This window comes from Mauremys mutica, chromosome 23, assembly GCF_020497125.1.
Source record: "Mauremys mutica isolate MM-2020 ecotype Southern chromosome 23, ASM2049712v1, whole genome shotgun sequence".
In the NCBI taxonomy this organism is placed as follows: domain Eukaryota; kingdom Metazoa; phylum Chordata; order Testudines; family Geoemydidae; genus Mauremys; species Mauremys mutica.
Window position 1 is genome coordinate 307,859 of NC_059094.1, and position 60,948 is coordinate 368,806.

Below are 60,948 nucleotides of genomic sequence, written 5' to 3' on the forward strand. Positions count from 1 at the left end.
TGGGGAACTGAGGGGACACAGCTGTTCAACACTCCAGCTTGCACTGTGGTTAATGTCACAGACACTCAATTTCAAAGAGGCTCCCAAAACACAGAGAAAGTAAATCCATGTCCCAGAAATCCAAGACTCCAGAGAGAGGGCAAGTCTCCCTGCCACTGCTTCTTGCTGACGGAGAGGTCCAGAGACAATGAGAGAGTCCTGGGGAAGCTGGGGACAGTAACCATGGGCTGGTGGGGTTCAGTGGAGAAAGGGAACAGGAAGGGCAGGGATAGTACTGAATGCAGGATCTCAGCAGTACTAGATGTCAGGATAGCACATAGTGCAGCCCATTGGAAAACATAATCCCAACTAGACATATAAAATGATGAGGTCTACATTAGCTGTTTCCACTCAAGAGAGAGAACTTGGAGTCATGGATAGTTCTCCGAAAACATCCACTCAATGTGCAGCAGCAGCAGTCAAAAAGCGAATGGAATGTTGGGAATCATTAAGCAAGGGATAGAAAAGACAGAAAATATCATATTGCCTGTATACAAATCTATGGTACGTCCACATCTCGAATACGGCTGTAGGAGCTGGATTTTATAATGTACTGGGAGAATTTAATGTACGATTTGATTTCATCCTGTCAGCCACCCCGTTTGAATAGCAGAAAGGAATGACAGACCAGAACAATCCTTCTGACTGATTATGGTCACCTTTTGTTTTAGGATAAGTTACACTGTCTACTATGGATTCCTCTATGTATTACAAATTAGGCACTCTAGTTAAATCTACATGTCTTTGTTTTAAGGTTTAGTAAGTAAGAGACAGGATTCACTAATGTGTCTATGTTAAGTAGATTAGAGAAACATTGAAGGCAAGGTTTCATTTGCAATGCCTTTTTGCTCGATATAAAACACTGCTGTTTGTATTCTCAGTGGGTTTGTGTGAATGAGGATGTATGCATCAGGAAAAGAGAAGGTGTAAAGGCCATTGTTATAGCCAGAGTCAAGGAAGAAGGAGTCAAGAGACTTAAAGGACATCAAAGAATCAACAACGCGCATCCATAAGGAAGGGCAGATTGATGACCCTGAGGTCAAGGCTGGCACCCCTGAGGACAATTGATTAAATGAGAACAAAAGGACAGGCTGACCCTCTCGGAGGTGCACTGGAATGTTTACACCAGTTAAGAAGTAACCGATCACAAACTGATACAGCAAAATCCATAGACTTCAACAAAGGAAAAAACCCTATAAGAACCAGGGTGCTTGGCCATGGGACTTTGGGTTCATCTTGCCACACTCCCGGAGCATTGGATTGCGACCGACAAGAGCCCAGCCCCACACTCGTGCTCAATCTAACTGGCCATTAGATTGACTTCATCTACAACAGACCAGTAACTATGAAGAGAGAGAGAGAGAGAGAGAGAGAGTGTGTGTGTGTGTGTAAAAAGCATATGCTAACTGTTATATTCTCAATAAATGCTGTGTATTTACCTTCCTCTATAAAGATCCTGTGTGCTTTGTAGGAGCATAACACTGCATGCAGATGTGGTTGCCCCATCTCAAAGAAGTTTACTTATGCAAACAGGAGATATTTGACACTGTGCGATACTGCTCCTGTGTTCTGCAGCAGGGGAGGGTCTGTGGCAGTGTGTGGGTCCCTGGCATATTGGGGTGATGCAGAGACAGGACAGAGCAGAGGTAGCATTGTGGGGCTGGCGTGAACCATATCTCTTCATTTCCCCTTCCAAGAACTGAGGGGACAGGAATCCTTACCCAGCGAGGTCACATTCTCATAGTTCTCCTGCATGACGTCTCTGTAGAGGGCTCTCTGAGCAGGGTCCAGCAGAGCCCACTCTTCCCTGGAGAAATACACAGCCACCTCCTCAAAGGTCACTGGCATCTGAAAGAGCAAGAGTCCAACACTCAGTACCTGCTGCCCCACTCACAGCCCCACTATTTGTGGGGGGGAGAAGTCAATCAAATGCAAGCTTTGGGTGGATCACAGTCAGAATCCCACCTCCACCCCACTCAGAGCATCCTGGAAACACCAGGTTAAGGGGACGAATAGAGAGTCCCTTTTCTCTCCCAGCAGATCCATCACACTCCTACTAGCCACAGACGGATAAAGGAGATGGAGCCCCTAGCAGGGACCAGGGAGAGATCTCCGGTAGGAAGCCCAACACCCTCCTCATTGTGCAGAGCTGGATACGAAAGGAGGGGAATCTCCCCTAAACCTCACTAGTGGGTGTCCGCTTCATATCTCACAGCAGCCACTAGTTAGTCAGGTCAGGCTCCAGCACTGGGAGTCTGGTCAGTTTTCCTAGCCCTAGGAGGGTTATTTTCTGATTCACAAATTAGGGTATTTCCACCTCATAATCTCATGGGTCTGTTCCTAGAATCTGGGCCACTCATTAAACTCCCCCCAGCAGGAATGTCACAAGCTGTCCTCCTCCCTTCCCCACCCTGTGCATTTCCTGCCCTGCTCCAAACCAGACTGTGCAAATCTTCCCATCTCCGGTGTATTTGCTGTCCCTCTCCCTCCTGCAGGAACCCACCAGCAACCCCCCGATAATCCCTACCTGAACAGGCTCCTCTGCAGCCATTTCTCTCCCCTGTCCCATGGCAGGATGGGATGAGCTGGAGTGAAACATGGACGTCATTCTGCAGCCTGGGAGGGTGAGAAGGGCAGTTGTGGGGGTTACAGAACAGGCTTTAGTTAATTTCACAGGATGATTCCCCCAGGCCCTTTCCCTGCAGACAGACATCCTAGACTCTGCCATGCTGGGAAAATGCTCAATCTCTTTATTACAGTGTGGAGCTGGCCCCTCCTGCCAGGCTAAACCCAGAGAGAGATTTTTAACCTTCCTTCTCCATCCCCCAATCGGATAACAAAGTCTCTGAACACAAGGCTAGAAAAGAGCAGAACCCAAGGAGTCACTGTGGGGGATTCCCTCGGACACTGACCCCTCGGCAGTCACACCCCAGCAGGGGGAATATGGAGTCAAGAACCAGCTTTTCCTCTGTCTGATCCTTTTCTTGTTCACTGGAAAGTGGTTCTGCCCAGGGATGCTGCAATACATGTGTCTGGGTGGACTAGAGAGCTGGAAATCTCTCCCCCCACTCATTTCTCCCACTGCCCCTTTCAGTCTCTCCTTCCCCTGTCCTCTCTCCCTGCCCCTCTGGCTGGGACAGTCCCATTCCTGGGGGCTTTGCTCTCCCAGGGCTGGATTTGCTCCTGGCAATTGCTAACGGGAGGAGAGGCTGTTTGTGTAGAGTCACTTTCTTGCCAGTCCCCAGCACTTTCTCAGAGGTCTTTCAGTTACCTGGACTCTGGTAGAATTTGTATTAACGGCGCCCAGGGCTGCCCCAAGGGGCTAGTACCAGCTGCAGAAAGTCATCACCTGGGCTGGGCAGCTATTGAATAACTAGAGGGAAAAGGGGGACTGTTTGATTGGATTTTATATTACAGTCCAATACATAAACATAGAGGGTGGGAGTTCCCTGGGGAGGGGAGACCCCAAGACTGAGGGGTTACTGCCAGAGGGCAGCACCCCAGGTAAAAGGGGTATCAGGTCCAGAGAGGGACACGGGGGGCCAGAGGACAGGCGGATCACTGGCCTGCAGGGGGTGCGCTGGAGCTGGAATGAGCTAATTCCCAGAAGTCACCAGCAGGGGGTGCCGCAGGGGTGAGTCCACTCATCTACATGGGATAACAAGGCTGGTGCATGTCAGTTTCCACTGATGAAATGACAGACGTCATATGAGCTTGCCTTGCTCAGTAGTGTGCTGGACAGGGAAAGATGCACATTTCTGGGGGAAGTCTGGGAACAGAGACTTTTCTGGGGTTTTCCTGTGCTGCACTGTAACTCCTGAGTCGCTGACTAGCAGCACTAAATACTGTGTAGCTGGGAGCGAGTTACATGCTGGAGACTGTGTGTTACCTGCCCAGGAGCGGCTGCTCTCACAGTAAAACAGTGTAAAAGTACCTCAGCCTGGGGAACTGAGGGGACACAGCTGTTCAACACTCCAGCTTGCACTGTGGCTAATGTCACAGACACTCAATTTCAAAGAGGCTCCCAAAACACAGAGAAAGTAAATCCATGTCCCAGAAATCCAAGACTCCAGAGAGAGGGCAAGTCTCCCTGCCACTGCTTCTTGCTGACGGAGAGGTCCAGAGACAATGAGAGAGTCCTGGGGAAGCTGGGGACAGTAACCATGGGCTGGTGGGGTTCAGTGGAGAAAGGGAACAGGAAGGGCAGGGATAGTACTGAATGCAGGATCTCAGCAGTACTAGATGTCAGGATAGCACATAGTGCAGCCCATTGGAAAACATAATCCCAACTAGACATATAAAATGATGAGGTCTACATTAGCTGTTTCCACTCAAGAGAGAGAACTTGGAGTCATGGATAGTTCTCTGAAAACATCCACGCAATGTGCAGCGGCAGTCAAAAAGCGAACGGAATGCTGGGAATCATTAAGCAAGGGATAGAAAAGACAGAAAATATCATATTGCCTGTATATAAATCTATGGTGCACCCACATCTCGAATACGGCTGTAGGAGCTGGATTTTATAATGTACTGGGAGAATTTAATGTACGATTTGATTTCATCCTGTCAGCCACCCTGTTTGAATAGCAGAAAGGAATGACAGACCAGAACAATCCTTCTGACTGATTATGGTCACCTTTTGTTTTAGGATAAGTTACACTGTCTACTATGGTTTCCTCTATGTATTACAAATTAGGCACTCTAGTTAAATCTACATGTCTTTGTTTTAAGGTTTAGTAAGTAAGAGACAGGATTCACTATTGTGTCTATGTTAAGTAGATTAGAGAAACATTGAAGGCAAGGTTTCATTTGCAATGCCTTTTTGCTCGATATAAAACACTACTGTTTGTATTCTCAGTGGGTCTGTGTGAATGAGGATGTATGCATCAGGAAAAGAGAAGGTGTAAAGGCCATTGTTATAGCCAGAGTCAAGGAAGAAGGAGTCAAGAGACTTAAAGGACATCAAAGAATCAACAACGTGCATCCATAATGAAGGGCAGATTGATGACTCTGAGGTCAAGGCTGGCACCCCTGAGGACAATTGATTAAATCAGAACAAAGGACAGGCTGACCCTCTTGGAGGTGCACTGGAATGTTTACACCAGTTAAGAAGTAACCGATCACAAACTGATACAGCAAAATCCATAGAGTTCAACAAAGGAAGAAACCCTATAAGAACCAGGGTGCTTGGCCATGGGACTTTGGGTTCATCTTGCCACGCTCCCGGAGCATTGGATTGCGACCGACAAGAGCCCAGCCCCACACTCGTGCTCAGTGTAATTGGCCATTAGATTGACTCGAGCTACAAGGGACTGGTAACTATGAACAGCTCTGGCAGGGAGGGAGGAAGGGAGGGAGGGGGACAGGGAGAGAGAGATGCTAACTGCTGTATTCTCAATAAATGCTGTGTATTTACCTTCCTCTATAAAGATCCCGTGTGCTTTGTAGGAGCATAACACTGCATGCAGATGTGGTCGCCCCATCTCAAAGAAGTTTACTTGTGCAAACAGGAGATATTTGACACTGTGCAATACTGCTCCTGTGCTCTGCAGCAGGGGAGGGTCTGTGGCAGTGTGTGGGTCACTGGCATATTGGGGTGATGCAGAGACAGGACAGTGTAGAGGTAGCATTGTGGGGCTGGCATGAACCGTATCTCTTCATTTCCCCTTGCAAGAACTGAGGGGACAGGAATCCTTACCCAGCAAGGTCACATTCTCATAGTTCTCCTGCATGACATCTCTGTAGAGGGCTCTCTGAGAAGGGTCCAGCAGAGCCCACTCTTCCCTGGTGAAATACACAGCCACCTCCTTGAAGGTCACTGGCCCCTGAAAGAGCAAGGGTCCAACACTCAGTACCTGCTGCCCCACTCACACTCCCACTATTTGTGGGGGAGAGGAGCCAATGAAATGGAAGCTCTGGGTGGATCACAGTCAGAGTCCCACCTCCACCCCATTCAGAGCATCCTGGAAACACCAGGTTAAGGGGACGAAGCAAGAGCCCCTTTTCTCTCCCAGCAGATCCATCACACACCTACTTGCCACAGACCGACACAGGAGATGGAGCCCCTAGCAGGGACCAGGGAGAGCTCCCTGGTAGGAAGCCCAACACCCTCCCCATTGTGAGGAGCTGGATATGAAGGGAGGGGAATCTCCCCTAAACCTCACTAGTGGGTGCCCCCTTCATATCTCACAGCAGCTGGTCAGTCAGGTCAGGGTCCAGCACTGGGAGTCTGGTCAGTTTTCCTAGCCCCATGTAGGAGGGTTATTTTCGGTTTCACAAATTGGGGTATTTCCACCTCCTAATCTCATGGGTCTGTTCCTAGAATCTGGGCCATTCATTAAACTCCCCCCAGCAGGAATGTCACAAGCTGTCCTCCTCCCTTCCCCACCCTGTGCATTTCCTGCCCTGCTCCAAACCAGACTGTGCAAATCTTCCCATCTCCGGTGTATTTGCTGTCCCTCTCCCTCCTGCAGGAACCCACCAGCTACCCCCCGATAATCCCTACCTGAACAGGCTCCTCTGCAGCCATTTCTCTCCCCTGTCCGATGGCAGGATGGGATGAGCTGGAGTGAAACACGGACGTCATTCTGCAGCGTGGGAGGGTGAGAAGGGCAGTTGTGGGGGTTACAGAACAGGCTTTAGTTAATGTCACAGGACGATTCCCCCAGGCCCTTTCCCTGCAGACAGACATCCTAGATTCTGCCATCCTGGGAAAATGCTCAATCTCTTTATTACAGTGTGGAGCTGGCCCCTCCCGCCAGGCTAAGCCCACAGAGAGATTTTTAACCTCCCTTCTCCCTCCCCCGATCGCATAACTAAGTCTCTGAACACAAGGCTAGAAAAGAGCAGAACCAAAGGAGTCACTGTGGGGGATTCCCTCGGACACTGACCCCTCGGCAGTCACACCCCAGCAGGGGGAATATGGAGTCAAGAACCAGCTTTTCCTCTGTCTGATCCTTTTCTTGATCACTGGAAAGTGGTTCTGCCCAGGGATGCTGCAATACATGTGTCTGGGTGGACTAGAGAGCTGGAAATCTCTCCCCCCCACTCATTTCTCCCACTGCCCCTTTCAGACTCTCCTTCCCCTGTCCTGTCTCCCTGCCCCTCTGGCTGGGACAGTCCCATTGCTGGGGGCTTTGCTCTCCCATGGCTGGATTTGCTCCTGGCAATTGCTAATGGGAGGAGAGGCTGTTTGTGTAGAGTCACTTTCTTGCCAGTCCCCAGCACTTTCCCAGAGGACTTTCAGTTACCTGGAGTCTGTGGTAGAATTTGTATTAACAGGGCCCAGGGCTGCCCCAAGGGGCTAGGATCAGCTGGAGAAAGTCATCACCTGGGCCAGGCAGAGAAGCAGCTTTAATTAAGGTCACATCCCAGCACAGAGCCCCGCTGGGGGAGCAGCAGCTGCTAAGCCTGGTCTCCCAGATCACAATGGAAGCTGCAGCATCTGACCCAGGAAGCTGAACCCCAATATCCTGGGCAGAGAGGGACAGAGCGTTTGAGCAGCTTCCGTCCTTTAGCTCTCTGGGGAGAGCAGCTAATGAGAGCCCCGCCTCACAGGGAGAACTGCTGATCTCATTTGCCCCACTGTCCATCTGGAGTCACTCCTTGTCTTTCCATGCAGTGACTCTGGATTAACAATGGTCTCAATGAAACCAGATTTCAGAATGAATGAGTCCAGAATTCTGTGGAAGAGACCATTGTGTGGCATTTCTAGCCCCCTTCCCACCTGCCGCACCCCCAAGATCTAATGTAAGGACTCGGGGCACAAATTTTCCCAATGGAACTGGAAGGTCCTGGAGTTTTCAAGATGTTTGATAAGTGGATAGAAAGTTATCATGGTGACTGGGCCTGGCTGGGGAATGCTGGGATGTGCTTGGAGTCAGGATTCTGGCACAAGCTGATCAGAGAGAAGGAGCATGGTTAGTAGCAGCCCCCAGAGCCTCCATCCAGGGGCCCCCAGACACCCCCAGAGCCCAGACCCCGCAGCCAGAGTCCCACCAGATATTCCCTGGGACCCAACCCCCAAAATCCCTGAACAGGGACTCCAGATACCCCTCAGCACCCCACTGGCCAGAGAACCCCCACCAGACCATCACTGGCAGGCTGGGAATCCTAAAGGTTCCCCCCACCAAGAGCCCCCAACAGCCAGGGACCCCCACCCCAGGGGACCCCTCACTGGGAATTCAGTCCCTCACTGCCTGCCCAGGATTCCTCGCCTGCCTGCCTAGGACCCCACCTGCCCTCCAGCAGGACCTGCCAGGCCGTTTGCCTGGGACCCCCTGATGCTTTACAACGGGACCCTCCCTCTGCTTGCCTGGCATCCCGACCTAGCGCCTGGCACCCCCCCACCCAGTTCTGTGCATTGGGCATGACTGAGCCCCTGGCACAGCACCAGGCTCCCTCTAACCCCCTGCCCCGCCTCCCCCTCCCACAATGCCCCTTCAGCTCCAGCTGCAATCTCCCCACACAGACACCCCATCCCCTACCCTAGCAACAGTTACCTCACTGTGTCTGCTAAGTGGATAGAAAGTTATCACTGCCCCCTGCTGGCCAGTCACCCGGGCAGAGGGATCCCTGGGCGGTGCTGCTTTAACAGGAGAATGGAAGGCCTGGCGGGCAAGAAAGGTCCATGCCCTGTCACTAGCTACATCTTCGCACTGCGGGAAGCAACCCCTCCCAGAGACCATTTGTCATGGGCTTTGGGACACTTCTGGACCCACGCTGCACTCAGAGTGACCTCCTCACCCAGTGCCAGCTGGAGAAAAGAAAAGGGTCCAGCCAACTCTCCTGTTACCAGCTGGGAACCACTGATCCCCCAAACAGGGGGAGGCCTCTGGATTTGATGGGTATTAAATACGTTTAGAGAGGAAAGTGGAAAATCAGAGGGATTTTATATCAGTTGTTGATACGAGTTAAAATCTGAGTGTTTCCCATCAGTATCTGATAACTGAATAGAGAGAAAATGGGCAACATTTGCCAACATTTTATATCCATGTTCAGGAATATGAGAAAAGGTGTAAATTTGAGATTTTCTTAGTATTTTATAATTAGAGAGACAGGGAAAAATCTCAGGCCATAGTCATTTAGAAATAGACAATTGGAGAAAAGGTGGGGCTTAGGATAATTTTTATCAATCTTTGAGATTTGCAGAGAATACGTGTCAGAAACTACACAGTTGATAACATGAGAGAGGGGAGAGGGATAGCTCAGTGGTTTGAGCACTGGCCTACTAAACCCAGGGTTGTGAGTTCAGCCCTTGAGAGGGCCATTTAGAAATCTGTGGTAAAAATTTGTTGGGGATTGTTCTTGCTTTGAGCAGGGGGTTGGACTAGATACCTCCTGAGGTCCCTTCCAATCCTGGTATTCTATGAACACCACCAAGATCTGAGGGGATTTTATATTACTGCTACATAACTAGAGGGAAAAGGGGGGCTGTTGGACTGGATTTTATATTACAGTCCAATACATATACAGAAAGTGATGGTTCCTCCCACCCCCACAGGCAGCAGGGAGCCCTGGGAGGAGCGGCTTTAAGAGGGCAAAGGGGGGGGGGGGAGCTGGCAGGTCCCTGGAGGAGGGAAGGGGGCAGCAGTGGGGGATGGGCAGGTGGCTGGTGGCTGTGGTGGGAGTTGGGGGCAGTAACTGGGACTGGGGTGGGACGTGCCCGTCCCACCCCCGCCCGGGCAGAGAACCGGCATCTCACCCCCCCCCCCCCCCACGCCAGGGGCAGCCACGTGCTGGGGACTGACCCAGGGCAACAATTTCCCACCGAGACAAGGACAAATCGCAGGTAAAACGGGGGGGGACCCCCCATGGGAGAGATTTTAAATGGACACTGGAGACTCATGGAGAGACCGGGGGGGGGGGGGGAACAGGGGAGGCGAGAGAGCGGATCATGGGGGGGGGGCGCGAATCTCCCCGGATGTTACAGCCCGAGCGAGACCCCGAGAGAGAAACGGGGCAGAACCGGAGAGACTCTGTGCCGGGGGGAGGCGAGAGGCGCAAACAGGGACAGGAGCCAATTAACTCCCCGCCCCCCCGCCCGACTCCCCCCCTCTGGCTGCCCAGAGACAGTTCAACCCCCCCCCGCGTCCCGACCCCCCCCCCCGCAACTCCGGCTTCTCCCCCCCCGGGGCGGATCCTGCTGCAGCTCCCGGGGCCGAGGCGGCTCCGAGGCTTCTCCCAGGTTCCCCGGGGCAGAGTCACGTGCCCCCCGCCCCCCCGGGGTCTCTCACTCACCGGCTCACACGGAGGCGGCAGCAGCAGCTTTATTCTCCCGCCCGCAGCGGGGCTCGCATGGAGCATGCGCAGTTCCAGCTGCTGACCCCTCCCTTACCTGGGCTGGGGAGGGCGGAAGCGCCCCCGGGGCAGGCTGGGAGATGTAGTTCCGGACTCTCCCTGGAGCGGAAGTGACGTCAACGAGGGAGGTGGTGCCGGAGCGCGGCCGCGCGCGGGGCGCTGCGGTTCTGCCTGTCTCGTGCGGGGCCGTTGGAGCCTCTCCCGGGCCGGAGAAGGGTTTGTGCCGCTGGGGCTCTGGGCATGCGCAGATCGCGGCGGGAGAGACCTTCATTAACCCCCCCGTGCCCGGCCTGGCCCCGCCCCCGCTGCGGAGCTGCAGCCTCCAGGTCCCGGCGCGAGCCCGGGGGCGGGGCCGGGAGAGACCGGGCGGGGGGGTCCCCGGGGGGGCTGGGGAAGGGGCGGGGGGGGGGAAGTGTCGGTGCAGCCCGGACATGGCCGGGGGGGGGAGCCGGCGACCCCCGGGGAGCGGGGAGAGAAAGGGGGGGGCTGAGATCCCCCCGGATTTACCGCGGCCCCCCGTGGGGACCCCCCGCCCCCTTTCTCCCTAGAGACCCACGAGCAGCCCCCAGGGTGACCCCCCCTCCCCCCACCCCTGAGAAGTTCCCTGTCCCCCCCCCCCGATTGTGCCCCATTTTCTCTCCCCTTCGCCAGTGGCCAGTTCAGAGCTCGGGTTTGGGGGGTTTCCCCCCATTTCCCCTGCAGGGATTTGTCCTTGTGCGGGTGGGAAATGGTTCCCCCGAGTGATTCCTGAGCTGGGCAGAGGGTGAATGGGCAGAGGCTGGGGGGGCCCTGAGACAGGGACACCGCTGGGCTGGGGGGGGGGGCTCTCTCTGCTGGCAACGGGGCCTGGGAAGGGCCAGGAAGGGGGGGAGGAGCAAGTGTCCCCCATGGAGACGGCCCAGCCCCAGGTTTCCCCTCCCAGCTACTTCCCCTCCCCCCCCCCCCCGCCCAACCCAGCAGTGCCCACCCCCTCCCCCGTGCCTCCTCCATCACCGGCTAGTCACATTCCCAGATCCCACTGCCAGCCCCTCCCCACAGCCAGTGACCTTCTGGCTCCAGCCCCCTCCTTTCCCCTGTGAAAGCCACATCACCCAGGGCTCCCTGCCGGCCATGGGAATGTGAGGCAAGAAGAATCCGTCCCAGTCTGTTGTTGGTTGAATATCGCTGTGTAATCCCCTCAAATTTCCACTCCTCTCTTGAACTGTCGAATGGTGGCACAAAATCTCCCCAGATGTTGGTGCTTCTCTTTTACATTGGCAAATATTTAGTTTGTGCCCCATTTTCTCCTCAGTTCTGAAATACTGATATCAAATTCTTGAAAATCTTCCCGCTTTTGTCCCCAGGTGTCTCACAGAGATCAGGGCTTTTATCATACTGAGCGTGGGAAAGGCCTGGCCTGAGATCAGGTCCCCCAGTGTGCCGGGCACTGCACAAACCCTGACAAGTTTGGGGCACTGGTTGGGCCAGGAACTGCACAGACTCCTCCAGAGAGTAGGGACCTTGTTGTGCCACGTGCTGCACTGTCCCTGACTGAGTTCCGGGCCTCTGTTGTGCCAGGCCCTGCATCAACACCAAGTGAAATCAGGCTCCCATTGTGCCAGGCGCTGTAGAGACAGCAAACAGAATCAGGGACTTTGTTGTTCCTGGAGCTGCAGAGACCCCGAATGAGATCTGGGCCCTGTTTTACCAGGCGCTGCAGAGACCCCAACGGAGGTCAGACCCCACTGTTGTGACAGGTGCTGTGGAGACCCCAAGTGAGATCTGTGCCCCTGTTGTGCTGGGCACTGCAGAGACCCCATCTGATACCAGGCCCCCCATTGTACCAGGTAAAACTGAGACCTGGACCGAGATCACGGCCCTGCTTGTGCCGGGCAGCGCACGACTGCGGCCCAGATTGCTGCCTCCATTGTGCTGGGCACTTGAGAAACCTTGATTGAGATCTGTGTCCCTGTTGGGCCTGGCACTGCACTGACCCCGACCCAGATCACGCCCCACCACTGTACTGGGCACTGCACAGACCCTGACAGAGATCCTGGCCCCACATTTTGCCAGGCGCTGCAGGGATTGCCACTGAGCTGCATATTGACCAAAGGGGTGTGAATGGGGTGTGGTGCCTGGCGGGGAGCAGCTCATGGTGAAAAGAAAGCAGCAGATCCTGTCCTAGCAGCGGTTTGTGGGGATGTGGGGGTTTCTTTGCAACCATGAATGGCATTGTTGTGGGTGCAACTAGACCCCCCCCCCTCTTCTCTGGTGGGGCGGGGCTTCTACTGTCTGCTAGGGAGAGGGGGAGATCCATGATGTCACAGCCCATGGTGGAGGGGAGGTTGAATCATGTTTCTGAAGTGGGAGAGCAACTTCCCCGGCTCCCACTCACTCTCCACTAGGGGGCTGGGCTGGGATCTCTAGGGAGGGGAGCACAGGAAAAAACAGTCTCCCCTATGGAACCCAGGAGTCCTGGCTCCCAGTCCTCCTGCTCTAGACCCCCTCCACTCCCTGGGCCAGGGATAGAACCCAGGGGTCCTGGTGCCCAGCCGCCTCCCTGCTCTGACCACTTGACCCCACTCCCCTCCCAGGGTGGCGCAGGGGTCACTGGGTCCGTGTCTCAGCTCTGCTAAGGGCCTTGGCTGATTTTCCCAAAGTGCTTCCGTCTGAATCCAGCACATCTGCCCCCCCTGCCCAGTTGCTGCCCACCCCCGTGTGGGGGCACCAGCACTGTGCCGGATTGTGAAGGGAAATTGTCCAAAGTGGCCCAGGAGAGACGTGTGTGTCCCTGCTGCCCCCTGCTGGTGGGGCTGAGCCCCGCTCTGTGTGTGTGTGTGTGTGTGTGTGTGAGTGTGTGTGTATGTGGTGGCTTTGCAGGATTTTGTATCCTGCAGCAAGTGACACACACACACACATTGACGCACAAAGGGACTCTCAGTCCCAAGAACACTCACACACAACACACCCAGAGGGGCATGCTAGCCCAACCCCCAAAGAGACAATCACACCACCAGCCACACTCACAATCACACACACACCAGAATATTCACAATTGTGCTCAGAGACACAACCGCACACAGTTCACTCCCACTGCTCCCAACACAAGGACCTCCTGCCCCACACAGCCTGTGCCGAGGCCTGTGGAACTCACTGCCACTGGACAGCTACCAATGAGAATGGACCTTTCCAGGAGACCAATAGACATGGCCGTGGCGACAGAGGGGGCTGGGCTCCCAGGGTCTGACCCGGGCTGAGACTGGTTCTGACCTAGAGGGGTCTATCCAGCAGGGGGCAGCGTGACCCACACACAGACCCACCAGAAGCGCCTTTCTTAGCGGGTCTCCCAGGCCATCCCCCACCCTGCCCCGGGTTGGGTAACAAAGGGGCAGCACAGGACTCTGGGCTGTGTCACAACCGGCCCCAGCCCCTCGCTCCCACACGCTGGCGGGTTGGGTAACTGCCGAGGGATTGCACGAGAGAGAGTCAGAGCCAGGGAGAGAACCCAGGAGTCCTGGCTCCCCCACGACACACACTCTAACCACTGGACCCCACTCCCCTCCCAGGGCTGGAGATAGAACCCAGGAATTCTGACCACCAACCCCCCTCCCCCGTTCTGACCACTAGACCCCACACGCCCCTTTTAGATTTTAGGCTCGCTGCCTCTTCTATCCACCCACCCCACCTGTCCATCCCTTTGCTGCAGGTTTCTGGGGTGTCACCCCTGCTCTGCGCTCCCCCAGTGCAGCCCAAGGCTTTTCCTCCCCCCAATCACACATCCTCTCCCCACTCGTGCTGGATTGTCTGCTTGGCCCCCTGCCCCCTCTCGGGGTGCGCTGTGCGGCGTGGCTGGGGATTGTGCAACGGCCCAGCACCAGGCAACACAGAACGGACACCACATGCCCTGCCCCACCTCACCTGAGCTGCTCTCCAGGTGCATCGGAGCCCAGTGCCCCACACCTGGGCCCTCCTGCCCCACAGGGGGTGAGCTGCTGCCCCCGCCACACTCCGCAGAGAGGAGAAGCGTCAGGCCAGCCAGCCCTTGTAAGATGGGAAAATCACCACCGGGGTCGACGGTATGGGGGCTGTGACATATAGAGAAACGGTTGTTGCACCGGCAGAGGGCAGCTGAGCATTCGCACACACATACACACACACACACAATTGCAAACATACACGAACACATGCATGAATCCAGCCACACACACACACACACACAATTGCTAATATACACAAACACCCACATAAATCCAGCCAACATCAACACAACTACTAACAGATGCAAACACATGCACAAATCCAGCCACATGAACACACACACATTTGCACAGCCACAAACACAACCCCCAGAGCTGTAATAACACCCCCCCACACGCAAAACCCTTGCAGAAAACCACACAAACACATGCAGAAATCAATTCATCCATCCATCCATCCACCCACCCACACATACACCATCCCCATTCTGTGCACACACCTTGGGTCACTGTGACACTGAAGACTTCAGTTGGATGGGGGGCCCAGCACCATGTGTCTTTCCAAGCAAGGTTGAGCAATTCCCCATGTGTGGCCTCATGCAGGTGATGGCTGATTCCCCCAACTTACAGCCAGTGGTGAGCTCCAGCCAGTTCACACCAATTCACAAGAACAGGTTGTTAAATTTAGAAGCCTTTTTAGAACCGGTGGTTCTAGGACAACCAGTTCTAAAAAGCTTTTAAATTTAACAAAGGCTCAGGCAGCTGTCTGCCTGGTCCCAGCTCACCTCCCTCTCTCCCCTGAATGCTCCGTCCTCCTTCTCCCCTGCTTCCCGCAAATCGAATGTTCACGGGAAGCCAGAAAAAAGCAGCAGGCAGGTAAGCTGGGTGTGGGGGCGGAATGGCTCCCTCTGGCCCTGGCCGAGTGCCCCAGCCCGGTCCCAGCCAAGCGGGCCCGGCCCGGGGAGTCGGGCCCTGCGGCTCCGGCCCCGGTGCGGGCGGAGCGGCTCTGGCCCTGGTGCCGGACCGGCCCAGGGAGTCGGGCCCCGCAGGGCCGGTTGAGGTCCCGGCGGAGTGGACCCGGTCCCGGCCCCAGGCAGTGTGGTAAGGGGGCAGGGGGCAGGGAGGGGGTATTTGGTTGGTTGTGAAGGGGTGGATAGGGGTCAGGGCGGTCAGAGGGCAGGGAACAGGGGGATTGAATGGGGGCAAGGATCCCGGGGGCAATCAGGAAGGAGCAGGGGTTGGATGAGGTGGTGGGGGCACTGAGGGACAGAGAGAAGGGGTGGTTGGATGGGGCAGGGGTCCCGGGGGGCCATCAAGAATGAGAGGAGGGGTTGGATGGGGCTGCAAAGGGCAGTCAGGGGACAGGGAAAGGGGGGGATGGGTCAGGGGTCCTGGGGGGTGTCAAGAACATGGGGGGTTGGATGGGGCATGACCTCCCGGGGGGGGGCACGACCCCCTCGTGAGGTGAGAAGGAGGGAACCAGTTGTTAATATTTTGGCAGCTCATCACTGCTTACAGCATAGTGACAACCACACTACACAATTCTCATAACTTCATATGCGTGAATGGTGTACATCTATGGGTAGAGAAATGACTTTCAGCAGATCATATCCTTTCCCTTGATACCTTACAAGTCATGCTCTATATGTAAGATCACGATTATATGAAAATGAGGAATATGGGGGTTACAGCCGCTCCCCCAAAGGTCTAGAATGTCACACTTAGATTCTATTTTCATTTACGTAACCAACTTTGACCTCTCTGCCTAACACTTATAATCACTTACAATCTATCTTTCTGTAGTTAATAAACTTATTTTAATGTTTTATACTTACTTGTGAAATTGTCCAAAGTGCTTGGGAAAGCTGCTCAGATTAAAAAGGCTGGTGCATGTTCACTTTCTTTTTGAGGAAGTGGTGAATTAATTAATAAGCTTGCACTTTTCAAGAGGTTTTGAGCAGTGTAAGATGGTACATTTCTGAGGTGCAAGGCTGAGGGCTGAGGAAGATATGCTGGTGTCTCTCTATGTATAATTGAGGAGTGGCTTATAGAGCATTCATGCAACTTAGTTGGGTGCATTGCTGCATGTTGTTGGCTGAGTGATCACAGCACATGAAGGGGGTTTTGCTGCTTGTCACTAGTGCAGCATTGTAAGACACAGCCCAGGCTGGAGAGATAAGAGGACAGAGCAGTTCCACACTTTGGGATTGTACCCCGTGGATCCCACAACACACAGATCCTGCTGTGACCAGCCGTGGTAATACTGTGCTTAGTGCTCTGCCTTGTAGCTTCAACAGCTGCACATGCAAGATGAGTTACAGTGACCTTGACCTTGTTTCCATGTTTATCCAAAGCCTCCTTTTGACAGTTGTCAGCAAAAAGACCCGTTTCTTTTGCAAGCATTTGTATAGCTAGCCAGAGTCGGGCTTCTCCGTTAACAAAAAAGATTGACCAAAAGGGGACAAGAGGAGGCACATTCAGCAAGGCAGCACTGGATGCTGGATCCTGAATCTGCTCTTTATCCAGCAGCTCTCTTGGCAAGCTCTGCCATGGTGCCACGCTCTGGGACTTCTCCCCGAACTGCTCCATTTTTCATCAACAATAACATGAAAGGTGAAAGGACAGTAATTCTCCATTTCCTGCAAGCCCTGCAGAGAACCCTCTAGAAGGGGCTCTGTGCACAGATATCCCCAGCAAATTGCATGGCCGCATAACATAGGGTCTCCTGTCACAGCAAATTGCAGCTGGAGCAACCTCCTTGCCTATGCAATGGCCTTTTCATCAACTCCAGACTGAGGATTTGATTCTCTCCAACGCTCTGCTGGAAAGAAGCCTTTTCCTTCACAAGCAATTACTTGGATTGTCAAGGGAGGTCTCTTCTGTTTCCTAGGAAGGCACAGGAAAATGTGAGCAGAGGAGACAAAAGCTATAGAATAAGGCACCACTAGGAATTGAACCCAGGATCTGCTGTTTACAAGACAGGTACCATGGTGCCTGCTTGGAGGGCTTAGTTGCAACCATGCTACTTAATGGTCCCAGAGATCATCTTCAAATTCCAAAGTAAAAATTTTCCCCATTTCCCTCAAGACTTGCAGACCTTGAGCAGGCTGGCTCAGTGCACAGAAAGCCACAGCTGAGCTGACAGAGGGCTTCTAACGTGTGCTTCTCCCACCAGCTGCTGTGATCAGATACTGATTAGTGCTCTGTATCAGAGGGGTAGCCGTGTTAGTCTGGTTCTGTAAAAGCAGCAAAGAATCCTGTGGCACCTTATAGACTAACAGACGTTTTGCAGTATGAGCTTTCGTGGGTGAAGCTTGCATCCGAAGAAGTGGGTATTCACCCACGAAAGCTCATGCTGCAAAACGTCTGTTAGTCTATAAGGTGCCGCTTGATTAGTGCTCTGTGTTTCAGTCACAGCAACTTCAGCTCAACTCTGAGTCATGATAACCTTTCCATCAGCTCCAGACTTACCATTTAACACTTTCCAAGACTTAGCTGTAAGGAAGGGTCTCTGTGTCTTGAACAAGCACTTACAAAGATTGTGCAGTGAGGTCTTTTCTTTTCATGAGAAGAAATAAAAGAAAGGAGCCTGACAGAAAAGCCAGGTTCAGCAAGGAAGAACTGGCAGATCAAGCCAGGATCTCCTGGTGAGTAGGAAGGCTCTTCAGCCAGCTCTTCCCAAAGATCACTATCTAGAGGCCACTTCCCACAGAGACTGATTATGGTTACAGACCCATCCTGAAATTAGAGCAGGATATTTTAAAGCTTATTCTCACAGTAAGGTAACACAATTCAGCCATGTCGGCACAGAGGAGAAAGCACTCCATCATTTCATAGTTATTGCTACTGATCTCACTGACAAACTTCCTTTTCTTGGGGCTGCTCCCAGCAGTTTAGGGAGTTTTTCCTCTTCTCCCTTCCAGCTGTGGTGATGGGACTGCAGCAGCTCCCCGGATGGCCAGTTTTGCTCTTTCCCTTACATCTTCACTGCTTTGGCTGAAGCTGTGTTTGCCACCAGTTTAATCCGTAGCTGAGACCTCAGGTACCAGCAGCTAGTTACAAAGGCTCAATTCCCATCACCAGCAGTGGGAGGTTATCCTGGGCTGCAGGATTTGGCCCATGGACAGTCAAGGTGCTATAGCAGCTACATTCTTACGTGGTGAGTCCTGCAGCCTATTACCAAACTGCTCTGCCATAGTCTGTAGGGGGCCTGACTTGCTGAGAATCTGGCAGAAGAGAGACCCTGGAGCAGAGAAGGAAAATGTCCTCAGCAGTCACAGCCGGCAGGAGCAGCAAAGACTGAGTATCAGACACACTTTTTCACCAGGGCAGTAAATGTACACAACCCCCTGATATATTCTCAATTCACTCCCGCTCCCAAGGAAGCCCTATTCTGCTCTATTACACTCTCATGGGAGGAGAGGGAAGGTCCTCTCATGGGTATGTTGCCGACCCAAAAAGGCCTGAGGCAGCAAACAGTGGTTCGTTGCCCGGTGTGCGTCGCACTAATTATCACACCAGGGTGGAGAATGCAGAAAAAGTTTATTTGAGCTCAAGTAAGGTGCCAGGGAGATATTTACCATCTCAAATCCTGCACACACAGATACAAGCTGTGTGTGTCTTCTTATACATGATTTCAACAAGGCATCCTCATTACCCCCACTAGTCTCCTCCCCACTCCTATACAGTGTATAGTTAACAATTAAATCATCTTTGACAGCAGACAATTCATCTCGTAACTTTTCAAGGCTGTTACCTTGGTTTACTTCTGAATTTATTACCCTGTCTCCCCTCCCCTCTTTCTAAACTAAACAGGAGATAGTAAAAAGAGGCCCTATCTTCTGGTGTCTTACACTGATAAGAAGCTGTTACACATTCCATTCTCAATATTAGCCTGGGAGTTCAATTAGAGTTTAATATGGAAGCACTTTGGACAAGCATAAAATAACTTTGGTTCCATTCAGGCCTAGTACAGAAAGACTTCATTAATACTGTGGTTTTCTACCTTCCTGAATTATCTAGGGATATGCCTAATGACTCCAACAATCCCCCCCTTTGAGAATACTCAACAAACATTTGGCTGAGTTTTCTCATACTTTGAAGACAAAAAACAATTAAACTCTAGGGAGCTGGGGTATTCAGTCCCACATTCATCCTCCCTATGGACCCGGTAGGATTCGGTATGTGGAAGCCCACACCCACCCTAACCGGTCCTCATGCCTGGAAGGAGCATTGTGAATGTGCATACTTCCATCCAGAAAGTGTCCAAGTATGTCATCCCCTGACCACAGATCAGATGGTTCCTGATAGTCTGTAAGGGCAGTGGGCCAAGTCTGGTGCTCAAGATCCATCTAAATATACCAGATCCCACTGCAATACCTTCCCAGTCTCAGTGATTCTCAATACCATCTCTGTCAGCAACTTCTGGGTCATAGAACTGAGGGTGGAAATGACATGTAACCCACCAACTCCAGCCTGTATTTGGGATAGCTGAGCTCTAAAAATAAGGCTAGTGGCCCCTTCTAGTTGGCCCAATTTCTTATCATGTTCCCAGCTTGTAAGAATATTTCAAATGGCTGCTGTATTATTGGCCTGAGTCCACAGAGATCTGATCAATTCCCTCTTCTTGCAGAGGAAACAACCCAGGCTTTCTGTTGTGCTAATCTAATGGCAGCCCCTTGTGAGCAATACATGCTGAAGGATTTATCCAAACCACAGGGCGCAGCCTGTAGAATAAACCCCAAAATCTAATCAATACCACAGTCTCAAACAGGGGTCCCACAAATTTCTTCCTGCCAGTGTATAATTCTTGGTTTCTACACCAGGGTCAGTCCTTAATGTCCTTTTTGGTCAGGAAATCCTGGATTCTGACACTGCACAACGCTGTTGGTGGTCAGCAGGGCTTAATAAGGGTCTTTCCAGCATAGAGCAAAAGCAGTCTTTCGTTGGTGGAGCTTTACATTAATCCAGTTTCCTGGTTCCAAGGGTGGCAGGACTCCTAGGGTCTTTGTGTAGTGCATCTTTACCTGTGAAAAAAGAAACCTAACACATTTCATTAGTGCCTGTCAGCGATTTGCAGACTTTACAGCTGTGTGGGCACATTTAAGCCTCCCTTGTCTTGGTTGTTAGCTAAGTCTTAGCTGAGAGCAGTGTCCTGAAATGGGGCTAATGCCCTATCTTTAAACTCAGCATGTTAGCTATTTTTCCTCAGTTAACTCGTTCTTCTTCCTTTTTCCTACAAAGGCTTCTTTTAACCTACAAAGGAAACTTAGCCTTCACTTATACATCTTTTTCTAACAATGAACACATATACATTGCCTTTATACAGTACATTAGTCTTATTATTTAAAGTTTGTCACATCTATCCTTTTACTAAAATAACTTTCGTCAAAGCTTTGGGACAACAAGCTAGGACAAGCACACCCACTTTGATGAGTTTATTTCATAGAGCCTCTAGTCCAATAGTTTCCCACCATCCCCAGCCCTCTGGCTAGAAATCTGAGATAGCCAGAAGGATCCAAATATAATATGGGGAGTGGGTTAACTTTCCATGTCCTTGCTTCCAAAAACTATTAGTATGCAAGTTTTATTAACAATTTTCAATTAAAAGATTTGGCCAATAAAATTTCTCTTTCTCTTACTTAAGGAGATGTATTAGACTTTAGTATATCACATTTTTCCCAATTTATCCAAGCACTTTGTATTCCAAGTTGAACAAAACAAGTATCTGTATTCCAATCCAGACCATCCCATAAACAAAACAATTTTGGCCACCAGACAGACACCACAAGACAGAACATAAAACATAAAACATAATTTTTACTGTGCCATCAAAGGCATGGTATGTTGAATGCTGTTCAGCTAGCATCAGTTTTCTCTGATTATCTGAAAGGCAAAAACAGAAGTCTACCCTTTCTGGGCAATCAATCATCACTGAAAATATACAAATACCTTAGTTGATTTCAGGCAAAACAGGGGAATTACCCCATATTTTCATATATATGTTTCATAGGCAGCTTTGGTCTCAGTGACTTCTACTTTATCAGTTAGATAACTTGCATCAATACAGATGCTTCCTGACTTGCTTTGTACTTTTAACTCCTGCTTTTAAACACTGAAAGAAAACATCATCACTTATAGTGCCTTTAGAACCTAATAAGATTTCAATTACATAGCACTATATAAACATTTTTTAGATAATTCAACTAAATGGGTCATAACCAAATGATTGCAATCTAATAATTTCTTTGCCTGAATTTATTTACAAACATTTCAAAGACACCAAGAATTTTTCTCTTTAGCGTTTTTACAAAGTTCAACTGCTGTTCCCTCCAGCAACTACGGAGTTAACTTTTCACACTGCCTTAAATCACTCACTTGTTTTCTCCAACAACCACTTTTCTCAACTTAAATCACTATGACAAGTATCCTCCTGGGTATTTGAAATCCCCATGTTTATACCTATTTACTCCTTTCTTCCACTAGACCGTCAAAAGTTTCCAACTTGTTTTCCAATCTCTCCGTCTGTTGCCTGCCTGCCTGGGCCCGATCCTTCTTTTCTAGCTGAACCGTTCTTTCCCTAGACACCAATTTGCTCCACTGCCAGTTTTAACTAAGGGGGGGTTGGCTTCTCAACTAGCCCCCACCCTTCTGGTCTTTTTCCCTAAAACATTTTAACTCACAAGACTACCTAAGTCTTCCCTTGTGAGGCTTGCCACCTGGGCAAAACACATGGCCCACTGGTGTTTAATTATTTAATCTCCCCTTGTAGCAAACACACTACTATTACGGCGTATGCTGAGCACAAATAGTTAAATTTTGGCAAGTCCCTGAAGGACTGGTACTTGCTTAACCAGGGCTTCCTTTTCTAACTAGAAATCCTGTCTCAAAGCCTGCAACTTGCCCTGGTGCAGGTTTGAGTTGCTGTCTGGGTCATGATCTATGCTCTTAATTGCTCAATTCTAGTTATCAAGTACATATTTGTTCTTTTTCTCCAACTACTCTATTGCCCAGTCCTGCTGCAACTGGGGGTAGAACCCCTTTCTAGTTCTCAGACTTACTGCAGCTGAGAGTAGGCTCACCTTTAATCATGCAATCCTCAGCATATAACACCAACAGTTCCAAACAAAAGAAACACAACATAACAAAGGTAAAACAAATAGATGGTGTAAATTCTATAGGGCTCCCCCATTCTCAATTACTCACCAAACTGTGACAAATCTGTTACTAATTTATCTACTGCAGGACGTTGGGGGAAGGATAAAACACACCATATAACCAAACCCCAAAGCTTCCCCAAGCCTTAAGCCACTTTAATACTCACACATATCCAGACTGGCCACGTCTGTATATAACATTCAGAGAAGGGGAATAGGTGGACGGGAGATTATTCTGTATACAGCTTATCCAGTATTTCCAACATGCTTCCACTCTTGGGAGAGCTGTTCTTTTACACCCTGGAATCTCCTGCAGTGTCTCTTTCAGAGATTCCAGTTCAGGTCACCAAGCCATACCAACTCTGGGATTGCAAAAACTGTTAAATCTCACTGAACAGTTAAGCTTTGCAAATGCAATCTCAGTTCTGTAACTTAGATTACCTTTAATTTACCTCTGTCTATATTTTCCCACAGCCAGCTGGGGCTAAAAGCAATTTTTCTTTGTACTTAACATAGTCTGACCTAATACACAGAGCAGCTCTCTCTTTATCGCTGGGCTTAGCAGAGTTTCAAATTAACCCATTCCTAGACGAATTGCTCACACTGTGTCAGAGGCTTTTTCTTTGGTAATTAAAAGCTCCTCTGAGATATATGATCTTATCTAGATTGAAGGTACCTTCTAATGGACATTGTTTAGATGGATTTTTACGCGTGTAAAGATTCCAATTCTCTAAATACCTGCAGGTTTCAGGACCATAATGTACGTACATGTACTATGCTGGGGTACCCTTAGGGGGTGAGGTAGAACGTTTAGACTGTCCCTTCCCCCCTTTTCCACTTACACACACAAAGAGGGGGGCCCTGTCCGCGCTAGCGGCTCATAAACTAAGAATCTCTCCCTACAGGACACTCACACAGGAGAGATTAACGAGGATGACTGACTCTTCTACATCTCCTTTCAGCAAAGAGCGTCGGCTAGTCTCTGGGAGACACAACGCCGTATACTCTAATTGCATTCAATGAGATGATCAGACTGTCAGTAGCCCACACGGAAAGGAAGGGGGGGGAGGGAAGATAGGTTCACACATTCCTAGACCCAGGCAGCTTCCTCGCCGGACGATGCCAGGCTGAGTCAGCCCACCGTGGGTCGGATCTCCTAAAGATCCACTAGTTACTGGGCTTGCGTTAGACTACTCCTGATCATTAGCATTTGCTTCACAGGTTAATCTGGGCGTCTTCCAGCAACAGACACTCACACTGGTATACACACACACACACACACACCAAGACCATTATTCCTACGGACAATCCTCCTCCCAGTGCAGCTCTGGGGCATATGGTGGGGGATTTTTACAAGAGCTCTTTATACAAACAGTTTCAAAAGCTACCCATTTGCTAACAAAACAAAAGTAATTGAAGGATCATGTTGTAATTAAGTGATCCTTCTGGTGGCCACCTTTCCTGGCTCTCTAGTTGATATTGAGGCCAGTCAACTGTACAGAACCTTTTTAGTTTACCCTTAATCATTGGATCCAAACCAAACACTTTCCAATTTGCTAGAATGCATTCTGGGGGCATACACCATGCCCTGCCTGTACTCCATCCCTGCCCCATACCTATGGGAAGACACTGGGCGTCCCCAGGTCTTAACAGGCAAACAAAAGGTTAACAGCACTGAACTGTTCCTACCTTTTCCACAGGACCGGTTCCTCACCGTCGCCCGCAGCTGCTTCTCCACTATCTGAGTGCGTTGCACCGTTGTGCCTTCCAAGGTCGGTCTGACACGTCCCTGCCGAGGCCCCCGGTAAAAGCACCGGTGCGCGCTGGCATCGGCTGTGACTGTCGTCCACCGGCCATTGGAGGAGTCCGGGCAAGGCATAATTTTGCCTCGAGCCCACCCAGGGACGCCAAGACTGTTGCCGGCCCAAAAAGGCCTGAGGCAGCAAACAGTGGTTCGTTGCCCGGTGTGCGTCGCACTAATTATCACACCAGGGTGGAGAATGCAGAAAAAGTTTATTTGAGCTCAAGTAAGGTGCCAGGGAGATATTTACCATCTCAAATCCTGCACACACAGATACAAGCTGTGTGTGTCTTCTTATACATGATTTCAACAAGGCATCCTCATTACCCCCCACTAGTCTCCTCCCCACTCCTATACAGTGTATAGTTAACAATTAAATCATCTTTGACAGCAGACAATTCATCTCGTAACTTTTCAAGGCTGTTACCTTGGTTTACTTCTGAATTTATTACCCTGTCTCCCCTCCCCTCTTTCTAAACTAAACAGGAGATAGTAAAAAGAGGCCCTATCTTCTGGTGTCTTACACTGATAAGAAGCTGTTACACATTCCATTCTCAATATTAGCCTGGGAGTTCAATTAGAGTTTAATATGGAAGCACTTTGGACAAGCATAAAATAACTTTGGTTCCATTCAGGCCTAGTACAGAAAGACTTCATTAATACTGTGGTTTTCTACCTTCCTGAATTATCTAGGGATATGCCTAATGACTCCAACAGGTAAATAACTGGTTACAAGGTAGGAATAAATAGTCAGTTTTCAAAATGGAGAGAGGTCAATGGTGGTGTCCTCCAGGGGGTCTGGGACAAGTGCTATTCAACATATTCATAAATGATCTGCGAAAAGGGGTAAACAGCGAGGTGGCAAAATTTGCAGATGATCCAAAACTACTCAGGAAAGTTAAGTCCAAAGCAGCCTGGGAAGAGTTACAAAAAGAGCTCACAAAACTGGGTGAAAGGGCAACAAAATGGCAGATTTGTTGATAAATGCAAAGTGATGAACATTGGAAAACATAATCCCAATTATACATATAAAATGTCGAGGCCAAAAATAGCTGTTGCCACTCAAGAGAGATCTTGGAGTCACTGGGGATAGTTCTCTGAAAACTCAGTGTGCAACGACGGTCAAAAAAGCAAAGAGAATCTTGGGGATCATTAAGAAAGGGCTAGAGAATAAGACAGAAAATATCATATTGCTTATGGCCGACCACATGCATTGGTCTCCCATCAGACAGGGGACTTATAGGCCGTTCTGCCAGTTGGCGTTGGCAGCAGCAAGGGCTGGGTTCAATGTCTAGGAGAGGAGAGCAGCAGAGACGCAGGAGGAGAGAGAGTCCTGAGAGAGAAGCAATGAGAGCAGAGTGCAAACCAACCAGCTGAGGGTCTCACAGGAGTCCTGAAATAACAGTAGCTCCAGGTCCCATCAGGGCCACCCAGGGGGGAGGGTAAGTGGAGCAATTTGCCTTGGGCCCAGCAGGGGCCCCCACAAGAGTTTTTTGGGGTTCCTGGAGTGGGGTCCTTCACTAACTCTGGGGGCCCCGGAAAACTCTCGTGGGACCCGGGCCCCCGGAGATTCTTCCGCTTTGGCAGCAATTCGGCAGCGGGGGGGTCCTTCCGCTCCGGGACCCGCCGTCGAAGTGCCCCAAAGTTATTTTATTCGAATTTCCTGAATTGAGTTCATACATTCAATGTTATGTGTCCCCACTAAAGCGTGCGAATTCGGGGGAGTGCGTCCACAGTACCAAGGCTGCATCGAGTGGCAGAGCATTGCAATGTGGTAGCTATCCCACAGTTCCCGCAGTCTCTGCCACCCATTGGAATTGTGGGTTAAGCTCCCAGTACATGATGGGGCAAAAATATTCTCACAGGTGTTTCTGGGTGTGTGCCGTCACTCACTCCTCCCTCCGTGAAAGCTACGGCAGACGCCATGTTGCCAGCATATGGTGCAGCACAGTGCACCAACTGTCTCCTGGTATGTTGAATCCACTTCAAATGTCCTCTCCTCTTTCTATCTACATTTTCATCTAATCATTTCGCGCCATTTCTCGGTCATCGTGAACAGAGCCTCACAGCTTCCAACACTTTCTCCAGATTGTCTGTGCTGGGCTCCCGTGGAAGCTACAGAAGGCAACAATTCCCCGCCATCTCTTGGCCATCATGAACAGAGCCGCACAGCTTCCGCAGCAAAATCTGCAGGTCCAAATCAAGTCTCTGGAGTACATCCATAGCTGGGATGGGTCATTCAGTCCTTTGTAGAGCTTCAGTTTGTAGCAAAGTCCCTCCAGCGGTATTTGCCTTCTCTCAGTGGGTCAATTGTGTAGCTGATGGTCCTTAATGGGCCATCAAGCAGGCTAGGCAGAACTGACACCAACTTGTATGGCTGGGGTGTTCCCCAGAAGCAGAGCACAAGTTTGAAATACGGGCAGCATAGAGCCAATATTCATAACGTCAACTACAAAAATGATACACATATAGAGATAGCATCATTATAATCAGCCAATCAGAGCCTCTCCATAGACCCCTTACACAACAACCTTTCTACAATATTGGCTGCAAATATAGAACAGTGGTTGCAACGGTGATCTATACAGTTACAGATTATGTCAATAACGTCACAGGAGGTGACACGCCATCAGTGAGACTGATACTGGAATACTGCCTCCAGTTTTGGTGTCCTCATTTGAAAAAGATGTTGTGAAACTGGAGCTGGGGCAGCAAAGACCCACCAAATGTTCTGAGGGCTGGAGAAAAATGTCTTCTAGGGAGCTATTGAAAGACCTCAACCTGTTTAGCATATCAAAAGAAGATTGAAAGGTGACTTCATTGAAGTGTTGAAGGGCCTTAATGGAGAGAAAAGATTGGCTATTAAAGGGCTCTTGAATTTAGCAGGAGAAAGACATAACAAGACCCAATGGCTGGAAGGTGAAAAGAGAAAAATTCATATTACAACTAAGACACAAAAATTCAACAGCGAGGATGTTTCACCACAGGAACAAGCTACCAAGGAAAGAGGTGGATTCACCATCTCTTGATATCATTTAATGAAGACTAGATGCCTTTCTGGGATGTGTTTGCCCCAAAAGTAGCTCTTGTGTCATACAGGAGGCCTGTGATATGCAGGGGGTCAGATTAGATGCTCTAATGGTCTCTTCTGGCCATAAAGTCGACTAATTTCTGAAAAAACTGAGTGTAGCATTGGGAGCAGCGTCTGATGTTTTCCTGTCTAGCTGGCTTGCTTCCTAGAATGAATGCTTCTTGAGTGGGGTGATCCACAGGGAGTAGCTCAAACCTCCACAGTGCCTGGCCAGGGGCAGGACATTAGCACAGCAAGGGAGGGGTGTGGCAGTGACATCACAAAGGCCTTTTGCAGGACCTCAGGCTATTGGTCAAAGGTGGTGGGGAGGTGGTGACCTCACAGAGAGATGCTGACATCAGCCAGGCAGGACAGGGGCGAGGGGCCAGGGAAACCTCAGAGACCCCTGTGGCTTTGCTTCAGCAAGTCTCCTTCTCCAGGTCTCTCTTTGAGGACTGAGAGAGTATTCGGGTTCACGGACGTGAGCGCCAGGAGGAGCCTCTTTTGAGTTTTCTCCTTCCCTTTTAGTGATTTTACTAGAAAACAGACGTCCCTATTTAGACGGTAAGAGCCTCCTTGAGGGAAGGGGTGTCATGGGGGTGTCACTTTCAGATGCCGGTGCCCCTCCCCGCTTTGTAAGGAAGTTCCCACCACCCTGCTCTGTGTTCGCAGGGCGGGAGAGAGCAGCATCCACGGCAGTGATTTGCTCCTGGCTGCCGGAGCAGAGCAGCAGGCTCAGCTGTCAGAACTTCCCAGAGCGATGAAAGGGGAGGGGCCCATCGCTCTGTAGCAGGAGTGCAGGGCAGGTGAGTTCACGGCGGGCATTGTGGGATACTGGGGAAGGCCATTTATGGTGGTATAATGAACAGCAGCGTCTACTCTGTTACTTTAAGTTTGCTGCAAAAAGCTCTAGACCTCTCATTGAAGTCGTTTTATTTTGTCAGTAAAACAGGGCAGTTTTGTCGCCAGACGTGGTATTGCAGTGTGTGCACCAGCCACAAGCTGCCGACCGAGAGAGAGTTTTGTGTTTTTCACACACCTGAGCAATATAATTCTGCTGAAACAACTTTGTAGTGCAGACCTGGCCAAAGAGTCAGTCTCTCTCTCTCTCTCTCTCTCTCTCTCTCTCTCTCTCTCTCTCTCTCTCACACACACACACACACACACACACACACACACACACACACACACACACACACACACACACACACACACACACACACACACACACACACACACACACACACACACACACACACACACAGAGCTTGCAAGGAAAACCTCACCTGCTCCTCTGCTTTGCAGAATCCAAACACAAGCAAAGCTTGTCAGGCCCTGGTGGCGATGGCAGGGAGTCAGGTGTGGGCAGACACTGTGTTTTAGCCACCCACAGGCACCATGGCTTAGCTGGCTAAAGCATCTGTTTTGTAAACAGGAGATCCTGGGTTCAACTCCCAGTGGTGCCTTGTTGACTGGTTGTTGGGACACCTGCTCTTGGCTACTGTCAGAAGACAAGACTCAGAGCTAGATGGGCCTTTGGTCTAACCCAGTGTGGTTTTTCTTATGGTTTAAATAACACTCACAGGCACTGATAATAGAGTTACTGAACGTTTGGGAGTTAGGAGCGGGTAGGTCAGTGGGCCAGTCCCCACACAGATGACCTCCTCCCTCTGGGACAGGGGCAGGTCTGAGCTCTCACCCAAATGCTCATTGTGGCTGCCAGAATCTGTGGGCAGCTCATTTAGTTTACGGCAAAGGTTGAGTCCTGCTTTGTGCACCGTGTGTGAGAATGAAAATCCTAAGCTGCCATTTGAAATAACGAAAGCAGCAGGACGTGTTATTGTGCTTGCCCCAAAGCAGACAGACCAATGGAGAAATGCTGTCGAGTCCAAGGTAATACTCCACTGCCATTTTACCTTTTTTGCTGGCTAAACTCCTTCTTATCTGCCCGGCCCAGGCTGTCCTCTGCCTCAGCTGCTGCTCCCGGCCTGCTCTAGAGTCAAACACGCAGGGCCACCAGGGGAACAGAGGCTGGGACAAGGCAGCAGCCTGGGCTGGGCTGGGAAGATGCTGGGAGTTCTCGTTCCCTGAGAACTGGTCCGGCTCCCTTCTCAACAGCAAACAAATCAATTCCACGTCCCCTCCCTAGAAAAACCAGCTTGGAGCCAAGGGCAGCAGGGGATGATTCCCTACAGTTCCCACCAAGGCATGAGAGAACCCAGGGTGTTTCTAGCAGAGCTTATGGAACTGACGTGGGGAAACCAGCCTTTAATAACAGGCAGTTCCAGTTTAAACTAAGTGTTTTTAACAATTTCTACAACATTAAATAACCCTTCAATCCTAGTGTCACCATCCATAAAATTGCTTCAGCCTCCTAAGTGCCCAACTAAACATCTCTTCAAATCCAAGGGAGTGGAGATCAGTCAATGTTCAGAGTCATCCCACATAAAAGAACCATGTTGTGGTACATACTGGCCCCATCATGTGGCCATCGCTTTTCCCTCCTCCTCCAGAGTCAGAATGTGATCAGCTCTCACTGAGGGGGTGCAACACCCCTCCCTTGGTCTCTGTGCCAGAGCTCCTATTAGCTCAGTGTCCTTCCCGCAAGAGTTGGCTGCTGAGAGGGTTGCAATTGGGTAAATGAAGGCAGAGGAGGATTGTTCCTGCTGGGTTTTCTTTGTGTGGCTCTGTGATCCTGCTGGAGGAAGCATGATTTGTGCTTGTTTCAGTAGCTTGAGTTAGGCTCAGGTTGTGACCCTGAGTACAGGGATTCCTGCACTCTCTGCTCTTAGCCCCTCAGGGAATGGACAATGGAGCAACTTCAGAAATTGGATAGAAAGTAGCCTAAGAAAGTGTAACATAAGTGAGAAAAAAAACAGCAACTGCCTGTCCCTGGTGGTCTAGTGGTTAGGATTTAACACTTTCACTGCCAAGGCCTGTGTTCAATTCCCAGTCAGGGAAAAGTGACTTTAAACCATAGCTGCTTTTGTTATTCTTCACTTACAACATAAACGAATCCGTGGTGTTTTCCTGATTCCCCCCATCTTCCCAGTGTCTCCATGGCAGGGCTGGCTCCAGGCACCAGCCCAGCAAGCAGGTGCCTGGGGCGGCCAATGGAAAGGGGAGGCTTCAGCAGCAATTCGTCCCTCTCAGAGGGAAGGACTTGTGGCCAAAAGCGGCAGAGGTAGAGCTGCCATTGATTGCAGCTTTTTAATTTTTTTTTCCACTTGGGGTGGCAAAAACACTGGAAGTGGCCCTGCTCCATGGAAGACAATTTGTTAAATCCCAGATGAGTGGAGTTCTATCAGTTCTCAGTGACCCTAAGAACCAGCAACCTCCAGGACAGCAGGTTTGGCCCTCAGAGCAGGGAATGTGTCCCCCATGCTGCTCTTAGGCCACTGGATGCTCTGGAAATAGGACAGCTCTGAGTGCAGCTTGCAGTTCAGCTGGGGATGTAGCTCAGTGGTAGAGCGCATGCTTTGCATGTTTGAGGTCCTGGGTTCAATCCCCAGCATCTCCAGGTTCTTCTTTTCACCCTGCTACTTTGCTCATGCCCAGAGGGGATGTGGCCCAGCAGTCTCCCTGCAGGAGTTTTAATCCTGCTCAGTGAGGGGCAAGTGCCAATTGCATGGAAGGTCTGGGGCGGTTTCTGCTCCTAAGTCACCTCAGTACGTGTAAGATTCCCACCCGCTGTGCTGCTTGGGACAAGGGTAGATGAGAAGGGTGAATCCTCCAGCACTGGAGGGAAAGGTCCCATCTGCACAAACTGAGAGGCAAGGAAACACAGGGGCAGTCAGTGCTCAGAGAGGAGAGAGGTCAGTGATTTACACCCACCAGGGGACACTGTCTTTTTGAGTATCACAGGGGCAGCTGTGTTAGTCTGGATCTGTAAAAAGCAACAAAGAGTCCTGTGGCACCTTATAGACTAACAGACGTACAGGAGCATAAGCTTTCGTGGGTGAATCCCCACTTCGTCAGATGAATGGAGTGGGAATTCTGTGCCTGGCTAGCCAACTACAAAAGCAATTTCTCCTCCATTGGTGTTCGCACCTCAGCTGCTAGAAGAGGGCCTCATCCTCCCTGATTGAACTAACCTCCTTATCTCTAGACTGATTCTTGCCTGCATATTTATACCTGCCCCTGGAAATTTCCATGACATTCATCTGACAAAGTGGGGATTCACCCAAGAAAGCTTATGTTCCAATATGCCTGTTAGTCTGTAAGGTGCCACAGGACTCTTTGTCTTTCTGAGGCAAGTGCAGCCGGCTTGGGATTGTGCTGACGATGGACAGAAAAAAGGCTGGAGTCAATGACTGATGAGATCACAGAAGGGGAAGGGGAATGGCAGCCCCACAGAAGGTCCTGGGTGCTCAGATGCCCCAGTTATTGCACCCTGGCCTGTCACAGAGAGAGAAAAGACCCAGTGGGACCCAGCCCCCCTACAGTGATCCCATGGAGAAGAACCTGGCTGGGAGTGGGGTGAAGGTTCCCTCTGGGCAAAGGGGAGCTGAAATCCCTCAGTGTCCTGGAATTTAAGCAATGGAAGCTTCAAACCCTGCAGGGGTGTGGGCTGAGGTGCGTCAGCAGAAGGTTGGGCTGGACGGGGCGGCAGGTTTGTATAATTTTTGGTCGTTCCCAGAATGGGACCAAGTCCTGCCCCACCCCACAGCTGTGTAAGGCTCTGGGGGAGGGGGAGTTTGGGTGTGGGAGGGAGAGGGATTGGGCTCTAGGAGAGAGTTTGGGTGCAGGGTCTGAGCTCAGTCGGGGGTTGTGCTGCAGTAGGGTGTGTGGGGGGCAGGGTCTTGGAGAGAGTTTGGGTGCAGGTGTGGGGTCTGGGTTGGGGGTGCAGGAGAGGGTGAGGGGTGCAGCATTTACCTCGGGCATCTCCTGAAAGCAACCCGCACCCCCTTCTGGCAGCAGCCCCTAAGTGGGAGGGCAGGGGGCGTCTCTGAGCATGGCTGCCCACAGATTCCACCCCTGCAGCTCCCATTGCCACAGTTCTCAGAGTTGGCTCTTGGGGCGGGGGCAGCATGTGGAGACCCCAGCCCCCCACCCCAGGGGCCGCAGGGATGTGCCAGCCACTTCCGGGAGTGGCGTGCCACATGGAGCGAGGGTGGGCAGGAAACCGCCCAGAGCTCCCATTGGCTGCAGTTCCTGGCCAATGGGGGCTGCGGAGTTGGTACTTGGGGCAGGGGCAGTGAATGGAGACACTCCCCCCACCCCAGGGGATGCTGGGACATGCCAAGCACTTCTGGGAGCGGCACGGAGGGATGGAGGCAGAGTGGGCAGGGAGCCACCTTAGTGCTGCTGGCACATCTCTGCACACCCATTGGGGGAGGGGAGCAGAGGGCCTCCATGTGCTGCCTGGGGTAGGGGCAGAACACAGAGCTGCCTCCCCTCCCGGGTCTATTACAGGAGTGGGTGGGTGGGGTCTTTTGGCCTGCAAGGTGCAGCAGGTCGGACTAGATGATCACACTGGTCCCTTCTGACCTTAAAGGCTCTGAGTCTAAAAGGGAGAGGGAAGTAAAGAATTTTTTTTAAATAAATAAAAAAAACATTGTAATACCAGGATGACTCCAACAGCTCATTGTATAGTCCCACCCCTTTCTTCCTCCACTGGGTGTTTAATGACCTGCAGCACATTGATTCTCTCATTCCCTTGGTAAACTGATACAATGTGACTGAAATTAAACCAATTCCCAGCAGAGAAAACATCACATCCCTGCGTTGGCTGGGAATCAAACCCCAATCAACTGCTTAAAAGGCAGCTATGCGCACCACTATACCACCAATGCATTTAGCAAAAGTGTCCCTTATGCTTCCCAATGAGGCTAGACCCGCATTGAGGCGCTTTTCTGCCTGTTAAAATGTACTGGATTCTCATCACTAAAAAAAAAACAACCTCCATCTTCACCTGGGTTTGAACCATCAGCCTTTCAATTAGCCACCAAAGTTATTAATCACAGGGTATGTCTACACTACGGGATTATTCCAATTTTACATAAACTGTTTTTTGGAAAGATTGTATAAAGTCGAGTGCACGCGGCCCCACTAAGCACATTAATTCGGAGGTGTGCGTCCATGTACTGAGGCTAGTGTCGATTTCCGGAGCGTTGCACTGTGGGTAGCTATCCCATAGCTATCCCGTAGTTCCCACAGTCTCCCCCGCCCATTGGAATTCTGGGTTGAGATCCCAGTGCCTGATGGGGCAAAAACAGTGTCGTGGGTGATTCTGGGTAAATGTCGTCACTCAATCCTCCCTCCATGAAAGAAACGGCAGACAATCATTTCGTGCCCTTTTCCCTGGATTGACCGGGCAGACGCCAAAGCAACCATGGAGCTTGTTCAGCCTTTTTTCACTGTCACCGTATGTCTACTGGATGGTGCTGACAGACGCAGTACTGCAGCGCTACACAGCAGCAGCATCTTGCCTTTTGCAAGTTGACAGTTGCCAGTTATACTGTACCATTTGCTGCTGTCATGGGTTCTCCTGGCTGGCCTTGGTGAGGTTGGCTGGGGGCACATGGACGAAAATGGGAATGACTCCCCAGGTCATTTCCTTCTTTAAGTTTTGTCTAAAGGGAGAGTCAGTCCTGTCTAGACTATCAGGCAAGCCTACAAAAGAACCAGAGAAGCAAACGGCCGCTCCAGGTCAGAGCCCCCGACATCTGGCAGAAATGATGGGCTGCATGCCATTCTAGGGGGTGCCCCTGCAACAACCCCATCCACTGCTTCCCTCCTCCCCCACCCCTCCTGGGTTACCGTGGTAGTTATCCCCCCATTTGTGTGATGAAGTAATAAAGAATGCAGGAATTTGAAACAACACTGACTTTATTGCCTCTGCAAGTAGAGCTCAAAGGGGGGAGGGGAGGGCAGCCTCCAGCTGCTATGATATTGCAGGCAGGACTGAATCTCCATTAGACAAAGCTTAAAGAAGAGAATGACCTGGGAGTCATTCCCATTTTTGCCCAGGCGCCCTTGGGTGACATCACCAAGGCCAGCCAGGAGCACTCACAGGACGGCGAGGACAGATACCAGTCCTACTGTACCGTCTGCCGTCCGCAAGGGAAGAGAAGGGGATGCTGCTGTGTAGCGCTGCAGCACCGCGTCTGACAGCAGAATCCAGTAGACATACGGTGACATTGAAAAAAGGCGAGAAATGATTTTTTTCCCTTTGCTTTCACGGGGGGAGGGGGGCGACATAAACCCTGAACCACCCGCAACAATGTTTTTGACCCTTCAGGCTTTGGGAACTCAGCCAAGAATTCAAATTGTTTTCGGAGAGTGCGGGAACTGTGGGATAGCTACAGACGTCAGTCGCCCCTCCCTCCGTGAGCATCCATTTCATTCTTTGGCTTTCTGGTACGCTTGTCTCAGCTTCTTAAGTTTCAGCACTGTATTGAGTCCCTGTTGTGGCCTCTGCCTATCATGGCCTTGGAGATTTTTTCAAATGCTTTGGCATTTTGTCTTTTGGAACGGAGTTCTGATAGAACAGATTCAGCTCCCCATACAGAGATCAGCTTCAGTATCTCCCCTATGGTCCATGCTGGAGGTCTTTTTGGATTCTGGGACTGCATGGTCACCTGTGCTGATCAGCGCTCCACGCTGGGCAAACAGGAAATTCAAAAGCTCGCGGGGCTTTTCCTGTCAACCTGGCCAGTGCATCCGAGTTCAGATTGCTGTCCAGAGCGGTCACAATGGTGCACTGTGGGATAGCGCCCGGATGCCAATACCATCGAATTGCGGCCACACTAACCCTAATCCGACATGGCAATACCGATTTCAGCGCTACTCCCTTCATCGGGGAGGAGTACAGATACCGGTATTAAGAGCCCTTTATATGGATATAAAGGGCTTCGTTGTGTGGACGGGTGCAAGGTTAATGCGATTTAACACTGCTAAATTCGATATAAACTCGTAGTGTTGACAATGAGGCTAATCATCTAGTGGAACAAGCTCCGCAAGGGACATGGTTAATTCCCCATCACTGCCCTGTGTAAATCAAGACCGCAGCTCTTGCTGCAAGACACCTGGTGTGTGGGTGTCCCTGTTCCCCCTTCAGAACCTCTGGTACATGGTGCTTCCCTCCTCCCAGTTCAAGATCCCCATCATGTGGGTGCTCCCATCCAGGATCTCTGGTGGGTGTCTGTCCCCCACCCCATGAACTAGCTCCAGTGTGTGGTTTCCCCTGCCTACCCCCATCCGGGATCTGTGGGTGTGTCTGTTCCCCTTTTCAAGATCCGTGTGAATCCCCAGCGTATGGGTGCTCCCATCCCCCCCTCCAGGCTCTGCAGGGGGTGTCTGTGTAAAAAGAGACTGTGTTTCACTGTCTTGCCCAGGCTACACTGCAGGGGCTATTCACAGGTGCAATCCCACTACTGATCAGCACAGGAGTTTTGACCTGCTCCATTTCTGACCTGGGCCAGTTCACCCCTCCTTAAGCAACCTGGAGACCCCAAGCTTCCCCAGGATCACCATATTGATGCTGAACTTAGTGCGGACACCCGATCGGCACAGCCCCCTGCAGCCAAGAACTCCTGAGCTCAAGTGATCCACCAGCCTCACCCTCCCCAGGTGCTGGGATCACAGGCACCAGCCACAGGGCCCGGCTGCTTTTACTGCTTGGCAGCTGGAGCTTTAAACTCTGCTTGTGAGCTCTGTGCCTTGGCCAGACAGGGACAGCCTGGAACTGGGAAATGCTCCTGCTTCCCCCGCCCCTGTCTCATGTCTGGGTGCAGGCTCCTCTCTCCTCTCATGTAAGATCCCAGATGTTTTGGTGCCCCCCATCCCCCGTCCAGGAGCCCAGGTGTCCAGGTAACTCTGCCCCCCCTACAAGATCCTGGGTGTGTGGGTGCCACTCTCCCCCTCAGTAGATCTCTGGTGGGTGGGTCCCCAGGGTGTGAGTGCTCCCATCCCCCAATACAGGCTGGGGGAGGGGGTATAACTGGCTCTCCCTGTCCTGCCCAGGCGGTGCTACAGCAGCTGTTCACAGGGGCAGCAACCCCACTGTCACCCTGCAGCTTTAACCTGCTCCAGGGGTGACCTGCTTCACCCTCCTGTGGGAGCCCGGGGACCCCGAACTTCCCAGAATCACCTGATTGATGCCGAGCTTAGCACAGACACCGGCTCAGCATGGCAGGGTGCTGCCCTGAGCCCTGACAATCAGCTGCCCGCAGCCTCCTACTGCACAGCGAGGATCCCACGTCAGAGGCTTCGTGCCCCGCGTGTCCTGCCAGGTCCCTCTCAGCTCCAGCTTTCAACTCTGCTTGTGAGCACCCCTCTCTGGCCAGACGGGGGCAGCACTAATGGCCTCATGTAAATTTGACCCTTCAGACTGCAGGTTATAACCGAGCGGGCAGATTATAACCCAGGAAGCCAAATTCTTCCCCAAACTGACAGTTGAAGCAGAAGATCCCCTTGGAAAGATCAGGATTTTTGCCTTTAAAAACAAGGAAAATGTGCATTGTTCTCTTCTGTCTACAGCGAGAGATTGAAGAAGCTCAATTGATTTCATTGCCTGGAGGTTAAGAGGCGATTTAATCACTGTTTTAAATACATTTTACAAATTCCCAGAGGGGGGAATATGTGATTTAAAGTGTTCTTTAATTCACCAGACAAACACTGAACAAGACCCCCTGGGCTTGTAGTCGATGTCAGAAAATGCCAAGTGGAAATAACCATTTTTAACCGTGAGGCTAATTATCTAGTGAAACAAGCTCCGCAAGGGAGGTGGTAAATTCCCCATCACTTGCAGCTTGTAAATCAAGACCGCAGCTCTTGCTGCAAGACACCTGGTGTGTGGGTGTCCCTGTTCCGCATTTCGGTATCCCTGGTACATGGTGCCTCCCTCCCAACAGTTCAGGGTCCCCACAATGGGTGCTCCCATCCCCCCATACAGTCTCTGCGGGGTGGGGGGGTGTCTAAAAAGAGACTGTGTCTCACTGTCTTGCCCAGGCTAAGCTGCAGGGGCTACTCACAGGCGCGATCCCACTACTGATCGGCACGGGAGATTTGACCTGCTCCGTTTCTGACCTGGGCCGGTTCACCCCTCCTTAGGCAACCTGGGGACCCCAAGCTTCCCAGGGATCCCCATATTGATGCCAAACTTAGTGCAGACACCCGATCGGCACAACACCCCGTGGCTGGGAGCTCTGGGATCCACCCACAGTAGCTGGGAGCTGTGGGGTCCATCCGTGGTGGCATGGCCCTGTGGGAGCCCCTTCCTCCACTGGTGGCTGAGAGCTGTGGGGCCCCCACCGGCCGACAGCTCCAGTCTTGCTGCCCCAGGGCTGAGGTGGAAAATGTCACTGAGATCTCTGACAGTCACAGATTCTGTGACCCCCTTTATATAATCTGAGCCTTAATCGTTGTTGACTGTCTCTCTCAATCTAGTGGTCTGTTCTAGCGCGGATGGGACAGGGAAGACAGACGCTCACCACCCAGCACAGGCTTGGGCAGCAATGGCTCTTGGGCTATTTGCTGTGCATGCAGCGGACTTGTCCAGGCCGGTGGAGCAGCTCAGCCAGATGAGGAGCTGGAAGAAGGAGACCTGAGCAGCCTGGAGATCCCACTTTTTCTCCACAGCCACTGCCTGTCAGCAGGATTCCTCCTTCTCCTCAGTGAGACCAAATCTAAGCACCTAGACAGCTGGTCTGTCCACTGCACCCCAATCCCTCATGCCTGAGCCTCCCTGCCAAAGTCCTGCACCTGGCTGCAGAGAATTGTCTCACATCTCGCTGGGGACTCGACTTCTTGTGCCCAGAAAGTCTCGGCCCCATTCAATAGAGGACCTGAGAAACACTGTGTCTGCCTTTTCCAAATAAGTGCTTGGAAAAGTTTTGTTCCTGTTGCCTAATGGATAAGGCATCTGTCTTCTGATCAGGGGATTGAGGGTTCGAGTCCCTTGGTGGTTGTGCTTGTGCAATTTTACCTTTGTGCTGAAAGTCCTGCTCCCTTCAGGGCTGGAACCTCTTCTTGGCCGCTCAGGCCAATGCTCTGGCTTCAGCTAGAGCCCCGGGAAGGAGTTGGGGGTTGGGCGTCACAAAGGCTGGGGCATGAGCCCCAGGTGCTTCCAGTCTCGCCTTTGCCCTTCCTGACTTGCCAAAGAAAATGGGCAGCTGCCCGGGCTAGAGTGTGGAGCAGTTTCCCTCTTCCAAGTGTGCGCCTGTCCCTGTGCTGGAGGGTACTTGCTACATAGCACCTTGGGAGCCTGGGTGTTTCTCTGCTTCTCGCCAGCTGGGGAAAAGCCTCTTGGGGTAAAATCTCCTGCCCCACTGCCAAAGTGAGCACCTTGACTGGGAACGGTCAGAGGCCCCACCAGGGGGGCTGGCCCTGCTTTCCTACCATCTTCTGATGTTGGCTAAAAAGCATCAGCAGCTGGCTGTGGGTGGTTTTCAGTGGGGGTTTGGCATGCCAGGGAGCAGGAAGCAGCCTGGCTGGGTGTCTCTGTGGCTGTCTGCTGGCCACACATAGGCATGGTTCTCCCCTCCTCTTGCCCTCCCCTTGGTTGCTCTGTGGCTTTTAAGCCTTCCCTTGGAGCTGTCAGCACCAGCCACCTCTGTCCTAGGTGCCCAGAGGAGGAGAGGTGCTGGGCTCCAGCCTGGGACTCTTCCTCCCTCCTGCCTAGCCCTGACTATGAAACCTGGCCCTGACACTCCTTTCTTCAAGCGCCATGTGGGCAAGAGGAAAAGTGTGGTAGAAAGCACAAGGGCCAGTTGTGTGGGTATCAGAAATCCTGAACACCCAGTCAAACCGTAGCCACTTCTAGACCCCATTCTAACCAAAGACCTGGTTCCAGTGGGTATGAGTCACTCAGCACAAGGTAAACAACTCATTCTTAGACAGCTAGAGATAGGAAAGCACTTGGATCTCCAGGGATTTACCAGAAGGTCCCACTGAGATTTGAACTCAGATTTCAGCATGCCAACCCTTACACCATGGGACCAGCTTGTGCTAGTTTCTCTGAACATTGGTGACCCTATCATAGAATACCAGGGTTAGAAGGGACCTCAGGAGGTATCTAGTCCAACCCTCTGCTCAAAGCAGGGCCAATCCACAGACAGATTTTTATCCTAGATCCCTAAATGACCCTCTTGAGGACTGAGCTCACAAACCTGGGTTTAGCCCGCCAATACTCAAACCACTGAGCTCTCCCTCCCTCACAGGGCCAGCTTGTGTAAGGGACTGTTGGCCCTTTACTAAAACTGAGTGGGGTTTTTTTGGTTGGCTAGTTCCCAGTCCCAATAGAAGGGGGAAGGGTCAATGGGAAATCAGGACCCTGAGACTGACAGGCCCCTGGGGCAATGGTCACCAACTGGTAGGGAACAAGTGAGAATTTGTTAATGAGTAAAATTCCTGGTGAAAATTGGCAAAGCTGTGGAGAGTTTGAAAAGTTCCAGTGAATTTACACATGAAGATACAAACAGAGAGACAAATAGAGAGAAAGAGAACATCACAGACTGCACAGGCCCACACAGACATAAACAAAAACCAAATCCACACAGCACACAGAGCCATAGGCACATAAGGGAAAGCCACACAAAACATAGAACAAATTGACACCAAAAAGTACAGCAAAAGCCCACAACAGGAAAGCACAAACGCCACATACCAAAAGAATACTTAGCAAAAAACAATCTGCATGCAAAAGTCACACCCACACCCACACCCACACAAAACTATGCAAGGCATCCACAAAAATCACACAGGACCCACATGCACATCAACACGACAGACAACAAAAAAACCCCAACATACAGAAAGCCAGGCAGGGTTTGAGTCTCACAGCGCAGAGGGTGAGCACACAGGTGGTTTGGGGAGCAAAGACTGAGGGGGAGTCAGGGGCAGTGCTCTGGGCTCTGCCTGACCCCTCCTGACACAGGCGGCTGGTGGAGAGCAGAGCCTGGGAGATCTGTGGAATCTGCCCTGCTCTCTCTAAAGCAAGGCGACCTTGGTGTCTTCTGAGCTGCCATTGTATTTTCTGCAGGCAAAATGATTGGCAGAAGCCATTTGCTTAAAGGAAACTAGTGCTGTAGGTGAGGTTTGAACTCACAACCTCAGTATGACTTCACGCCACACTGCTCTGTCACTACTGGGCACTAACCCATTGCACCACTGGGCCCTGTTTTCAGGAACTTGTCTCCATGTTTCATGGATGGATTAGCGGAAGGGGGAGGTTGCATTAGCTAAAACAAATCCATATTAAAGGCTGCAGGATGGCAGCAGCAGAGGTGGGGAGTCTCCTTCCATGTGATAGAGCTGGTTCCCCCTTCCGTTGCTCAGGGGAAGGTTGGTGCTTTGAGCCCACCTGGAACGTCCCATGGGGGAGATTAACGGGACTCTTGGGAAGAGAAGGGAAGTATTTTCTATCCCTGCCTAGCTCCATTGGTCTCCTATGGCCCTTTCGGCTCCCTGCTCCACTGCTGGGGAGATGCAGAGACAAGCCCCCATCGGGGTGAGTCACCGAGAGGCTGTGTCCCATGGCGTGTGTGGGGGAGAGGGAGAGGGGGAGGGGTGGGATGGGGCTCAAGGGGAGAAGGTTCTGTGTGACAGTGTGGGGGGGAGGGGGAGGGTGTGTTCCTTAGGACAGAAATGATGGAAAACACAGGGGCAGTGACAGTGAAGCCCTGTGTCTGAGTGTTATGACCCTGTGTGGTGCCACCGTTCACCTTCCCCTCCTATGGGCTCAGCTTTCATTGAATCCAGCATTTTTTCACCTGTCCTCACCACAGAGGTGTCCCACATGCCTCAGCTACCCAGTGTCCCTCTTAGAGACGCCGAGGACTGGAACTGATTTCAGCTGCTGGACAGCTCTGCTAGGTCTTTATTCATTTGCACAGGAAAATGCTGAGTGTTTAAATTCATTTCAACCCCCCTCCCTGCCTTCAGCGAACTCCTGAACATACTGGAGATGGGTCTGGAAATCAATTTTCATTTGAAAAAGCTTTTTAAGGGAATCACTGGATTGGAACTAGGAACATATTACCCTGTAGGGAAACAGTCACCCTCTGAGCTATACACTCAACAAAGAGTGTCATGTATAGCTCAGAGCAGGACCAGTTTTTAACCTGGGGGTTAGTAAACTTTCTCTCTGTACAAACACCACAGTTTACAAACTCCCCACCCCCGCTCTGTGTCACTAGAGCACAACTCTCCTTGGAGCACACACAGCTCCCCAGCTCCCTGCCAGCCAGTCTCTCCAGCGTTGCTCCAATCCCTTAAAGCAGGGTCTCAACCTCAATTTCCCTTAGGGCCAGGGCCAGTCCTCCAGTCCTCCCAGTGGGCCAATAATGTCACTCATACTGCCCAGAACCCGCCCCCCAAAACTCCACCCCCCACCTGCCTAAGGCTCTGGGAGGGAGTTTGGGTGGGGAGAGGAGGTCTAGGGTGCAGGCCCTGGGCTGGGGATTGGGGTGCATTGGGGGAGAAAGGATTGTAGCTTCTGACCTGTGCTCTGGAGAGGAGGTAATAAGTGAAGGGGGCATTTCTGACTCCTCCCCTCCTCAGTGTCCCAGGGCTGGAATTCTACATTCCACAGGGCCAAATAAGGGGGTGATGCTACTTGGTTAATGAAAACCAGTGCTCCAGGTGAGGTTTGAACTCACAACCTTCAGCATAGCTCCTCAGCACTGCCCTATAAGTACTGTGCGCTAACCAATTGCGCCACTGGAGCATCTATTAATTAAAGTTCTCTGAGACACCCCTAGGCTGATAAAGCCAAGGAGTGACCCCAAAACATTCTCAGTGGGGCTGAGAGCAGGTAGCGACAAGTGTTGTACTCGGTGGGGTGGATTCTTCTTAAGGGTTCCAGGCCCCATTTCACCCTTTTGTTCTTCCCTGTGTAATAATAGAGCTGGTTCAGACTCAATGTAGAGTCTTGCTGCAGACCAACAGAGCTGAAATCACTGGTAACCAGCTCTAAGCATTAGTCCTGCTTTGGGACAGTGTCTCTCATGCAAGAAACTGCCCAGTCTGCGCTAGCAGTGAGGCTCCCTCACTAACAGCTGAAATCAGGGAGAGCTGTGTGAAGTGCAGGGCCCCAGGGGTGCCTGGACAGGGGGAAACAACACCCCAGGTGCCCAGAGGAGGAGAGGTGTGTTGGGCTCCCGCCTGGGACTCTGCCTCCCTCCTGCCTAGCCCTGACTGTGAAGCCTGGCCCTGGCCCTGCTTCCTTTAAATGCCATGTGGCCAAGAGGAAGAGTGTGGCAGCTGCAGGGACCAAAGTTGTGGGCATCAGGTGAAGCAGCGAGAAACAACCATCCGGTCAACCCACAGGAATCTCTAGCCAGACTGTTAAGTTCTAGGACCCCACCCTATAGCCGCCAGCCCATTGAACCAGCTGGACCAAAGACCTATCTCCAGTGGGCATCAGTCACCCAGCAGGAGGGAAAAACCTCACTCTAGTTCATCCTGAGAGAAAGTAGCCAAACACATTGAGCTCCAGGGCTTTGTAGCAAAGCAACGTATTGCTACAAGGTCCCACTGAGATTTGAACTCAGATTCCAGGATTCAAAGTCCTGAGTGCTGCCCATTACACCATGGGACCTGCTGCTATTTCATTTTCTAGACCCCTGTGACTCTTGGCTGGTTTGCACTCTGCACTTATTGCTTCCCACCATCAGCTTCCTCTTGCGGGACTCTCTCTCCTCCTCCAGTGACTGTGGTCCTGCACTACCGGATCCGTGGGTCCTGCCCTGAGTCCCCGCATCCCCCTGCTTTGTCTCCGTTCCCTGCAGGCTGCAAAAATGTCAGGGGAGGCCGCCTCCTCCCTTCACTCGATGCTCCCGCTCATATCGGCCAGCTGCAGCCTCATCTCCTGGAACTCAGGCACCTGTCGCTTGATCCGATCGTACAGTCACACGCTGACTGGCTCCCCTGCCTGGATGGTCTTGTGGAAATCCCACAGGTGACACTGCAGGACTTTGCACTGTTGGTTTCTTTAATGTTGTGGTGTTTCCCCAGCCGCAGGAACAAAGCCGCCAACTCCTCCCTCACCGACTCCCACCAATCCCCCTGGTAACCACAGAACCCTCTGATGCTTTCCCGTTCTGCCAACACTACCAGGCCTCGCCCCCCTGCTCCTTTATCTTGCAAGCTCTGGATGTTCAGCTTCCAATGTCCTCTGCCCTGGGTCAGGGAATTGCCCACATTGAGCACACGGTGAGAGCTGCGTGATCCGAACAGTCCATTGGCTCCACCCTGCACTGGGCTGTCGACGTGCTCTCCTTCACGTAAATCCGGTCAGTGCGACTCCTGGCCTGTCCCCGCAGAAAGGTGTATCCCCTCTGCGGCTGGTGTGAGCTCGGGTCAGGGGAATAGGAGGTTACTGCCCACCCTCCACTGGTTCCACTGTGCAGAAACACGTTCTCTAAGCTGACCTCGCTATAGACCTGCACCAGGTAGTGCTCATCGTAGAAGAGTTTCTTCTGACAGTTGGAAAAACAGGACCAGCAGTCCTCAGGCCGGTGCAACAATTGAAATCCCCCCCGACACCGAACACCGTGTGGTCTAGAAGAAGGGAGCCAGTTCCTTCATAGAACTTTCCTTTCATGCCTTAATTGGGGACCATACACACTAGCAGTAACCAGTGCCATGGAGCACAAAGCCAGCAGTAATGCCCTTCCTGGTCGGAGCTCCACCACCTTCTGTACTCGCACCATGAATGTGAAGAACTAGACTCCAACCCCATCATTCTTCCCTGGCCTGGAGGACCAGAGAGATGGGCCCTTCCCCCAATCACCCTCTGCCCATCAAGCTACCCTAGAGTCGTTAATGTGCATTTCCTGAACACCCACCATGGCCAAGTCCAGCTGCTCCAAGACACTGAACATCAAGTGCCTCCTCCTGGGCCCGCAAATCCCTTCCATATGGCCACTTTCACACATGCCCCTTCCCTGGTACTGCCCTCCCTCAGCTGCACAGAAGAGTTTTCATCCTCTATACCTGCCTGTCACTGCCTGGCACCCCCTCTAGCACTCTCTTCCTGCCATATTGGGTCCACCAATAACTCACTTAGGAGAGACAGCTCCTGTCCCTCATTGTTAAATGTCAGGGCAGCCAATTAGGGGCAGAAGCCCACAATATCTTTTCCTATTGCAGAGCCCAAGCTCAGGGACTCACCTTGGGTGCAGGGACCACTGTGCTCCCAGAAAACAAGCCACCACTGTGCAAAGAGGGATGAAACGGCCTACCAAAGCCTGGGATTGAACCAGGGACCTTTAGATCTTCAGTCTAACGCTCTCCCAACTGAGCTACTTTGGCAGCTGCGTGGTAACGTTTTGGCCTGTTGCTTCTCTGCCTGAGATATTTTTGCAGCCGTGGCACACAAAAAGGACGTCATTGTGAGCGGCCCATGAAGACAAGACTCGCTTTTGCCTGCCTTGCTCAGCTTGACTTGCTGCCTCACCCCGTTCCTGCCTCAGTGCCCGGGTTGACCTGGTGGTGGAAGGGGACTGGGGGCCAGTGGCACGGGGACAGTCTTGCCACCACTTGCCACCACCCCCTGTTGTCCTGGCTTCCCCCACTGGGCGTCATTTCGGGAGGGAAGTGGGGCTTCTGCCTCCCCTCCCCGATTTTCACACCGCAGAGGAGTGCGAACAGGAAAACGAACGGCTGCTCCACACCCCCACCGGAGGAACCTGACGCCCTTAGCTGCTCCCCCTGCTCCCCCCCAGCTGTGCTACTGAGTGGAAGCGTCCTGTGCCCATAACACAGAGCTCGATTAATCAAAACCCTCTTCTGCCAGCACCGCGCCTCCTGCGTCTCACACTGGGCCTGCAAGTGAGGGGGCGGCTGGCACAGCACCAAGAGTCTAACCTGTGAGGCAGGAGGCGGCTGACGCCTGCAGCCTGCTGGGAGCTCCCAGAAGTTATTAAGGGACAGAGAGTCCTCAATGCCCTTAGTAACAAGGGTTTGGGGGTCACCGAGGCCAGTAAGGGGGTCACTGTGTCGGCCCTGTAACCCTGGGGTCAGGTCACTGTGCAGCTTTGATCTAGAGCTCAGATCCCAACAACCAACCAGCAGCCCACAGCCTCCCGCTGGGTCTGCCCCACCTGGTTCCTCCTTACAGGCCGACCTTACCCCCCTTCCAGCCCCGGATTCACCCCCTAATCATCCTACTGCCACTCAGAGCCACAGCCGTGGAGGTGCTGAAGGAGGGAGGGGTGACTCTAGGGTGGGGTTCTTCTCTAAAGGTGGCTGGCAGAAAGGTGGTGCTCAGCTCTGTCAGCCACCTGCCCAGCTGCCTCGCTGCCAGGGGATGCAGACGTTTCTGTAAGGCCATTAAATGGGTATTTGGCTTCTGAGTGAATGTGAGGAATGTGCAATCCTGAGAGGGAATTTCCGTCTCTCTTTTTACTGTTCTTCAGGGCCCCAGTGGCCTAATAGATAAGGCATTGGCTTTTTAAGCCAGAGTTTGTGGGTTCAAGCCCCATCTGGGGTGGAAAAACTCCTTCCTTCTTGTATATTGCAACAAAGCCTTGGTGTTATTTTCCCCAAGGAAGCTGGGAGACGTTTGAACCCAAAGTACTGGATCTTGGGAGCAATCCCCCAGAAATGGCATCTTCCACTTGACAAATCCTTTCTAGACCCATCAGTAGCAAACACTTAATACTAGTGTTTGTCTGAGAATAGAAGGAAGGGGAGTGTTTACTCCGACACCTCAGTGAGTGAAACAGACAGAAAGAGCAAGGCTCTCCTGAAAGAGAATGGATCTGTCTGGAGACAAAGCAGAACCTGAGAACAAGCAACAGTGTGAAAAGAAGAACTTCAAATGTGTGTTAGGTGTTAGATAGGTTGGTCTGACAAATTTCAAGAAAATACCAATGCTCTTAGACTGATGCGGACACTGGCTGCTTCTGACCTTTTACTGAGAGTTCATTGGGAAATATTTTCCTTAACTATGTTATGGAATATTGGGTGGGCTATGAAGGCACCATTCCTCCTGCTTTCGCCCTTCGAGACAACACGGCTACATGGCCAGTGCTCACCTTGTAGTCAACTGCTAGAGAAGACAACACAGACAGGGATGGCAGCAGGGCAGACTGGAGCTCCACGGAGATGGTGGGACCAGGACTCATCAACGGGGAGGTGGCCACCCCACCATGCACAAGGCTGAGCCAGCAAATGTGGTGTGTGCTTCACTGTGTCCCTACTCACTGCACATGGTGGTGAAGGGCAGTTACTGAGTTTGGTTGGTCGGGCAAATTTAGGGCTTGGCTACACTTGCAGAGGTAGAGCACTGGGAGTTAAACCACAGCAGGGAAACCGCTGCCGTGTGTTCACACTGACAGCTGCAAGCGCACTGGAGTGGCCACATTAGCAGCTCTGGCAATGCCACAGAGAGCAGTGCACTGTGGTAGCTATCCCAGTGTTCAAGTGGCTGCAATGTGCTTTTCAAATGGGGGGCGGGGGTGGAGTGTGACAGGGAGTGTGTTGTGTGTACATGGGGGGAACGACAGTGTGTTTGGGGGGCTGAGAGTGTGTCAGCATGCTGTCTTGTGTGTTCAGACAGCAGCAGACCCCCACCTCCCCTCATACACACTCACAGCAGCAGCAGCATTCCACACTAATGGTTGCTTTGTCCCGGAGCAGATAAGCAGCCGGCTGTCAGAAACGGAGCTTTGAAAGGGGATATCCGCATGCCTGCAGCCGATTTCAAAACAATGACCAGAGTGGGCACTTGACTTCAGGGGATTATGGGACATTTCCTGAGGCCAAACACAGTGCAGTGATGCAACACATCATCCACACTGATGCCCAGGTATTTCAGCAGGGCTCAGCGAGCTTTATACTTCTCATGGAGGTGGATTACCAGGAGCGCTCCACCTACAGAGCCCAGGTGCTCCATGTGCCTTGCCAGTGTGGACACCTCAGGCGTTAGGGCACCCGGGGCTGCTTTAATGCGCTCTAACTTGCAAGTGTAGCCAAGCCCCTAGACTATGTCACTTGTGTGACTTACTTGGGCTATTGTAATAAATACAATAGACGTGCAATGGTCAGAAATTGCACCAGCAGAGACGTATATTGCAGGGAAACTGTAAGGAAATTAAGAGTTTAAATTATCCTCCACATGTCCCACGTCCCACTAAAATGAATCCAACCCACAGGTCACATGGGCAGAAGTATCAGTGTCAGGATGCTACATTGTTAGCACAGTAAATGAAGCTGCAAAATAAATGATGTTTAAATGACCTCACTCTATTTTTTACAATCCGGTGTTAAGAGGTAATAGATACAGATGGACACCAGGCAGGGTCGCTTGGAGGACGAAGCGTTTATGCTTCCATCCCCCACCACTGTCAAGTTTTAGCCAATTAGGACAAGTCAGCAAATAAGAACAACCTCAGGTCTCAGTAACTGCTGCAGGTAGCAAAGTCCTACAGGGAGCAGTTTCTGGCACTACACCTGCACAGCTCTGCTCCCCGGCTCTTCTCGGGCTCCTGCTCTCTCCTTAGCTCTGCCCCACTCTGGCCCAGGCAGTTCCAGCTCCCACGGAGGATGGGACCCCCTGGCCTGGTGACTCCCTCATTACACTGCCTGGCCTGTCAGTGCGGCTAACTTGGAGCTTTGGCCTCTCCCCATTGCCCCTGGGGACTGTCAGTCTCAGGGGCCTGATTTCCCATTGGCCCTTCACCCTTCTATTGGGACTGGGAACTAGCCAACCAAAAACCCCACTAAGTTTTAAGGGGCCAACAGTCCCTTACTCAAGCCGGCCCCATGAGGGTCACTGGTGTGCAGAGAAGACAGCATGAGCTGGTCCCATGGTGTAATGGGCAGCACTCAGGACTCTGAATCCTACAATCTGAGTTCAAATCTCAGTGGGACCTTGTGGTAAAGCCCTGGAGCTCACACTGCTCCACTTCCTTGTTTCCAGCTCTGCTGGATGGGTCAGGGCTCTAGAACTGGCTACTAACACCTGAGGGTTGGGATTCTCATGGCTTCACCTGGTGCCCACAAGTCTGGCACTTGCCACTGTGCTTTCCCTCTTGCTCACCTGGCGCTTGAAAGAAGCAGGGCCAGGGCCAGGCTTCATAGTCAGGGCTGGGCAGGCGGAAGCCCAGCACCTCTCCTCCTCTGGGCACCTAGAGCAGAGGCGGCTGGTGCTGACAGCTCCAAGGGAAGGCTTAAAAGCCACAGAGGTCAGGGCAAGAGGAGGGCAGGACCATGCCTATGTGTGGCCAGCAGACAGCCACAGGGCCAGCCTGCTCCCTGCTGTGCTGAACCCCACTGAAGGCCTCCCACAGGCCAGCATGCAGGGCGGCTGCTGATGCTCTGTGGCCAACATCAGAAGAGGGTAGGAAAGCAGGGCCAGCCCCCCTGGTGGGACCTCTGACCGTTCCCACTCATGGTGCTGACTTTGGCAGTGGAGCCGTCCATTTTCTTTGGCAAGTCAGGAAGGGCAAAGGCGAGACTGGAAGCACCTGGGGCTCATGCCCCAGCCTTTGTGACGCCCACCCCCCAACTCCTTCCCGGGGCTCTAGCTGAAGCCAGAGCATTGGCCTGAGTGTCCAAGAAGAGGTTCCAGCTGTGAAGAAAGCAGGACTTGCAGCACAAAGTGAGCACAACCATGAGGGGACTCAAATCCTGAATCATCTGATCCACAGGGAGATGCCTTATCCTTTAGGCCACATGATGAGGGGGTGTAAGCTCTTCTTTGGAAAAGATGGACATTGTGTTTCTCAGGTCATCTGCTGAGGGGGCCGAGACTCTCTGGGCACAAGAAGTCGAGTTCCCAGCGAGATGCCAGACTTAATTCTCTGGAGCCAGGTGCAGGGTTTTGGCAGGGAGGCTCCGGCATGGGGGATTGGGGTGCAGCAGACGGACCGGCTTTCTAGGTGTGGAGATTTAGTCGCACTGAGGCAGAGGAGGGAGGAGGAGGAGGAATCCTGTTGACAGGCAGTGGCTGTGCAGAAAAAGAGGAGGGGTTCCTGGGACTTTTTTTGCCTCTCTTTTGCCTGCCTGCTCACTTTTGTAGTGAACAGTAAAGATGTTTTTCAGGTAGCTCAGTTGATAAAGCATCAGGCTCTTAATGTGAGGGTCTGGGGTTCAAGCCCCTGCTCCTGTCTAGGTGTTGCCGGCACATAGGCCCGAGGCGACAGCAACAGTGGTTCATTGCCTGGTGTACTTCACTTCCAATAAACACACCAAGGTGGAGAAGCAAAACCAAGGTTTATTTAAGCCCAAATAAGGTGCAAGGGAGACATAGCAATCTCAAATCCTGCACACAGATACAAACAGCTCTCTCTCTTTATACATGATTTTAGCTAAGCATCTCTATTACCCCCCACTACCTACCCCTCCCTCTACTCACCCCCCCCTCCTCCCCCTCGCGTTCCCATACAGCAAGCACATTATAAAGACTTGGCAGCAAACATATTATCTCGTTAGTAACTTTTCTTGACCGGTCATTCTGTTTCACTCCCTTCAGCCAGGTGCAAGCAGGCTGTATAATTGCCTCCTGGTACTGATAACTAGTTGCCACACATTCCATTCTTTCCATCTGGCCTGTGGGGTTAATTAAAGTCTAAACATGGAAGCGGTTCAGGCAAGCAGAGGACTGATACAGGGAGCCTTCGTTGGCACTGTTGTTTTCCACCCCTCTGTCAACACTGGGCCATGCCTGGTGACACCAACATAGGTACCCAGCTTTTAAGTTGCTTTGTGTGCCAGAAGCCAAACTCTGTTCACAGCCACATGCAGATTCCCAGAAGCTGTGGCCATTTCCTGGAAAGGTTCCTTTCCTTAGCAATCAGGAGAGAGGCCACATCCACAGGAGCAGGTGTAGAAAGTGCAGTCTCTGGCCCCCAGGAAGTGCTCTGGGGCCAGGTGCTGAGAAAGCCCAGAGGGGGAGCAGCAGAGATGGGGGGAAGGGAGAGAGAGAAGCAATGACAACAGAGTACAAGTGTAAAGGGGGCATCTGGTCTGGCTATTGTGGAGAACTTCCCTGGTTTATACACGACCCTGGTGGAATTGGCCAGTGGAAGGATCTGAGTCCCCACCCCCTTACCCAGAGGCTGCCTGACCTCGAGGACTGTTAGGATACAGATATTCAGGCCTGTCTGCAAAGGCCTGTACTTTAAGAATTTAGGTGTATTTTTATCACTTAGCTAGTTATAAAGATATAAAAGAAAGAATAAAAAAATCACTGTCTGTCTGTGTAATGGCCTTCTCTTACTGTGACAATCTGAGGCCTGGTTCTTCGGCTAAGCAGCAAAGGCAGCCATAAGGTGGGAAGTGTATGGTCACATCCTCACATTCCCAACTAGTCACATTGAAATAAGGTGCGATTGGGCTGTTAGGAATACAATCCTGTCCTGATATTCCATCACCTCCAGAGAAAGGGAAACTTAGTTTGGTAGCATCCTGTCTGGCAAGAACTCACTTATCAATAGACACAGCTGGAAAACCCTTATGTCTGTATAGATGTAGTTGTGAAATCCTCCCTTCTGTATTGTTTTGTATGTTTATTTGCATGGTCTCTGTCTGGGTCTGTGATTGTTTCTGTCTGCTGTATAATTAATTTTGTTGGGTGTAACCGGTGAAGGTGGTGGAATATAACCATGTTACAGTATATTAGGACTGGTTAGTCTAGAGAAGGAGTGAGGGTGCCAGGCGGCGCGGTGGTCGGGGCCGCGGGGTGAGTGCCACGCTGAAGCGCTGCCTGCCCCCCCTTCTCTCTCCCCCCGCTCCCTCCCCTTCCCCCCCACTAGACCGGGTGCGCACTCTGCAGCACAGGGAGTCCCCTGGCTCCGGCCGCCCTGTGGGGTTTTTTTTTTTGTTTTGCCCCTGCTTTGCCGGCCATGCCGTTGTTTTTCCCCCCATCCCCCTGCTTTGCTGCTCCAGCCCCACCGTTTTTGTGTTGTCCCCCGCCCCCCACTTTGCTGCTCCAGCTGTGCCGTGTCCCTCCCCCCCAGCTTTGCTGCTCCAGCCCCACCATTTTTGTGTTGTCCCCCGCCCCACACTTTGCCACTCCAGCCACATCGTGTCCCCCCCGCTTTGCCGCTCCACCCGTGCCGTTTCCCCCCCCCCCCGTTTTGTTGCTCCGGTGGCCCCACCCCATTTTTTTTTGCTTGGGGCGGCAAAAGCCAGAGCCGGCCCTGCCCACACCTGACTCCCTGCCATCTTTACAGGGGCCTGACAAGCTTTACTTGTGTTTGGATTCTGCAAAGCAGAGGAGCAGGTGACATTTTCCTTCCAAGTTGTGTGTGAGTGAATCTTTGGCCAGGTCTGCACTACAAAGTTGTTTCAGCAGAATTATATTGCTCAGGTGTGTGAAAAACACACAACGCTCCCTCGGTCGGCAGCTTGTGGCTGGTGCACACACTGCAATGCCACGTCTGGTGACAAAACTGCCCTGTTTTGGTGACAAAATAAAACGACTTTGATGAGAGGTCTAGAGCTTTTTGCAGCAAACTTAAAGTGACAGAGTAGATGCTGCTGTTCATTATATCACCATAACTGGCCTCCTCCAGTATCCCACAATGCCCGCCGTGAACTCGCCTGCCCTGCATTCCTGCTACAGAGCCATGAGCCCCTCCCCTTTCATCGCTCCGGGAAGTTCTGACAGCTGAGCCTGCTGCTCTGCTCCTGCAGCCAGGAGCAAATCACTGCCGTGGATGCTGCTCTCTCCCGCCCTGCAAACACAGAGCAGGGTGGTGGGAACTTCCTTACATTGGGGGGGGGGGCACCGGCATCCGAACTGTGATGCCCCCAGGACACCCCTTCCATCAAGGAGGCTCTTACCTTCTAAACAGGGACGGCTGTTTTCTAGTAAAATCACTAAGAGGGAAGGAGAAAACTCGAAAGAGGTTCCTCCTGGCGCTCACGTATGTGAACCTGAATACTCTCTCAGTCCTCAAAGAGAGACCTGGAGAAGGAGACTTGCTGAAGCAAAGCCACAGGGGTCTCTGAGGTTTCCCTGGCCCCTCGCCCCTGTCCTGCCTGGCTGATGTCAGCATCTCTCTGTGAGGTCACCACCTCCCCACCACCTTTGACCAATAGTCTGAGGTCCTGCAAAAGGCCTTTGTGATGTCACTGCCACACCCCTCCCTTGCTGTGCTAATGTCCTGCCCCTGCCCAGGCACTTGGGAGGTTTGAGCTACTCCCTGTGGATCACCCCACTCAAGGAGCGTTCGTTCTAGGCAGCAGGCCGGCTAGACAGGAAAACATCAGACGCTGCTCCCAATGCTACACTCAGTTTTTCAGAAATTAGTCGACTTTATGGCCAGAAGAGACCATTAGAGCATCTAATCTGACCCCCTGCATATCACAGGCCTCCTGTATGACACAGTAGCTACTTTTGGGGGCAACACATTCCAGAAAGGCCTGTGGTCTTCATTAAATGACATCAAGAGATGGTGAATCCACCACTTTCCTTGGTAGCTTGTTCCTGTGGTGAATCATCCTCGCTGTTGAATATTTGTGCCTTAGTTGTAAATGAATATGAATTTGTCTCTTTTCACCTTCCAGCCATTGGGTCTTGTTATGCCTTTCTCTGCGAGATTAAAGAGCCCTTTCATACCCAATCTTTTCTCTCCATTAAGGCCCTTTAACACTTCAATGAAGTCACTTTTCATTCATGAAGGACCCCCCGCCGCCGAATTGCCGCCGAAGACCCAGAGTGGAAGAATCTCCGGAGGCCCGGACCCCACGAGAGTTTTCCAGAGCTCCCGGAGTTAGTGAAGGGACCCCGCACCAGGAGCCCCAAAAAACTCTTGTGGGGGCCCCTGCGGGGACCAGGGCAAATTGCCCCACTTACTCCACCATCTGGGCGGCCCTGATGGGACCTGGAGCTACTGTTATTTCAGGACTCCTGTGAGACCCTCAGCTGGTTGGTTTGCACTCTGCTCTCGGGACTCTCTCTCCTCCTCCCTCTCTGCTGCTCTCCTCCCCTAGACATTGAATCCAGCCCTTGCTGCTGCCGACACCAACTGGCAGAAGGGCCTATAAGTCCCCTGCCTGAGGGGAGGCCAATGCATGTGGTCGGCCATAAGCAATATGATATTTTCTGTCTTATTCTCTATCCCTTTCTTAATGATTCCCAAGATTCTCTTTGCTTTTTTGCCCGTCGTTGCACACTGAGTGGATGTTTTCAGAGAACTATCCGCAGTGACTCCAAAATCCCTCACTTGAGTGGCAACAACTATTTTTGGCCTCGTCATTTTATATGTATAGTTGGGATTATGTTTTCCAATGTGCATCACTTTGCATTTATCAACAAATCTGCCATTTTGTTGCCCTTTCACCCAGTTTTGTGAGCTCTTTTAGTAACTCTTCGCAGGCTGCTTTGGACTTAACTTTCCTGAGTAGTTTTGGATCATCTGCAAATTTAGCCACCTCACTGTTTACCCCTTTTTCCAGATCATTTATGAATATGTTGAATAGCACTTGTCCCAGAGCCCCTGGGGGGCACCACTATTGACCTCTCTGCATTTTGAAAACTAACCATTTATTCCTACCTTGTAATCAGTTATTTACCCATGAGAGGACCTTCCCTCTCATTCCATGAGAGTGTAATAGAGCAGAATAGGGCTTCCTTGGGTGTGGGCGTGAATTGACAATATATCAGGGGGTTGTGCACATTTATTGTCCTGGTGAAAAAGTGTGTCTGATACTCAGTCTTTGCTGCTCCTGCCGGCTGTGACTGCTGAGGACATTTTCCTTCTCTGCTCCAGGGTCTCTCTTCTGCCAGATTCTCAAAAAGTCAGGCCCCCTGCAGACTATGGCAGAGCAGTTTGCTAATAGGCTGCAGGACTCACCACGTAAGAATATAGCTGCTGTAGCACCTTGACTGTCCATGGGCCAAATCCTGCAGCCCTGGATAACCTCCCACTGATGGCAATGGGAATTGAGCCTTTGTAACTAGCTGCTGGTACCTGAGGTCTCAGTTACAGATTAAACTGGTGGCAAACACAGCTTCAGCCAAAGAAGAGAAGGATGTAAATGAAAGAGCAAAGCTGGCCCTGGGGAGCTGCTGCAGTCCCGTCACCACAGCTGGAAGGGAGAAGAGGAAAAACTCCCTAAAGTGCTGGGAGCAGCCCTGAGAACAGGAAAATTATCAGTGAGATCAGTAGCAATAACTATGAAATAACGGAGTGCTTTCTCCTCTGTGCCGACATGGCTGAATTGTGTTACTTTACTGTGAGAATAAGCTTTAAAATATCCTGCTCTAATGTCAGGATGGGTCTGTAACCATAACTGGACTCTGTGGGAAGTGGCCTCTGGATATTGGCCTTTGGGCAGAGCTGGCTGAAGCGCCTTCCTACCCACCAGGAGATCCTGGCTTGGCTTGCCAGTTCTTCCTTGCTGAACCTGGCTTTTCTGTCAGGCTCCTTTCTTTTATTTCTTCTCATGAAAAGAAAAGACCTCACTGCACAATCCTTGTAAGTGCTTGTTCAAGACACAGAGACCCTTCCTTGTAGCTAAGTCTTGGAAAGTGTTAAGTGGTAAATCTGGAGCTGATGGAAAGGTTACCATGACTCAGAGTTGAGCTGAAGCTGCTGTGACTGAAACACAGAGCACTAATCAGTATCTGATCACAGCAGCTTGTGGGAGAAGCACATGTTAGAAGCCCTCTGTCAGCTCAGCTGTGGCTTTCTGTGCATTGAGCCAGCCTGCTCAAGGTCTGCAAGTCTTGAGGGAAATGGGGAACATTTTTACTTTGGAATTTGAAGGTGTAGTCTTGGACCATCAAGTGGAGTGGTTGCAAATGGTTTGCTGGGGAAGGCACCATGGCTTAGTAGGCTAAAGCACCTGTCTAGTAAACAGGAAATCCCAGGTTCAACTCCCAGTGGTGCCTTGTTCTATTGCTTTTGTCTCCTCTGCTCACATTTTCCTGTCTCTTCCTAGGAAACAGAAGAGACCTCCCTTGACAATCCAAGTAATTGCTTGTGAAGGAAAAGGCTTCTTTCCAACAGAGCATTGGAGAGAATCAAATCCTCAGTCTGGTGTTGATGAAAAGGCTATTGGCATTGGCAAGGAGGTTGCTCCAGCTGCAATTTGCTGTGACAGGAGACCCTGTGTTGTGCGGCCATTCAATTCACTGGGGATATCTGTGCACAGAGCCCCTTCTAGAGGGTTCTCTGCAGGGCTTGCAGGAAATGGAGAATTACTGTCCTTTCACCTTTCATGTTAGTGTTGATGAAAAATGGAGCAGTTAGGGGAGAAGTCCCAGAACGTGGCACCATGGCAGAGCTTGCCAAGAGAGCTGCTGGATAAAGAGCAGATTCAGGATCCAGCATCCAGTGCTGCCTTGCTGAACGTGCCTCCTCTTGTCCCCTTTTGGTCAATCTTTTTTGTTAAGGGAGAAGCTCGACTCTGGCTAGCCATACAAATGCTTGCAAAAGAAACGGGTCTTTTTGCTGACAACTGTCAAAAGGAGGCTTTGGATAAACATGGAAACAAGGTCAAGGTCACTGTAACTCATCTTGCATGTGCAGCTGCTGAAGCTACAAGGCAGAGCACTAAGCACAGTATTACCACGGCTGGTCACAGCAGGGTCTCTGTGTGGTGGGATCCGCGGGGTACAATCCCAAACTGTGGAACTGCTCTGTCCTCTTATCTCTCCAGCCTGGGCTGTGTCTTACAATGCTGCACTAGTGACAAGCAGCAAAACCCGCTCCATGTGCTGTGATCACTCAGCCAACAACATGCAGCAATGCACCCAACTAAGTTGCATGAATGCTCTATAAGCCACTCCTCAATTATACGTAGAGAGATACCAGCATATCTCCCCAGCCCTCAGCCTTGCACCTCAGAAATGTACCGTCTTACACTGCTCAAAACCTCTTGAAAAGTGCAAGCTCATTAATTAATTCACCACTTCCTCAAAAAGAAAGTGAACATGCACCAGCCTTTTTAATCTGAGCAGCTTTCCCAAGCACTTTGGACAATTTCACAAGTAAGTTTAAAACATTAAAATAAGTTTATTAACTACAGAAAGATAGATTGTAAGTGATTATAAGTGTTAGGCAGAGAGGTCAAAGTTGGTTACATAAATGAAAATAGAATCTTAGTGTGACATTCTAGACCTTTGGGGGAGCGGCTGTAACCCCCATATTCCTCATTTTCATATAATCATGATCTTACATATAGAGCATGACTTGTAAGGTATCAGGGGAAAGGATATGGTCTGCTGAAAGTCATTTCTCTACCCATCTATGTATACTATTCATGCATATGAAGTTATGAGAATTGTGCAGTATGGTTGTCACTATGCTGTAAGTTGGGGAAATCAGCCATCACCTGCACGAGGCCACACGAAGGGAATTGCTCAGCCTTGCTTGGAGAGACGCAGTGATGCTAACCTGACTCTGAAGAGGGCGACAAAGCCAATGGGGAAGGAAGGACATGATAAAAGGAGAGACATTCGCTATGCTTTATCTCTCTCTTCCACCTCTACCTACAGCCATCACCACACCAAGCGACTGAAGAGCTGATCAAAGGGGAGACCCCAGCTGAAAAGCAACCAGCCAGCCTGTGGTGAGAAGCATCTAAGTTTGTAAGGGCACTGAAAGGGTTAAGATCAGCTTAGAATGTGTTTTGCTTTTATTTCACAAAATCAGCCAGGAGTCTGGTGACACCTTAAGGACTAAGAGATTTATTTGGGCATAAGCGTTTGTGGGTCAAAAACCCACTTCCCCAGATGCATGGGGTGAAAATTGCAGATACAGACATAAATATATATTGGAACATGACATGAAGGGAGTTACCTTACAAGGCGAGAACCAGTGTTATAGGCCAATTCAGTCAGGGTGGATGCAGTCCACTGCCAATAATTGCTGGGGAGGTGTCAATACCAAGAGAGGGAAAATTGCTTTTGTAGTGAGCCAGCCACTCCCAGTCCCTATTCAAGCTCAAATTAATGGTGTTAAGTCTGCAAATAAATTGTAATTCTGCAGATTCTCTTTGACGTCTGTTTTTGAAGTTTTTTGAACGGCTACTTTTAAATGTTAATGAATGTGAATGTGTGAATGTGTTAGTGAATGTGTAAATGGATTAGCAACTGTGCAAGTCCCATATGGTCAGGATTCCTGGTTTTCACCCAGATGGCCTGGGTTCAATTCCCAGTGTGGGAATAGTCCAGAGCTTTTGCTCAGAGGGGAGGCAGGAAATGAAAGGAATGGGAAGGGATCCTGCCAGCAGGGGAGTTGGACAGTGTTCAGAGGGGATCCCAGAAGTAGGGGTGGGGGCAGTAGCATAGCTGGCGGGATTCAGCAGAAGCAGCCACTTCCCATCAGGCTGGCAGGCGCGGAAGCGGTGCCTGCCAGCTGCACGGCCAGAGGAGCTGCAGGGCGGCAGCAGCAGGCCGCCGTGGAAGCTGCGCCTGCTGGCCGGTGCAGACACAGCCAAGCGCTGGGACAGGAGCTGGGGATGGGCGGCAGCACAGGAGGGAAGGTGAGCAGCGGGGGAGGTTCTGGTCTGAGGGCGTGGCCAGAGGAGGAGCCAAGGGGGGGGCGCCTTTTTATGTTTTTTGCTCCCCCTATGCTGAAAACCTGGCTACGCCACTGGGTGGGGGGCAGAGGTCTGAGGGGAGGTCAGGGAAGGATCCCAGCTGTATGGGAAGTTGACACTCTGGAGAGCACAGGCCTGGCACGGGGAATGGAAAGAGGGAATGTGTCTCTCTAAACTCACCACCGGCAGACTCGGCAGGACTGGAAGAATTATGTGTTTGTTGGTAAATGTCAATTTCTGTGGAAACACACAACCCAATGGCAAAATATTTCCATCGATAATAATCAAAATTGACAGATGGGCAAAGTAAGAAACATGCTGCTTGAGAACGTGTCCTGTTCTAATCCTATGGGGGTCCCTTCTGCCTTAGGCACCACCCTGTGGGCGTTTCATTTCCCTTCCCATTTTCACACAGAGACACAATTTCCTTTGCATGGATCCATGAACAGCAAAACCTCCCTGTGTCTCTTGTCTGAGCCAGGGCATTCGATTCCAGTGAACCCTTCTCTCCTGCAATGGCAATGCTCAAACAGAGGGGACGTGTCCACCTTCACCCCCCGCCCCCCGGCAGTGAGATATTTTCTCTCCTTTTCATGCTGCTGTTGTTATTCCATGAGTCATCAAGGATGGAATAAAAAGCTGAGGTTACTCCAGGGTGAGGAAAGAAAGGAGCCACCAACTCCCTGAAAAATCTCAGTGCCCAGAAAAAACCTGCCCTGCTATTGGAATCACAGAGGTGCTGGCGATATGATGGGAAAAGGGACTGTCTGAATTGTCAAGGCAGCGAATGAACAATCTACAGCAGCATCATTAACCACAGACACACTCTAGCCATGCTCCAGCCAGTAGGGAAATGGGCAGGAATTCTTGCTGTTCAGCCATGGCCACACGTACAGAGCTGCACAGCAGTGAGTGTGCTGGGGAAGCTGGTCTGAGCAATTGGAAATGACCCTTCAGTGAGAACAGAGCCATAGTGTAGAAAGGCCCCTGTGTTAAGTGGGTGTGATGAGGGCTTAGGGAGCTGGGCTATGACACCATAGGGGTTTTTCTGTGGAGGTTTGATTCTTGCCAGCTAGGCAAGGCTGATGTGTGGTTTCTTCATGGCTGTACTTTCAGTGATGCAGGTTTCTCTATCCCATTGTTCCATAATTATAATCAGCCAATCAGAACCTCTCCATAGACCCCTTACACAACAACCTTTCTACCATATTGGCTGCAAATATAGAACAGTGGTCGCAACGGTGATCTATACAGTTACAGATTATGTCAATAACGTCACAGGAGGTGACACAGCATCAGTGAGACTGATGCTGGAATACTGCCTCCAGTTCGGATGTCCTCATTTGGAAAAGATGTTGTGAAACTGGAGCTGGGGCAGCAAAGAGCCACCAAATGTTCTGAGGGCTGGAGAAAAATGCCTTCTAGTGAGCTATTGAAAGAGCTCAACCTGTTTAGCTTATCAAAAGAAGATTGGCAGGTGACTTCAATGAAGTGTTGAAGGGCCTTAATGGAGAGAAAAGATTGAGTATTAAAGGGCTCTTTAATCGAGCAGAGAAAGGCATAACAAGACCCAATGGCTGGAAGGTGAAAAGAGACAAATTCATATTACAACTAAGGCACAAATATTCAACAGCGAGGATGATTCACCACAGGAACAAGCTACCAAGGAAAGTGGTGGATTCTCCATCTCCTGATGTCATTTAATGAAGACTAGATGCCTTTCTGGAATGTGTTTGCCCCAAAAGTAGCTCTTGTGTCATACAGAGGCCTGTGATATGCAGGGGGGCAGAATAGATGCTCTAATGGTCTCTTCTGGCCATCAAGTCGACTAATTTCTGAAAAACTGAGTGTAGCATTGGGAGCAGCGTCTGATGTTTTCCTGTCTAGCCGGCTTGCTGCCTAGAACGAACGCTCCTTGAGTGGGGTGACCACAGGGAGTAGCTCAAACCTCCAAATTGCCTGGCCAGGGGCAGGACATTAGCACAGCAAGGGAGGGGTGTGGCAGTGACATCACAAAGGCCTTTTGCAGGACCTCAGACTATTGGTCAAAGGTGGTGGGGAGGTGGTGACCTCACAGAGAGATGCTGACATCAGCCAGGCAGGACAGGGGCGGGGGGCCAGGGAAACCTCAGAGACCCCTGTGGCTTTGCTTCAGCAAGTCTCCTTCTCCAGGTCTCTCTTTGAGGACTGAGAGAGTATTCGGGTTCACGGACGTGAGCGCCAGGAGGAACCTCTTTTGAGTTTTCTCCTCCCCTTTTCCTGATTTTACTAGAAAACAGCTGTCCCTGTTTAGAAGGTAAGAGCCTCCTCGAGGTTTGAAACCTGTTCAGTCTGATCCATCTGGTGACCGTTGAATTCTAGGCATGGAAACCACGAGCTTAAGGAGGCAGAATTTTATTCTGCACCTGGGATTTTGTCCCTTAGAATCACTGGGGATATTAGGGTTTGTCCTTTTTGTTTCACCTTTTCCTCCATCCATCCATCCCTCCCTCCTTTCTCTTTGTCTCTTGCTTCTTTTGTCCTTTCACCTGTTCCCCTCCAACACCAGGAGCGAGGGGTGTGTGTGTGTGTGTTGCGGGGGAGCAGTGTGGTTTTTCCCCGTGTAACCAGCACCAGACCTGGCACCACCCCCAGCTCTGCACCCTTCCTGCCACTGCGACCCCATCTCACCTCCTGACCCTGGCTGGGCGCCCCTGGCCCTTCGTAGCAGGGGGCTGTGCAGGAGGGTCTCCTTGCAACCATGAGTGGGTGTCTGGTGGGTGCTGTCACTTCTGCCAGAGACCCCCAAGAAATTCACTAGCTTCCTCCGCATGCGGGGAGGGGCTCCTACTTTCTGACTTGGGGAGGGGAGGAGATTCCGTGATGTCAGAGCCCATGGGGGGAGGGGTTCAAATCACGAGTCTGGAGTAGCAGGGCGACCCCCCCCCCAGTCAGATTCTGCTAGGGGGCTGGGCTGGGATCTGTAGGGAGGGAGACACAGGAAAAAGCAGCCACTACTATGGAACCCAGGAGTCCTGGCTCCCAGTCCCCCTGCTCTCACCTCTAGACCCCCCTCCACTCCCAGAGCCAGGGATAGAACCCAGAGGTCCTGGTGCCCAGCCGCCTCCCTGCTCTGACCACTAGACTCCACTCCCCTTTTAGGCTTGCTGCCTCTTCTATCCACCCAACCCACCTGTC

At 51.4% G+C, this 60,948-nt stretch overlaps 6 non-coding genes across 6 annotated transcripts; 3 read left to right on the forward strand and 3 right to left on the reverse strand.

Moving 5' to 3' along the window:
- Positions 1-28,713: 28,713 nt before the first annotated feature.
- Positions 28,714-28,787, forward strand: TRNAT-UGU. The gene has a single exon. It is a non-coding gene; the product is annotated as a tRNA-Thr (tRNA).
- Positions 28,788-30,769: 1,982 nt separating this feature from the next.
- TRNAA-UGC lies at positions 30,770-30,841 on the forward strand. Its single transcript has one exon. It is a non-coding gene; the product is annotated as a tRNA-Ala (tRNA).
- An 11,058-nt stretch (positions 30,842-41,899) lies between these two features.
- Positions 41,900-41,992, reverse strand: TRNAI-UAU. The gene is given in 2 exon segments: positions 41,900-41,936; positions 41,955-41,992. It is a non-coding gene; the product is annotated as a tRNA-Ile (tRNA).
- An 801-nt stretch (positions 41,993-42,793) lies between these two features.
- Positions 42,794-42,865, reverse strand: TRNAQ-UUG. Its single transcript has one exon. It is a non-coding gene; the product is annotated as a tRNA-Gln (tRNA).
- Positions 42,866-44,507: 1,642 nt separating this feature from the next.
- On the reverse strand, positions 44,508-44,580 carry TRNAF-GAA. Its single transcript has one exon. It is a non-coding gene; the product is annotated as a tRNA-Phe (tRNA).
- A 3,494-nt stretch (positions 44,581-48,074) lies between these two features.
- TRNAQ-CUG lies at positions 48,075-48,146 on the forward strand. Its single transcript has one exon. It is a non-coding gene; the product is annotated as a tRNA-Gln (tRNA).
- The last annotated feature ends 12,802 nt before the right edge of the window (positions 48,147-60,948 follow it).